The sequence below is a fragment of the Gouania willdenowi genome, chromosome 5, assembly GCF_900634775.1.
Source record: "Gouania willdenowi chromosome 5, fGouWil2.1, whole genome shotgun sequence".
NCBI classification, from domain to species: Eukaryota; Metazoa; Chordata; class Actinopteri; order Blenniiformes; family Gobiesocidae; genus Gouania; species Gouania willdenowi.
The window spans coordinates 723,449-784,427 of record NC_041048.1 but is presented as its reverse complement, the minus strand read 5'-3'; the positions used below and the strand labels follow the sequence as shown (position 1 = coordinate 784,427).

At 41.8% G+C, this 60,979-nt stretch overlaps 7 protein-coding genes across 7 annotated transcripts in view; 2 read left to right on the top strand and 5 right to left on the bottom strand.

Moving 5' to 3' along the window:
- Positions 1–1,564, bottom strand: part of smpd4 (sphingomyelin phosphodiesterase 4) — a 9,329-nt gene extending 7,765 nt beyond the window's left edge. The window contains exons 1-2 of the mRNA XM_028445969.1: positions 1,525–1,564; positions 1,013–1,035 (exon numbers count right to left, since the gene is read on the bottom strand). Of these exons, the coding sequence (XP_028301770.1) occupies positions 1,013–1,035; positions 1,525–1,564 (63 nt within the window). The remainder of the gene's footprint in view (positions 1–1,012; positions 1,036–1,524) is intronic.
- Positions 1,565–1,744: 180 nt separating this feature from the next.
- On the top strand, positions 1,745–3,431 carry dynlrb1 (dynein, light chain, roadblock-type 1). The gene is made up of 4 exons (XM_028447571.1): positions 1,745–1,866; positions 2,872–2,947; positions 3,019–3,186; positions 3,264–3,431. The coding sequence occupies exons 1-4, from the start codon at positions 1,864–1,866 to the stop codon at positions 3,305–3,307; spliced, it is 291 nt and encodes a 96-aa protein (XP_028303372.1). The 5' UTR covers positions 1,745–1,863; the 3' UTR covers positions 3,308–3,431.
- A 550-nt stretch (positions 3,432–3,981) lies between these two features.
- Positions 3,982–6,939, top strand: map1lc3a (microtubule-associated protein 1 light chain 3 alpha). Its single transcript, XM_028446814.1, has 4 exons — positions 3,982–4,153; positions 4,729–4,784; positions 5,740–5,846; positions 6,317–6,939. Exons 1-4 carry the CDS (start codon positions 4,114–4,116, stop codon positions 6,477–6,479), a joined length of 366 nt encoding a protein of 121 aa, XP_028302615.1. The 5' UTR covers positions 3,982–4,113; the 3' UTR covers positions 6,480–6,939.
- Positions 6,940–7,870: 931 nt separating this feature from the next.
- Positions 7,871–13,327, bottom strand: eif6 (eukaryotic translation initiation factor 6). Its single transcript, XM_028447031.1, has 6 exons — positions 12,999–13,327; positions 10,920–11,005; positions 10,667–10,842; positions 10,423–10,599; positions 10,165–10,349; positions 7,871–8,142 (listed from the first exon to the last, which is right to left on the bottom strand). The coding sequence occupies exons 1-6, from the start codon at positions 13,103–13,105 to the stop codon at positions 8,133–8,135; spliced, it is 741 nt and encodes a 246-aa protein (XP_028302832.1). The 5' UTR covers positions 13,106–13,327; the 3' UTR covers positions 7,871–8,132.
- Positions 13,328–19,872: 6,545 nt separating this feature from the next.
- mmp24 (matrix metallopeptidase 24) lies at positions 19,873–29,081 on the bottom strand. Its single transcript, XM_028447562.1, has 10 exons — positions 28,462–29,081; positions 26,523–26,665; positions 26,325–26,441; positions 26,096–26,195; positions 25,736–25,940; positions 24,597–24,758; positions 24,337–24,536; positions 24,107–24,245; positions 23,736–24,002; positions 19,873–23,142 (listed from the first exon to the last, which is right to left on the bottom strand). The coding sequence occupies exons 1-10, from the start codon at positions 28,681–28,683 to the stop codon at positions 22,778–22,780; spliced, it is 1,920 nt and encodes a 639-aa protein (XP_028303363.1). The 5' UTR covers positions 28,684–29,081; the 3' UTR covers positions 19,873–22,777.
- Positions 29,082–33,280: 4,199 nt separating this feature from the next.
- Positions 33,281–50,769, bottom strand: LOC114463623 (protein FAM83C-like). The gene is made up of 5 exons (XM_028447291.1): positions 50,062–50,769; positions 48,645–48,812; positions 46,729–46,853; positions 34,945–35,151; positions 33,281–34,867 (listed from the first exon to the last, which is right to left on the bottom strand). The coding sequence occupies exons 1-5, from the start codon at positions 50,569–50,571 to the stop codon at positions 33,922–33,924; spliced, it is 1,956 nt and encodes a 651-aa protein (XP_028303092.1). The 5' UTR covers positions 50,572–50,769; the 3' UTR covers positions 33,281–33,921.
- A 4,621-nt stretch (positions 50,770–55,390) lies between these two features.
- uqcc1 (ubiquinol-cytochrome c reductase complex assembly factor 1) lies at positions 55,391–60,143 on the bottom strand. The gene is given in 11 exon segments (XM_028447045.1): positions 55,391–55,628; positions 56,414–56,527; positions 56,610–56,678; positions 56,680–56,688; positions 56,755–56,828; positions 56,831–56,862; positions 56,943–56,989; positions 56,991–57,001; positions 58,372–58,444; positions 59,756–59,863; positions 59,979–60,143. Coding segments are annotated over 11 exon segments (747 nt in total). The 5' UTR covers positions 60,054–60,143; the 3' UTR covers positions 55,391–55,493.
- Positions 60,144–60,979: the final 836 nt, after the last annotated feature.

Genomic DNA, 60,979 nt, shown 5'->3' with positions numbered 1-60,979 from the left:
GTAGTGTATATAGTGTAGTATATATAGTGTAGTATTTATAGTGTAGTATACATGGTGTAGTATATATAGTGTAGTATTTATAGTGTAGTATTTATAGTGTAGTATATATGGTGTAGGATATATAGTGTAGTATACATAGTGTAGTATATATAGTGTAGTGTATATAGTGTAGTATATATAGTGTAGTATTTATAGTGTAGTATACATGGTGTAGTATATATAGTGTAGTATATATAGTGTAGTATATATAGTGTAGTATATATAGTGTAGTATATATAGTGTAGTATATATAGTGTAGTATATATAGTGTAGTATATATAGTGTAGTATATATAGTGTAGTATACATAGTGTAGTATATATAGTGTAGTATACATAGTGTAGTATATATAGTGTAGTATACATGGTATATCATTTATTTGGGGACTGGGGACAAATACCTTCCGGCGTAATATGGTTATGTACTGACCTCCTAGACGGGTGCATAACAGTAGTATATATAGTGTAGTGTATATGGTGTAGTGTATATGTGTATTTAAAGGTGGAGATAGCAACTCTCAGATACCCCCCCCCCCCCCCCCCCCGCTTCTCTCTTGCCCTGCCTCCAAACTTTCCAAAGTCCCTCCCTCAGAAGCGCTAACAAGCTAGCGTTAGCCTGACAGCAACATCACAGTAATATAACATGCTCTGTTAAAAGCATATTACTGCAGCGCTTCTCTCTCTCTATGTGCACACACCTCAGCAGCAGCAACAACACTTACAGCACCCACACAGAGGCTGCTGTGCACATATGAACAACACATGCACTACATAGTTCTAGTGTAACAATTACAAATCAAACATAACGTAAATCAAGCAGCAGTAATTACCTTTCAAGTAGAAAAGTCACCAAAATGTGAGGGCAATCAATCAGCTCAGCTGTGAATCTCCGCCCCCAGGAATCAGAACGCAGGGAATCTCCTCCCAACAGAGTTCATTACAATATCAATTCACCCTTGGGTAGGCACTGCCTACCTTGTCTCCTCTGACTGCACTCACTGATATAATCAGATTATAACTGACAAAACAGACACTCTGTGGTTCTAGAAAAATGATCAGAGACATTTTTAACCACATGTTTTATTAATCATAATTAATATTAGTGAGTAGAAGGTGAGTGTGATCAACCATTCTCTATGTGACGTTCTTTAGTTTACCTTTAGTTCCTCGTAGCCATGGTAACCTCTTTTCCTTTGATTTACATTCAAACCTTATGATTTATGACATTATATCAGTGAAAGTGTTAGAAATGAGCTTTTAGTTTATTTTAGGAATTGTGTAGTTTTTTCACCACGACAGACGTCACTGACCTTCACAGCGTCAGATTATTACGTCACCTAGTGGAAGTGTGTCTTATTGTATAAACAAACGTAATCACCTTTTCCTAACTCCTCACCTAACACCTTTCCTTAACCATGTGACGTCCCACACAGGGTTAAGGAAGAGTGGATAGGAAAGGAGATAGGAGGGAATATTCGTACGCAGACCTGGGCTGGACCAAGTCAGCCATTCAGCATCAGTTACCATGGTGATTTATCCTGGTAAAAAGTTAACCAGTGTCTTAGTACAGCCCACAGAGAATAAACTATGTATATGTATTTTTTTTCATTTTATGTATTTTTTGCGGATTTTGAGTATTTATTTATTTTATTTTTTGTCGTTTTGTGTGTTTTCCTGGAGCCACATGCAGTTCCTCTTCCATCCACAGGTAGCGCTAATGCTAATGTGTTTATAGGTTAGCTTTAACCCACAGAGGAAGAGAACGGAACGAGTAGCTAACTGTCACTGTTGTTTCTCTGAGCTGAACTCACCTTCTCTAATCCATCATGGTGAGAAACTACCTCCATATTTTTTGTGTTTATCTGTAGTTGTGTGTTTAATGTGTTGCTGTGGTAACATTTGGCCATTACTGAGGCTATAGCCGCTGTGCTAACAGCAGCTAGCTTTGTTTGGGTGACGGGGTTGTGTTTCAACTGGTGACCGAGTCAACTGGAGACTGCTTGGCAGTAGTAACGGATCTTATTTCAGCTCAAAAACACGGAGCTGTTGGCTGAAAAGTATTTTATAGAATACATATAATAATTCCTATCTGTGTTTATTAAATCTACATGTTTTAATTAACATATTTAATAAACGGCAGCGGGCGCTGACTAAACGATGCTAATCTGATATTTCTAAAGTTTAAATGTTTAACAGGTATCTCATAAATGTCACTTTAATCCGATATAGTTTAAAAACATGTCAATAATATGTATGTTTAAAAAAACAAAACAACATTCACTGTCAAAAAGTCACCTTTGTGATGACTGTTGTCACCAGTTAGACCGGACACCAGTTGAATCGTAACACCGGGCGTCGTCAGTTTAGCTAAAACAGGATTTCTTTCCCCCCTTTTTTTTTTTACCCTAAAATGTTTAAAATATGATATTCAGGTTTAGCGTGATATTTTCTCATAATTTTGTTGATATTTATAATATATTTAAAAATAATAATAATATTGCCAATTCTGTTTGAGTAAATTAATTTAGTATTAAGTCTCTGTGTTAGCTGATCAAATCAAACTTTATTTATTTAGCACTTTACATATAAAATATAATTCAAAGAGCTTTATATAGGTTAAAAAAATACCCCACACAAACAATTCACAAGAAACCTCCCGCACGCACGCACGCACGCACGCACACACACAGCGTTTCCTTTGAAGCTTGACTTTGTTCTTTACATGTGATGCTGCATATTCTTCCCACGATGCACCATTCCTCCTGTGCCTCATCACTACATCCTGTTGGTGTTTTTAGAGTTGTTTGTTTGTTTGTTTGTTTGTTTGTTTTCAGGCTGAGGTGGAAGAAACGCTGAAAAGGATCCAGAGTCAGAAAGGAGTTCAGGGAATCATCATCGTCAACTCAGAAGGTGTTTGACTGCTTCAAAGCTTACTGAAGTACACACACTGAGTATTTATGTGTGTGTGTGTGTGTGTGTAGGTATCCCCATAAAGAGCACCCTGGATAACTCCAGTACGGTGCAGTACTCCGCCCTCCTCCACCAGCTGCTGATGAAAGCTCGCAGCACGGTCCGAGACATTGACCCTCAGAACGACCTCACTTTCCTCAGAGTGCGCTCCAAGAAGAATGAGATCATGATCGCCCCGGGTCAGTACCGGCTCACACCGGTTTCCACGGCGACGCCGACTCCTCCGTCGCTAACGTGGTCTTCTTTGTCTCCTCAGATAAAGATTATTTCCTCATCGTCATCCAGAACCCGTCGGACTGAAGGAGAGGGGGCGGAGTCTCTGTTTTATTTTATACATTCAATCATTCCAGGCTGCTTTGTTTGCGTTGTTGTTCAGAGTTACACACACGTCTGTGGACGATCAATAATTAAAAACTACAAAGTATGTTTGTCTTTCCCTTTTTATTTCAATAAACAGTCACTGATCCATCATTACACTGGTAAGAGCTGGTAATAATACTCACAGTATTAGTAACAATAGTAACCCCGATAATGATAATAATAATAGTAACAGTATCAGTAATAATGATAGTAACCCTATTAATAATAATATCAGTAATAATGATAGTAACCCTATTAATAATAATATCAGTAATAATGATAGTAACCCTATTAATAATAATATCAGTAATAATGATAGTAACCCTATTAATAATAATATCAGTAATAATGATAGTAACCCTATTAATAATAATATCAGTAATAATGATAGTAACCCTATTAATAATAATATCAGTAATAATGATAGTAACCCTATTAATAATAATATCAGTAATAATGATAGTAACCCTATTAATGGTAATATCAGTAATAATAATAGTAACCCTATTAATGATACTAATAATAGTATTAGTTATAATAATAGTAACCCTATTAATGATAATAATAGTATCAGTAATAATAATAACAGCTGTGTAATAAACAGCGTACGTCCCCTTTAAATCTACGTGTGACGTCACGGCTCAGGTTTAATTTTCTTGCTGCGGAGCCTCTGTATCTTCAGACCGACCTGAGCACAGACACACACCGAACAACCAGCGTTATTCTCCAGCCTGACACCCAGAGACATGCCGTCCGATAGGCCCTTCAAGCAGCGGAGGAGCTTTGGTAAGAAAGCTCTGGTTCTCCTGGAGCAGCGGCCGCTGTTAGCCGGGCCGTTAGCCGCCTAGCTCGGCCTCTTTGTTGACAAACACTCTGCTGTTGTTTACTTTGGCTGAAAAACTAAAAAATATATCATAATTATTACTACTATATATGAGAAGGAAATTATAGATATAATGGTAAGTTATGTAGATGTAAATTAGTGTTAAAATGTGGAACCAGTCACCGACCCCTCAGGCTCCGTCTTCCCCCGGAGGAAGAGCCTCCTCCTCGGCCACGGCTGTGTCGGACCCGCCGGTCCAGGGGCCGAGGCTCCGTGGAGCTAAACCATAACAGCTGACGCATCGGCCTGTAAACAGGGAGGAGCTCAGAGTAGAGCGGCCCGTCCTCACTGGGTGGAGAGTTAGTCAAGTGTCAGATGGTGATGTCACTGGTTAGAATGGACAACAGTGACGTCACGGTGTTTCGCTCAGTGACGGATCCTCACCCACAGGTTGAAAACTAGAACCTTGTAAATGTTCACACGTGAACAAAGGAGTGGTTTGTGCTCACAGTGACCTTTGACCGTGTGTGTGTTACAGCTGATCGGTGCAAAGAAGTTCAACAGATCAGAGAACAGCACCCCAACAAGATCCCAGTAAGACCTGAGATTGTGTGTGTGTGTGTCATACTGACTCTGTCTGTGTGTGTGTGTCATACTGACTCTGTGTGTGTGTGTATGTCATACTGACTGTGTGTGTGTGTGTGTGTGTGTGTGTGTGTGTGTGTGTGTGTGTGTGTGTGTGTATGTATGTCATACTGACTGTGTGTGTGTGTGTGTGTGTATGTCATACTGACCGTGTGTGTGTGTATGTATGTCATACTGACTGTGTGTGTGTGTGTGTGTGTGTATGTCATACTGTGTGTGTGTGTGTGTGTGTGTATGTCATACTGACTGTGTGTGTGTGTGTGTGTGTGTCATACTGACTGTGTGTGTGTGTGTGTGTGTGTGTGTATGTCATACTGACTGTGTGTGTGTGTGTATGTATGTCATACTGACTGTGTGTGTGTGTGTGTGTGTGTGTGTGTATGTCATACTGACTGTGTGTGTGTGTGTGTGTGTGTGTGTGTGTCATACTGACTGTGTGTGTATGTATGTCGTACTGACTGTGTGTGTGTGTGTATGTATGTCATACTGACTGTGTGTGTGTGTGTGTGTGTATGTCATACTGACTGTGTGTGTATGTATGTCATACTGACTGTGTGTGTGTGTGTGTGTGTGTGTATGTCATACTGACTGTGTGTGTATGTATGTCATACTGACTGTGTGTGTGTGTGTGTGTGTGTATGTCATACTGACTGTGTGTGTATGTATGTCGTACTGACTGTGTGTGTGTGTGTGTGTGTGTATGTCATACTGACTGTGTGTGTATGTATGTCGTACTGACTGTGTGTATGTGTGTGTATGTCATACTGACTGTGTGTGTATGTATGTCGTACTGACTGTGTGTGTGTGTGTGTATGTCATACTGACTGTGTGTGTGTGTGTGTGTGTGTGTGTGTGTGTGTATGTCATACTGACTGTGTGTGTGTGTGTGTGTGTGTGTGTGCAGGTGATTATTGAGCGTTATAAAGGAGAAAAACAGCTTCCTGTTCTCGACAAAACCAAGTTTCTGGTTCCAGACCATGTTAACATGAGTGAACTGGTGAAAATTATACGGTAACACACACACACACACACACACACACACATGATTAAACTCAATTTATTCATGTTAACTCATTCTAACTAATCTTAACTTCTTTAAGTTACAAATCTTTCTCTTATCCCACTCTTTCTTAACTTATTTTTGTATTTCTAATCTTAATTTATCCTGACATGAGTTCATTTACAAACCTTAACGCTATGTTATCTTAACTCATCTTAGTGTTACATCACTTTATCCTCATTTGTATTAATCTAACTTTACTGAGCATTTCTTGCCTTGAGTTATCCTTTATTTTTAGTTTATCTAAATATCTTAACTCATCTTAATTTGTCTTACCAGAACTTATCTGGTTTTCTTTTACTTTATTTTAATTTAACAAACTCAACTTATCCTAACTTAATTGATCCTAACTCATTTTTTCTGACATAAACTTGTCCTATCTTATCTGATCTTTGACGTTGCGTGTCATGTGACCCTCCAGTCGCCGCCTACAGCTGAACCCGACCCAGGCCTTCTTCCTATTGGTCAACCAGCACAGCATGGTGTCTGTGTCCACCTCCATCTCTGAGATCTACGAGACGGAGCGCGACGAGGACGGCTTCCTCTACATGGTCTACGCCTCCCAGGAGACGTTCGGCTGCTGATTACTGGCTGGCCCCGCCCCTCAGAGGCCGGCCCCGCCCAGTGTCTTTCCTTTCAGTGTCCCGTTGGACGTTAGTTTGCGTGTTTTGTTTGTTTTGGTCATGTGACCCTTAGGTTACTGTAACCATAGATATCTATAATATTATAGATATATATGACTGTAACCCTCACATTATGAGCACCTGCAATCTCACACTGCCCCTAGTGGCGTTACTGGGGCATTGCGTGGGTTAACGCTCACACACGTTAAACACAGGAAGTGTAGTTTGCACAGGATGAGTCGGCGTCTCACTAACGATGTTTAGCCACATGCATGTTTTTATATTTCACATCTGATTTAAAGCTTGTTTTTATCCCTAAAAACCAAAGCTGTGTTTGAATGAAGGATCATAATGTGGAACCGTGTGTGTGTGTGTGTGTGTGTGTGCGCCAATAAATGGATCAAAAGATGCCTTTGAATGATTCTCCTATTGATTAGTGATCACTGTACCAACAGAGAAACTCACAACAACAAACCATAAATATATTCAGACATGGACACATTTAAACTTCTGAACCTGAAGGGTTTGGAACTCGCCAACAGAAACAGGATGTTGCTCCAACATCACTTCCTGCTGTGGATAAACTTCAGCCCCTAAACTCTGCCCCTTGTGGAGAGAAGGATGTGATGGTATTATAGATTGACTGGTGGTCATGGTAACCCAGTGGTTCTCTAACTTTTTGGGTGTTCTCTACTTTGAATGAAGGGGAACCTAAAACCCCGCCCCTACACTCCCACTGACCCCAATAACCCTGACTAATACATTTTTTAATTTATTAAACCAACGAGACAAGTAACATATTTCATAATAAATCAAACTGTTTGAAAACCAAATTTAAAAGTGTTAATGACTAATTGCTATTAAAAAATACAAAAAAAAAAAAACAGGAAATAAAGGAACATTATTTACAATTTGTGGCAAAAAGCTTTAGAAAACTAAAGAGGAAAGTCATTTTAAACCATTATTTTTACACTTTAGTTCTTGTTCCATATCTAATAATTTAATGCTCTTAATTTCTGCTACATTTTTAGGTTCTCATTCTGACTTTTGTTGTGTTTAGTGTTATTGATGTCAAGACATTTGGTATGAAATTGAAGGTGGTTGCACTCCATCTGTCATACCTGTATTCCTCACCAGGGGACACGCCCCACACTTTGAGAAGCCTTGTGTTTGTGGATCATGTTATGTAATGATTCTTCTGTTATTTACAAGTTAATTGTATTTTATTCATCTTAAATTAAATCATGTCAGTGTAATGTTAGTATTAGAGCCTGTAGTACCACACACACACCTTTATGTGTCACTATTGATTATTACTAAAACATAGTCATGTGATCCACAGCAAACACTTGTTTCAACCTTCAAACAAACTTTATTGATCAGTACATCGTCACGAGTCACACTTCCTGTGCTTGTGGGAGCATTAGCATTAGCAACAGTCTGTTGTAGGGAGGCCACGCCTCCACCTGTGTCCGTGGTCAGCCAATCACACGTGAGCAGAGTAAAAAGATGAGGTTTTATTGGACCTCACACTGAGGTCACACAACAGCACAGTTACATCCTGACCCAGTACATCCAGGAACCAGCAGCACGTTGACGTCCTTCATGGAGAGGTTAGGCCATGCTGGGGACACACACACACACATTCTGATGATTAACTCTTTACAGCTCACACACACACACACACACACACCACAGGCTGTGTGTGTGTGTGTGTTCATGTACACACTGGCCATCATTTAACATAAGTTGTAACGTTCAGTTCACCATGTGCATTTGACCAAGATCTGATCTGGTTCAGATAATCTGGAAATAATTATTAAACTAATGTCAGTTGTTATTTAAACATAAACAGACACATTCAGAACAGATCTAAACACATTATTAAAACTAATTAAAGTAAATATAATGAATTTTATTAAAGCTCACGTTATTACAGAGAACACACACACACTATGGGGGGTGAATCATTCTAAATTCACACACACCAGTGTAACACACGTGTACGTGTCTAACTTTCACTAAACTTACCTAATGTCAGTAGTTATGTGTAGTGACAGGTGTGTAGTGTGTGAAGCTATAGTGATCATGTGACCTTCACTATGTAGCACCGTCTGTGTGACATGTAAACATTTAGAAAATAATTGTCAGGCGTACACACGTATGTATGTCAGTAAGTGTGTGTGTTGTATCCTGTCCAATCACAGCAATGATCTGACTCAGTGTGTAACACTACAGTCACTACCACTCTATGGACAGGTGTAGTGGCACAGACTGTAACCAGACTAAATGGTGGTCTGTTATACACACACACACACACCTGTGTTTACATGTCACGTAGACGGTGCTACATAGTGAAGGTCACATGATCACTATAGCTTCACTCACTACACACCTGTGTCTACGTGTGACTGATATATTTATGTTGTTAGGTGTACATCCAGGTGTGGTGTAGGTGTGTGTACACTTTAATGTGTATATACATTAACGTGTTAACACGTCTGCAAACACACTTGTGTATTGAGCCCGTCTACACATTCTAAGTCTATGGAAATGTAGATCAGACGTACAGACTCAGGGTACACGTTCGTTAGACTGGTGCGCATTAATTTAGAATGGATCCACCCCCCATACACACACACACACGTATGCATACGCATGATCTCATTCATGATTTAAAATAAACTTGAATCTGTTTCTAATGTGCTGCAGTATGTAATCAATAATGTGATGAATTACAGGTAAAATTGGTTAAAGGCAAAATAAACAGACAAAAAAAAAACAACATTTAGTCATTTTAAGGCTTTGAAAAGAGCTTTTTTAATTTATTTTAATGTGATATTTATTGTCTAAAGCGTGTGGACAGAGGACGATATTAACCTCATATTTCTGTTTCTCTGATGTGTAGTTGTTCTCAGTGCACACAGGGGGGCAGACGTCACCTGATCAGTAGCTGATTTATACGGTGGCCCCACAGCGACAAACACCAAAACGCTGCTAAACTCTACCTTTAAGTCCAGTTTGCCAGTGTTTGTTTGACCTCAGTGGGCGGAGCTTCTGAACCAGGAAGATTTAAGGACGTATTATGTTAATGACAATATAATCCAGCAACATTGGTGTGCTGTGATTGGTCAGATACCAATGATTATAAATGTGTTCTAAGACACAGTGTGATCTCACGTTTACAAACCAGGTTTTTGTCTGTTACCTGCACACATCCTCATTTATCACCTGTGTGTGTAAACGTGAGGTCATAATGTGTAGGACAGGACCAACGTGTGATTTATGATCATTGGTATCTGGACGGAGCTCAAACCTACATCCTTCACTTTATGGAAAATAAGTGAAATGTTTCTCCTCCACAGCCTGAAAACATTAATATAAGTGTTTACATTAGTTCTGAATGTGTGATACATTATGTTTAAATCTTTTTTATGACTTTATTTTCAGACTCAGTCACATTAGAATGTGCTGCTCCACTAATCCACTCACATGATCTACATGAGATCAGATCACACATACTGTAGATCTGATCACATCTATTGATCAATAGAGTGTGGTCAATTTAGTGCACCGCTCAGATCTGAACGTACGAACAGTTCATATTAATATACTACGACCTGTGTGTGTGTGTGTGTGTGTGTACCTGTCTATCAGTGAGTCTCTCATGCTAGTAGCTATATCTGACTGCGTGCTGTTTTCACTCAGTCTGAAAACGCTCTCTATGACGGACACTTCAGTGCTGGTCGTGTCCAATCCACAGAAGGCGCACCAGTCGTTGACAACCATCCCCGCTGCGATCACCTCACTGCCTCGGTTCACCGTGCCTGCCTGTGACACACGTACACACACAGCAGTGAGGACACACACAAACACACGGAGGGGGCGTGGCCCCAGCACTCACCACCAGGGGGACCTGTAGCAGTGAGGACAGCTCATCCTGGTCCTGGATGGAGGTCTTTGGGTGAACGAGGCCCCCCTGGTTACTGAAGGCACAGTAGGACCCCACCAGGACCTGCTCTGCCACCGTCTGACGAAACACCTCCACCTTCAGAGTGTCTGCTAGCACTTCCTCCGTCTCCTGAGGACAGTAAGCACCGTTAGCACAGTGCTCACTGTGTGACAGAGTGTAGGGGGCGGGGCCTCACCCGGTCCAGGTCTGGGTGAACCAGAGCTACGTAATCATTGCAGGCGATAACGTTTCCTAGCGCCGACAGACGCTCCTCCACCCTCTGGATACGCACGGCGTCCGGGAGGCTGTTCCTCATGTGCTGCAGCTCCTGGTCCGTGGTGTTGTTGGGAACCAGCAGACCATGACGGTTCGCTGTGGGCGGGGAAACAGACATTCACCATAGACGCACCAATAACAGCGGCTGGGGGCGGAGCCAGGCGGTCACTCACCCACACACATCCTGCCAATGATCCGACAGCCAGCAATGGAGGCGTGGACCACGGGAACTGTTTCTGAGAGCTCACCTTCAAACACACTGACACACACACAGGATTGGTCAGAACAATGGTGTGGGAGTGGCTTGTGCTGTTAGGGTCAGATGAGTGCAGTCTGATACAGTTAGTGTTGAAGGAAATAAGATCTGATATAATTAGTCATTGTGATGTCATGTCCGATGTCACAGTACAGCAGAGGTTCCCAACCTATGGGTTGTGACCGCTACATCCAGCGGCTGGTACAGAGCCTCGTACCAGCGGTGTCCGCCAACAGAGGAGATGTAAGCGGTGTGATCAGAAGCAGGAACAGGGCTAGCAATCAAGCTAAAAGCTAATCCTCAGAAAAACACTGCTTCCTTCCATCCTGTGTTCTAATGTCTGTTCCCTGGAGAACAAACTAGAGCTGGATTTAAATGTAAAACAGGAGATGATGGTGGTGATGTTTACATAAACATCAATAACAACTGGTGTAACAATGGTGAGTTAGTCACATGTCACTGCTCTACTGATGTAGAACTAATGACTATAAAATACAGACATTATTCTTCCTGATCTGTTAGAACTTTTGTCAGTCTATAAAACTCTATGATTTTCACGTTCTGACTGATTAGTACAGCCAGAAACACGGCAATAGTTCACCATTTCCTCTCAAAGTTCGGGATTTGCTTGTTTGTGTGCTGTTTGTAAACTGGCTGCTTATCTCCAAAATGGCGACTTGCGGGTTAATGATGCGCCGTGAAAACCCTCTATATGCCGCCCGTACCGGTGTTATAGTTTAAGTGGCGACCATTTTAACTGGCGACCGACTTCCGGTAGCGTGGCTTGTTGCCACAGCAATGGCAGATGTGTTCAAAAAGGACCAGGGTGCATAGCTGCCCGCGTTGATGCCGGGTAGCTTTTATTCACGTTGTACAACTGTTTAAAGTGTTAATATGTGATTGTGTTTGTAGCTCTGTGTGCGGACGCGTTACATGTAGAAAAGCAGACTTCTCGGTGCAAAGTGGACTCACCACGGCTGTTGTAAACAGGAAGTTACGTGTCTCGCACTTCTTCATCCCTATGTGTTTCTACAAAATCTACAGTCTGTATAATATGATGAAACAATAAAACAATAAACACGTATATGATCTGTGTCATACAAATAAATAAACAAACTGTTGAATTGCTTCCACTGGGGATCGATCCTTCATCAATGAGAAAAAATCAAATCTTTACATTCGCTGCATTAACCACTCGACCATTGATCAGCTTGTAATAAATGGTTCTAATCTTTACATATTGTTTTTATTGGAGGTCGCAGAGGAACTGCACTATTTCCATGTTAACTTGTGACCACGTTTACCTGAATTTACACACAGAGAAGATATTTCATCATTGTTTTTGTTCACAAATCACTAAGAATATTTTTCAAACAATCTGTGGAGCCAAACTTCAGCCTTCACTGTCCAGAACTATGACTTTGTTTCGGACTTTGTAAACTTTACAATTTATGTAAAGTTTACAATTTATCACTGTGACCTGAAACCTTTGATTGTAGTAGTGAAGATTTGATTTTTTCTCATTGATTAAGGATCGATCCCCAGTGGAAGCAATTCAACAGTTTGTTTATTTATTTGTATGACACAGATCATACACGTGTTTATTGTTTTATTGTTTCATCATATTATACAGACTGTAGATTTTGTAGAAACACATAGGGATGAAGAAGTGCGAGACACGTAACTTCCTGTTTACAACAGCCGTGGTGAGTCCACTTTGCACCGAGAAGTCTGCTTTTCTACATGTAACGCGTCCGCACACAGAGCTACAAACACAATCACATATTAACACTTTAAACAGTTGTACAACGTGAATAAAAGCTACCCGGCATCAACGCGGGCAGCTATGCACCCTGGTCCTTTTTGAACACATCTGCCATTGCTGTGGCAACAAGCCACGCTACCGGAAGTCGGTCGCCAGTTAAAATGGTCGCCACTTAAACTATAACACCGGGCCATGTACCGAGCCATTAACCGGATTATTAACCGCGCTCACCTGTAGAAGTTCTCGGATCCTCCGATGGCCACCAGGCAGTAGGTGTTGGTGAGTTTAGCGAAGCAGCCCACCTCGTTGTTCTTCTCAAAGGAAGTTCTGACCGCCATGACGCAGCGGATAGTGAATGTTTAAAGGTGTGGGTTCGGTAACGATCAGCAGGCCCGTCACGTGCTCACCGACTTATCCTCGCGCCCGTTTGCGGAAAATAAACAATGTTTATTTAAAAAAAATCTCCTCACGGCCGATGAAACACGAGCTCCGGAACACCCACGTGTTGACTTCCGCTTTACGTTCCAAACTGTGACGTCATTCTTCTTCTCTGGGATTAATGGCGGGTCCTAGGAGGTGATGCTGCCCCCTACTGTACTTTTCTTTCTTTTACAGAACAGAACAAAACTCAGGGAAAACATGAAACAAATACAGACAGAATGTTGGAGACACAGGAAACAGTTGTTTATATAAAAGCAGTTATTTCACCTCTTTTGTTCTTATTGATTTCTTTGATGATAATCGATGTGTTTTTTCTTATATGAATGTATCACTAAATCCTTTCCTGTAACATATAAGGAGTTTAAATAAATGTCAAAGGCTATTTCTTCAGGCACAACTTAACTTTTAAAAGGTCATCTAAAATATCAAATATACAAACCAAATCACCCTTTTGTTAAGTGGTGTTAAACTAACTGATAAAAAGAGTAAAAATGAACATATAAGAAAATAAATCCTTCTTCACAATAAAATACACCCAGAGATAAAGCAATTTGGAACTCACATCATGAAAATATAAAGTGGAAAAAGCTTGATTATGCCCCTTTCAATTTTGTATATATAATAAAATCAGAGAAGTATATTTCAAAATTTTAGACAACATTTATCCCCGTAAATGTTCATTTCCAAATATACAGATAAGAGCAATAAATGCACATTTAGTTTAAACGAACCTGAAACGACTACATTTATTTGACCTCTGCCAATTTACTTTATTATTCTGGAATGTGGTTAATGATTATGTTTACAACACAACCAAAAACATGATCAAAAATAACATCAAAAGATTTAATTTTTTTCTTCAAAGAAAAAACAAGTCAATAAATTTCATAATTTGACTCATAATGTTAATGGAAAATTCCTTATTCATAAATCTAAATTCTCAAACACCTTCCAAATTTTCATCTTTTTCTAATAGAGTTTAGACATTATATTAATAGTTTAAAGTTTTTTTCCCCTTTTTTAGGGTTAATTGGTGGTTTAATAGTGACATTAGACGTAAGTAACGTCAGACAAACATTATTTTTCTTGTTCCATTTTTCAAACTAAGTTTATTCACATTCAAGTCACAGATTCCTTTAAACCCAAGATCTAACAAAATTATTCTGCTTAAATTTTTCTAATCAGAGTGTTTTTAAAACATAATGTATCTGAAAAATACAAATGTTTGCAAAAATGTTATATTTTAAAACAAAAAATATCCATCCATTACGACTGCATATTAGGGCCACATTTAAATAAAAATACAAATCTGGTACTAAGAGACTAAAGTCACTATATTTCAAGAATAAAGTTGTAATTCTGTGAGAATAAAGTCGTATTTTAATAAAATTGTAGTTTTTCATGAGATTATAGTCAGAATATTTTTAGATTAAAATTGTAATATTTCAAGATAAAAGTCATGATTTCTACTCCTATTTTTCAGGTGTTTTTAGGTATTCTGTGTGTTGTTTTGTTTCTGTAATGACAGACATCATAAAGTTACTGTACTTCTACTCTTTATTTCACTACTGAATTCTTTTCGAATACAAAATAGTTTTATTTTCTTCCTGAACCTTAAAAATGGGTGTTTTCAGCCTTTCAAACATCTCATCTTATTTCCCTGAAGTGAAATAAAGTAACGATGAACATTTAGGTGTGAAATAAAAATCAAAAGTAGAAATATTGTCATTTTTTGAGCGAAAGACTAAAACCTCGCCGGCTTCCGTCTCATTCTGCCTCACTCCGCTTAGCAACCAGCGACCGCCCACTCTGTTTGTTCAGCCAATCACCTTCAACTCCTAGTGTGACGTCACTATTGGGAACGTTTGCCATTAGCCCAGCACCTGTGTGACGTCACAGCAGCGGGATCCTGTCCAGCTGGATGTATCACTCCGCTCCAGCTAGATGTATCACTCCGCTCCGTGTTGGTCTGTGGTTCCTTCCTGAAATGTTTCCATGGCGGAGTGTGACGTCACAGGTCTGTGTGGATCTACGGACACGTCTACAGGGAAATCTGCCTAGAAACAGCCAGAACAGACGGTAACAGACGGTAACAGACACGGACTGTCGTCTGTTTTATTGGGCTAATAGATGGCAAACATTAATAAAACCAGGAGTGGGTTCACAAACCCAGTTACCGGATTAAACCAGGATTATTTTAACCTTGAGTCTGTTTAGTCAAAAACATTATTGATTATGGCAACAATTTTTGTGGAATTATTTGTGAGAAATTGCAAGATTTTTTGAAAGATTCAGATTTATTTCTATAATTTGGATAAGAAATATCTGCATTCATGTGATAGAATTGTGGGAAAACTTAAAGCCTCTAAAAATGTGAGATGTTAACTGGATTATAATTACTGTCGTCTAAGGGTTGAATTAGATGTTCTAAACGGCCTAGTTTTGTACTTCACCTAGTTTTTTGTAACACAGGTTTGTTTGAGGATTTTCAACACTTACCATCAACCGTATCCATGGAAACCCCAGGACAACTTTGTTAATGTGAATGATTAAAAAGCCAATGAAGGACATTAGATGTATGATGACATGTGATGTTCTATCACGTCTGTCCAACAGTTCCCAGGTGAGACCACCCAGGATGGGAGGAGATCAGAGTCGACAACAAACGGAGGAAGAACAGACAGAACAACAGACAGAACAACAGACAGATCAACAGACAGAACAACAGACAGAGGAAACCACAACTACTGACAGTGTTTCTGAAGGTAAACATTAAAGACTGTCAGTGTAAACACAGCAAACAGAAACATTAGCAAATATTCTTCTGTTCACATTTAGTTAGTTTTTTTCTTTTTTATATGAGTTACTTTTAGTTTTTAATGTGTATTTCTTTCATGCATTTATAAACACATTCTGTTGTGGGGATAATTTCTCTGCATTCTCTCCATGTTTTAAGGTGTTTTTCCTTCTAAGGTTTCTCATAACATTATTTATTTTATTTTATAAACTTTTGTTTGACTTTTTTGTTGTTGAACAAGAAAACTCTGTTATTCAACGTGTTTTCACAGCGACGCAGGGAGAGCAGCCCCAGTGCATGATGGGAGGGCGGCAGGTGGACGACATGTGCTACATGATCTCCTGCACCAACTGGTACTGAACTGGACACACTGGGAGGAAGTCCATGGAGGAACCAGTCCATGGAGGAACCAGTCCATGGAGGAACCAGTCCATGGAGGAACCCGTAGGGTCTGAGCTGAACCTCCATCTAAACCACACGACTGCTTTCAGAAGCAAATCAATGTTTTTGACTCATTGAACAACGACAGAAAGTCTTTTATTTAAAAGGTTTAAATAAACAACTATAATTTACGTCTAAACATCTACACTAATGTTTATAAACAATGAAACACACAAAGGTTTTGACGCATCTTCTTATTTAAATTCATTGTTATCAAACTTTTCACTTCACTTGAATCTTTGAATTACAAAGAAGTAAAAAAGAAAAAAAAACGCTTTAAAAAAATCAGTTTAATAACAAAAATAAAACTGTAATGTAGTTATCTACCCCAGTTGTTTTTGTTTCAATAAACAAAATCTGAAAATAGACATTTTCTCTTGTCCTTTCAAAGTAAAACGCAACTCAGACTTGGTAGTTTTTGTCTTTTATTGACATTTGAATCAATAGAACGTGGTTATATAATAATAACAATGTGTGCAAAGAAAAACAAGAAATAAAGTTAAGAAATCAACGTTTCCCTTTAGAAGGAAAGCAGAGTATTTAACACCAAACATGCGTCTAAATAAAGGCCTTATTTACATTTACGCAGTAAGAAAGTCAGCTGTTTTTATCATTTCCATTTTCTAATGAACCCATTGATTAAAAACAACCCAGAATTATATTTACATAAACTTTTCTTAAAGCTGTTTCTGACGGAGACGCAGCGTTCATGTTGTGTTCGTCTCGTCTCAGATATGTTTGTATTTTCTTAAGAAAAACAGGAAGTTAGAAACCAAAGGCAACCACGGAATGTTCAACGTTAAAGGAAGACTCGGCAGCGAGACGCTCGCCAAACACCAAGACCGAAGTCACAAACTCTGAAAACAGAGAACCTGCAAGTCCTGATGTGTCCAAAAGTCACTGCATCGTCTTTTATTTGGACTCCAAAGAATCTTTTTGAAAAAATTCAATAAAAATGTCTGGAGAAACTATGACTACATTAATATTATAGATACGCTTCATTTCCCACACAGAGGAAGGAGGTTCACATCCTGGACCTTTCTTTAATCACTTATTATTCCGTACGTATCGATATCACCATACAATATTATTATGGGGACCACTTCACTATCGTTGAACTAAAAGTCAAACGATAACTCCCTAAAAGTTTAATTAATAACTAACGTTGTTTTGAGGCGATACAATAAAAAACAGTCAATAATACTGTAAGTTATTTGTTGTTTTAAGGTACGACGATGGTTAGATGTTATGGTTTAACCAAAACTAGCAGACGTTAGCTTTGTGTTTTCAATGTTTTTGACCAAATCTGTGGTTTTTATCAACGAATTAAAACAAGATGATAATGCAGTGAAAGTCTGACTTTATAATTAATAATGTCGTGTTTACACGTGACTAGAAGAACCAGAAAATAACTGTAAAAGTCTGAAAAGTCATTTGTTTTTGGTGATCTGAAAACAAAAAATCAGCTTTACTTCTAGAATCTGAGTCTTGTTAAACACGTATTTGTTCCATTTATTCTACATTTGTTGTCTTTGCTTCATATTTGGACTTTTATGAAGAAAAGGTCATTAATTGGCTTTAACTGCTCCAACCTTTCATTGGTTCTTTAGGAAAAGGTCAAAGTTCTCGTCACTTCATCATTTCAGGTAAAAAATGTCTGTGGAGACTTTTCCAGAGTTTGCGTTATGTCGGGCGAGTGTTTGGCAGTGAAATCAAAAACCGAGTCCAACTTTAAAGGCAACTCACTGTTGTCCACAACCACCAAAGTATCCTGAGAACCGGTGTTGCACCAAAATCTGTGAGCGGTCAGATTTAGTGAGCGGCGACGTTTCTCCGTGTTTATAAGTCCAGAACAGAAGAAAAGTCACGTTTTTAAAGTAACTTTTTAACCTCTTCTCAAATTGTGGGTCAGGACACAGAAGTAGGCCGCGGACCAGCTTTCAGTGGGCCGTTAGCTTTTAGCGCCATATTTCTGAAAAGTGTCAGAATGTTACAAATCAGTTGAGAACGTGGGTTTTCCTTAACGTAAGTCCTTTAGTGATGTGAAACGTCGCCCCCTGTGGACACAGAGTCCAGTGCAACACATAGACAGAAACGTTGGAAAATGTCGGGCTGGCACAGTGGCGAGAAGAATGAGAGGTGATGATTGGCAGACAAACCGAAACAAACTCCGGCTCCTCCTCTTCCTCAGAAAGGCAGATTAGTGTTCAACAGAAGACATCTGAAAAACCTACGTCCACTTATACAATAAGACCAACCACTGACGCCTTCTTCACGTGTCATACAACTCTTCTTTTCTGGTATGTTCAATAAAAACCTACGCACAGATATTTAGTGAGTTCAACAGTAATAAAGCAACCAATCAGGATGCTCGCTTTCAGTAACTCTTCTACCTGCTGTTCTTCTTTAACCACGACTAACAGCGTTCAACACCTCACGTACACGTTTAATCAGTGAGTCAAACATCAAATAAAAGTCAGAAAAAAATCACCACTTCTCAAATTATTCAAGCATCGTCCTCTCTTTTACAGATATTAGCAATGTTAGCGATATTAACGATGTTAGCAGCTGTTTCTCTCTGAATGTTGCTAACGTGTCTAATGTGACCTTAAAGAACCAACGTACAGAAAATAAATTGGTTTAACGAGTACTTAACAAAACAAATGACCACTGCTTGCCTTCTTAAACCAGTGGTTCTCAACCTTTTCAGGCCACAACCTCCAAAATAAAGGTTCCAGAGAGCGGGGACCCTCCAAAATAAAGGTTCCATAGAGCAGGGACCCCCACTGTAGCTGAAGGTGGTTGAACACAGACATGAACATTGAAGAACAGTCATGTGGAGACAGGACCATCTATAAGGGGGAATAAAGGGGAGATTTTTGGGGTCCATCCATAAAGTCAGTAAAATGATGGTCTATTGTTCTATGAATCTGTGATAACCACATTTATTTATTCATCTGAATAATATCCACTGTTATCCAGGAACGTTTATTATTATTATTATAGTCATCTTAAAGATGGAAATCATGGTTTTAATCACTAATAAAATGGTTCAAAGTGAATAAAAATAGTGGAAAATGTGGTGAAATGGAATTTTAAAAACTACAGAAAATGGTTTAAAGTTGTAAATTAGAGTGGATAAAAACAGACAGAAAAAGTGTTCAAAGTGTTAATATTGGAACAATTAGTTTAAACTGCTAAAAAATGGGCAGGACAAATAATGAATGTGGTTAAATTAGCAAATATAATCATTAAATCTGGTGAAAAGAGGTTAAAAGTGACAATAATGGTCAACATATGTGACATTAGGTGTAAAAGTGGTAGAAATGGTTTATAAGTGATGAACATGTCTGGAAAGTAGAAAAATGTGTAGAAAAGTCATTAAAATGTGATGTAGATGTGTCAGAAATGGGAGAAATGTAGCAAAAATTAATTAAAGGGAGCAAAAATATGACAATAAAAAGTGATGAAAATATGTTAAAATATGGTGAAGTTGTAGAAAAACAGTAAAAATAAGCAAAAATGGGCTGAAATTATTCAAAAACATTCTTACTTTCTTGAAGGCTTCTAATGACCCCCTCCCAGTGAGGACCACAAATGGAGTCCTGACCCCAAGATTGAGAACCCCTGTCTTAAAGCATCTACGACTGTTCTTTTCCAAATCTCTTACTAAACGGCTAACGAGCTTTAAATGTTGGTAACGGCGTCAAACTAACATTTTTATTAAAAACATGCGTACAGATGTTTAGTGAGATCAACAATAATCAAATCATGTATCGTAACTCTGTTACATTTGTGTCTAAACATGGATATAACCAACCATTAAATCACAGTGACAGCTCTGATCTTTATAAAGTCCCTTAAAATCACCACAGAGTCTAAATCTACAAAAAAACAATAAATGTTCATGTCACAAATGTCACATTTTGGTCTAAATCAGAGATGGACAACTGTTTTCACTGGGGGCGGGGCCACAAACATGTGACTATCTGATCTGAGGGTCACATGATCAACATTCATGTCAGCATTAAAATAACGACCAATCATAGAGACAACAAAGAGCTCATTTGTATTATTTTTTAAATAATATGTTAAGGTTTTATTTATTCAGGCAACTTTTTCAGGAAATTTACTTTGATCTCCTGACATGTTTAGATTGTCAGTCATCCTCAGAGGCATCTGCTGATCTCCAGAGACCATTAACAGGGGGCTAGGCCAGCCTAAGAGAATTGTAAAGATGGCCACTCCCAAACCCTCAAAGTGATCAGCAGATGTCTCTGAGGAAGACTGACAGTTGGCAGTCAAAACATGTCAGGAGATCAAAGTAAATTTCCTGAAAAAAGTCTGAATAAATGAAACCTTAACATATTATAGCAAATACTTTGTATATTTTTTCTTTTTTCTATTGTTGTTTTGTGTTTTTTTCTGAGTAATTTTGTGTTTTTTTGTACATTTACTTCTGAGGACCGTACAAAATTAGACTAAGGGCCGCATGTGGCCCCCGGGTCACAATTTGAACATCTCTGGTGTAGACGGTGATGTGAAGGCACGGAGTAGTCCAAAGGTAAAACTGTCAGCCCTGTTATCAACACATACAAACTATTACTATATTAATATTAGTTAATAAGTGTGACCTCACCGCACTCTGAACCAATCACAGCGTTGGTGACAAACACGGTGGACGACGTGTAAACTAAAAGTTGTGCATTCATGCAGAAAGGTCAGGACGTAATTGCACTGAGTGGCTTCCACGAACAGAGGCCGCGCCCACAGCACGGATACAGTTTTAGTCGCTAACCTTAAATAAAAGTCAACCTAAATATAGCATGTTAGCATAGCCTCATGCTAGAATGAGAGCTAAGCTAAGCTAAGCTCACGTCCATTAAAGAACAATCAAACTCTCACTCCATAGTCAGTTTTTCTCACTAAAGTAAAGAAACACCAGCTTGTTGTTTTCCTGCTACATGAGGAACAAGTACATACTTCTCTACAGCCAATGCCGTCTGAAGCCACGCCCCATAATCTGAGAGCAGAAATGTGTTCTCAGGAGACAAAGGTTTGGTTTCATCTCTGAGAAATCAACAGGACTCTCTGCTCACGCTGAGTAAACGACGGTTTCTGATGTTTCCTGATTCAAAAGCATTAATGAAATCATTTTTAAAACCAAAACAGTAAAAAGTCTCAGTTGGTTTAACATCTTATAAAACTCATGGATCCACTGAGAGACCCTTGCTGTTTTTTTCTTATGGCCTTTCTACCCATGTGTTTTCTTCAAGTTTGATTTGTTGGTGTGTTTTTTTATTGGTTATTAGTATTAATGGAATAAAACCAGTCCACGTTGTTCACGTCCTTAAAGAACATCAGCCTTTGAAGCAGTTTGAACTGACTTTGTTCTTCAACATTCAAGTATTTAAAATCTAAATCTACTGCAGAGCTCAACCTTTTTTAGCTAGCACGATTAGCATTAAGCTGAATTGTCCTTCAGTCATCTTCCACCTAACAAATAACCTCAGACCTCATGAAGAGGATGTTCTTGATCCAATCCCAGGTCTGACATATCCTACTTAGAGTTACTAATCCTACTTGGTAGCTAGTCTTCTTCAAAGTTTGTTGGCATAAAGCGGAACAAAAACGACTGGATTGGTCCATCATCTTTTCCTTGAGTGCTCTTGTAGCTCAGGCACAAAACAAGTACCAGGTTCCATGAAGGAAAAACCTCCGGAACAGACTTGGAGGTGGAATACTTTCTTTCTCTTTCACGTTTCCAGGAAACATTATTTTCGTTGGATCTTCTTGAAGCATCAAGCAGTCTTTCATGTCTTATTTTCATCGTAATTAAACATCCCTTTGTCAAGAGACTCAAACTCTGGTACAGTGTGACATAATCTCATTATGGAAGCTACCTACTTAGCCTCTGAATGAACTTCGAGTTTGAAACCCTAAAGTACCACAGAAAGGACGGCATTCATCTGAAACCTCATGTTTTCTTCTCCACTCACACACCTGTAACTCTGGTTGAGTAAAACTACAGAATTGTTACAGAAATCCCCCAAACTGACAGTATTTCTTTGACTCGAACACTTCCAGAAAGTTGGTTTATTTTCTGCCTCACTGGATCTTGTTTAAAGCCTTTGAGACAGACTCAGTCTTTTAGTCGTTCATTTTCTTTAGTCGTACTGAAACATCGGTTTTATTCTAGTTTCTCAGACTAGTCTAAATCTACTGCTGAGCTCAGCCTTTTCTAGCTAGCACGATTAGCGTAAAGCTGCATTGTCTGTAGCAAGCACTCAGGGCCATTTGACCTCTGACCTCTTGTAGACGCCGCGCCCCATCATACCCACTCCTGCACGGGGTATCTGTAGTATTGTGGCGCCATGGCGCTCTGCTGCACGCCTTTGTTCTTGAACTGAAAAATGGTGTAAACCAACACCAGGATGCACAGCGACAGGATGCAGGGGATCACCACGGCGATGGCATTGACTGTTGTTGGGGCATCATTGATGGTCACCATGATGTCCACGTCGTCCAGCGGTAACTGGCGGTCGCCTCTGTTCCCGCCGCTGCCGGATCGCTCCATATCCGACTGATCGCAGCCCATCCAGTCGCGCAGGATGGATTTGGGGTACCCGGGCTCCACCGTTAGCTTCTGGTTGTCAAACTTCCAATATTCCTTCCCTTTGTAGAAGTAAGTGTAATCTAAGGAGAGAGGAAGAAGCAACAACCGTGAGATGATTCAAAAGAGTCTGAACTCATGGGGACTAAAACACAGATAAACCTGGGGAAATGTAAAGCCTTGCCCAAAGACTTTTAGATATCGACCACTCTCAGACGGAATGTGTGTCATTGTTACCTCCGACAAGGACGCAATGTTTTCACCGGCATTTGGTCATCTTTTATTGTGGACATTGGTTAGCAAGATATCTCAAAAAGTTCTGAATGGATTTAAATGTCAACGTCAAACGGAAAAACAAGTTTAATTTTGGAGATGATCTGGCAGGTATTGTGGATACAGTATCAGAACAAGCTTTGATCATGATGTGAATGTTTGGCTGGTTCTACAGCACCATCTGCTGATGACTTTGTGCCTCTAAACTTGGCGGAGGTCTGCCACGAAACTAGCTCAAACCCCTGAAGGCACCGTGTAATGTTCAGTGACCTTCAACCGGCCCTGAGAAAACCAATGCATAGGTCCACAGGCCGCTCAGCTATGATCTAGGACAGAGGGTCCAACTCTGACCACCAATCACACGCTTTCACCAAGTGAACCAGTTAAACCAGTGTGTCCTTACATCCCTCCCTGCTGATGAAGGCTCCCTGGGGTCCGTCGGGGACCCCCTTCCAGACGCTGAGGGCTTTGGGGTACCCAGGATCCACGGTCAGCCTCTCCTCACTGTAGCGCCAGTACTGGTCTCCTCTGAAGAAGTAGGTCTTTCCCACCGGTTCCCAGCGCAGGGCCGCATGGATGCCGTCAGTGGGGAGGCTGCTGCCCAGTTCCACCAGGCTGTGGGGGTAACCGGCCTCAGCCGTAACTTCCTTAAACACCCAGAACTTATCACCTGAACCAACAGAGTCAGTACCAGAGTCAGTACCAAAGTCAGTACCAAAGTCAGTACCAGGTACCAAAGTAGAGACAGAGAGGAAAGATGGACAATTCTCCGACCTTTGAAGAAGATGAACTTCCCGTCCGACCTCTCATAGGCGGCGTCAATGTGAGGTGGGAGGCCTTTCCAGAACTGATCGATCTGCATGGGGTAGCCTTCCTGAACCTTGTTGTTCCTCAGACGCCAGAACCATCGGTCCTTCAAGCACAAAGAGAGATCCGCCATCACATCAGTCCTTTCTATGGTCTTTAGTGACTCAGTCTTGACTCTTCAGAGGTTTTTCTCTCACCTTGAAGACAAACATCTCCCGTCTGAAGAAAGCCACTGTGTTGAAGTTCCCGTCACAGATGTTGGGTTTTCCGTTCCCGGGCAGTGCCGGACGGTCCCCTGATGGACGCCCCGGCCGGCTGTGTTTTCGGTCAGAGTGCGTGCGGCGTGATGGTAAAGTGGGTAGCGGACGGGTGGGCTCCAGCAGGGCAGTGGGAACACCTGGGGAGGAAGAGGAGGGTCAGGTGATCACAGCATGTATCCATGCCAACTGTTGCTTACCGTAGATCTTCTGGATTCCCTGCAGGTCGTCCATAGGCAGCTTGAAGCTGTTGGTGTCCATGTACTGGTAGAACGGTGCCATAATGGCGCTGGGATCATTAGAGTGCTCCAAACCCAGAGCGTGACCCAGCTCGTGGACCGCAACCAGGAACAGGTCGTTACCTGAGAACAAAGAAAAACTGCAGCTCAAGTTTGGGTCTTTGTGGGAGGTTCTAGTCGGTCGTGTGCACTTGTCTTTATTAGTTTTGGCTGTTGCTACCTCCTAATCTAAGCCATTCGTGTGAGGCTGGTTGCTATGTGCTAAGCTAACAAACGTGGACTGACCACTATGTGCTAAGCTAACAAACTTTTGGACTGACCGCTATGTGCTAAGCTAACAAACATGTGGACTGGTGGCTATGCACTAAGCAAACAAACATGTGGACTGGTGGCTATGTGCTAAGCTAACAAACATGTAGGACTGGCTGCTATGTGCTAACAAACGTATGGGCTGGTGGCTATGTGCTAAGCTAACAAACACGTGGACTGGTGGCAATGTGCTAAGCTAACAAACACATGGACTGGTGGCAATGTGCTACGCTAATAAACATGTAGACTGGTGGCAATGTGCTACGCTAATAAACATGTAGACTGGTAGCATTGTGCTAAGCTAACAAACAAATAGACTGGTGGCTATGTGCTAAGCTAACAAACATGTAGGACTAACCGCTATGTGCTAAGCTATCAGACATGTGGACTGGTGGATATGTGCTAAGCTAACAAACATGTAGACTGTTGGCTATGTGCTAAGCTAATAAACATGTGGACTGGTGGCTATGTGCTAAGCTAACAAACATGGAGGACTAACCGCTATGTGCTAAGCTAACAAACATGTAGACTGGTGGCTATGTGCTAAGCTAATAAACATGTGGACTGGTGGCTATGCGCTAAGCTAGCAAACATGTAGGACTAACCGCTATGTGCTAAACTAATAAACATGTGGACTGGTGGCTATGTGCTAAGCTAACAAACATGTAGGACTAACCGCTATGTGCTAAGCTAATAAACATGTGGACTGGTGGCTATGTGCTAGGCTAACAAACATGTAGGACTAACCGCTATGTGCTAAGCTAATAAACATGTGGATTGCCGGTTCTCACCGTCGTGGTTGGCGTTCCCGAGCGTCCACGGCTCGTCAGAGTCAAAGTGAGTGTCTCCTCCAATGCCGGCGCCAGGAAAGTAGGCGTGTGCTAGAAAACCCCCCTCGCCGTCAAAGGGCGAGCTGTCGCCATGGAAACCAGAGGCAAAGAAGATCATGATGTCGGCCTCCTTCCCGTCACTCTTGATCTCTGAGTATGGAACCTCCTGGAGAGCGAAAGAAACGAGGCGTTAGAGCGTTCACAGACTGAGAAGAGAGGAAACGTTCTACTGTGGATCCGTCGGTTCATTCAGAATAAAGACAAATGTGTGAACGTGAAAGTGATAACACTGTTCAAAATGAACGAGGATTAAAGAGTGACCTGGAAGGAGAGTGGCGTGACAGCCTGCCACACATTAAAGGCCTGACGAATCGCTCGCCGAGTATCCTTCTCTCCAACTTTAGGAGTGAAGTTAGAAATACTGCAATGAGAAACACACAACGCAACACAATAACGACACAAACTGTGATGCGTTCACTGACCGTCACAACAGTGGAACAGTCTGTGATGTGTTCAGGGTCCGTGACTGAGTGGGAAAAGGCTGTTTTACCTGTAGGAGATCTTCTTCTCTCTCCACTTCTGTCCCGTCAGGGCGTAGCGTTTGTTTCTCTGTGGACGACTTGTGTTGGGATGGTCGGGAACGCCGCAGCGAGGCCTCTGCATCCACCTATACATCAATCAATCAATAGATAAATAATAAAAAAAACAGTACGACTAATCATCTCTGTGTGTAGTTGTGTGTACTCACTCCACGGTGACGTGGTCCAGTTCTCCCGACTCAGGGATTCCGTAGAAACGCTGCATGGCGGCGACGGCCGACCGCAGCGTTTCCTCCTGACGGAGGTCCAGAGGGAGACGGTTACCATAGTAACCGTAATTCTTCAACCATGTCTGGAAGACAAATAACAGAAGAAAAAATAAATAATCTCACATTGAAGCCCTGCCCCCTCAGGGACACAGAGACTCCTGCTGTTGAGTAGTGACTAGTTTACAGCTCACTGTGAGACACACACACACACACACACACACACACACACACACACACACACACACGGATGACATCATGTCTGAGGTTTCAGGTTTCTTCTATCAACACACGGTGAGTTCAAAGACCTCAGGATGTCCCAGTTTCTCCTCCTCAGCACGTTTGTACTTGTTATAATAAATAATGTTTCAGACTCAAAATATCACCATGTTTATATGTTTATATTTGTTCATTTTAACTATAAACAAATAAACACTGTAGCATCATTAGCATCAGACCCATAGCGCCTTAGGGCTTATTGCGCTAACTTCCATGATTTAATTAATGTGTGCTGGACTACAAAGCTGGCTAATGTCTTACTATGTTAAATCACCATGGTAACTTAGGCTAAATCACCATGGTAACTTAGGCTAAATCACCATGGTAACTTAGGCTAAATCACCATCGTAACTTAGGCTGAACGACTTACCTGGTCGGGACCAGGTTTTGTTCTGGCTAGGATCTGAGCGAGTACTGAAGCCCCGCCTCCTGACCAATCAGATGTCTTTTAAAACAAGCTGACCAATAAAAGGAGGATCATTGTGAACATGTCTCTGTGTAGATCTGATGTGACGCTGACAGGAGAGAGAATATTTATCTTTTATATACCATCACATCCTTTAGGAAACAGATTTATATCTGATAGACTGATACAGTAAAATAAATCAGCTGATGTGCATCGGGCGCTTTTACACCGATTACTTAATGAATCAATTAATGTATGGTGTGGTGGCACTGAGAGCCTCAGTCCTGTAAATAATATAAATATATTTTTTATGATCTGTATGAACACAGCATCAGAGACACAGACAAGGTCAAAGAGAAAGATTCTCTGTTTATAATCTCATGAATTTAATCATTAACACTCATCAATTACTATCTGTTTTTACTGCAGCAACAGTGTTGTTTTTGGTCTGAATTATGAATTTTTATTCTTCATATTTTTAAAGAATTATTCCTCAATTGTGACGTAAGTTGTTCTACAGTTTCTCAGTGATTGTGATTGTTCTGAAGCTGTAATCTCCTCCTCTGTCACTAGAGCGCACACGTAGCCAGCTTGTTGTAATCTAGATTCATAGGACAGCTTCTGTCTGACAGACAATGCTTGGTTAGGTGAAGCTAACAGAGATAAATCCAGGATATAATTATCTAGCTTCATAGTACAGGCCCTTAGTGCCTGCTAGCATTAGCATTAACATACAAAAAGCTACAACCATCAGGAAACCATCCTGAAAAACAACAACACAAACATGTGTCCACCATTTTAACCAATGTTTGTTTGTTGTTTATGTATTCAATTATTTATAAACAAAGATTAACAACAACACACATTAGCATCAGCTTTGACTTTCATCTACAAAGATGATCTGGTGATGTGTGCGCGTGTGTGCGCGTGTGCGCGTGTGTTCCATCAATTATGGAGAGAAAGTTATATTTGGACACGCGCACACACACGCGCACACACTTGAGAGAAAGCCTTCGTGCGCGCTCCCGTCCTCGCTGAGTCAATCACGCGTCAACGAGATGACTGACACACGCATACGTGCACGCTCAGAGACAGTCAGACGTGCACGATGAAGGACATAGGTGCACGCGCAGAGGCGGACGTGCACCAAGATAATTATTTATGGTGCACGCGCACAGGTGAAACACGCACACTCACCTCCACGATAAGCGCGCGCTCATCTCCGCGCGCACCCGCCCCCGCGCACATCAGCATCAGCAGCACAAAGCAGCTCCTTCCTCCTCTTCCTCCCCCGGTGCTCATGTCGGTGACGGTGAGCCCTCCTCCGCCTCCGGTAATGTCCTCCGTTACCGTCTCATGTCGCTCCGTGCGCGTGCAGCAGCAGCTGGAGGAGAGAAGCAGTGATGAAGGTCTGAGCATCAGTGATGAAGAGGAGGAGGAGGAGAGATGTTGTTGCAGTGACACGTTCCACCTGTGGAGGCGCTGGGCATGATGACGTCACAGCAGCAAAAACTAAAAGTGAGTAAAAAGATTCATCTTCACTTTCCTCCTCCATCAAACAAACAAACACGTGTTGCTGCACAGACAGATGTTCATGTTTGTTTCTGTTTGAAGAGCCTCTGGTCTTCCCTGCTGAGGATGTCACCATGATTGTGTGCTCATGTAGCTAAGCTACTATGTCTAGGAATAATAAAAAGAAAGATTTCTGATTAAATTTTTTTTTTTTTAATTTTCTGAATTTTTTGAAATTTATATACATAATACACAATGTTACAGAAATAGATGAATAATAATTAGTAATACGTAGTATTTTTTTTAAAATTAAAACACCACGTGTGAGTATTTTATATTTTTACTTTCTCAAATCTAATGTAATCTAGTTGATTTAAAATGCATATGTTAAGGTTTCATTTATTCAGACAATTTTTTTTAGGAAGTTTACTTTGATCTTCTGACACGTTTCGACTGTCAACTGCCAGTCTTCTTCAGAGGCATCTGCTGATCGCTTTCATGTGTCCCTGACTTACACGTAAGTCATTTGGAAGTCAAGAACACATGAAGATAAAATAACTTGCTGGAATTATTAGGCCTATAAAATGCAGATTAAAGTAGTTACTTTGTTCTCTGTATTTGTAACACAGTAAAACAAACATTATTATACTATCTACAGTAGGTTATATATATATAGGCTATAACTATAGGTTATTTACATAATCCTGGTTCTCTGAGTAATATGAGTGAGATGTCTCACTATGAATATACGCCTCCGCACGTCATGTATTCATCCGTTGCAGCTAGTTCCACCTACTATAAGTACGGTGAGCGTAAAATACATTAGCATTCTGTAAGCACCTCTTCTCGCTCTGCCGGCAAGAAGGGTTGTCTTTGTGGGACATTGTACTCATATTACTCAGAGAACCAGGATTATGTAAATAACCTATAGTTCTCTTTCATAACATTTGTTTCGATGTCTCACTATGAGATACGGTAGCTCCCCTATGGCAGACAAGCTTAACGCACGCCACACCAGCCCGCAGGGCAAGCCCGACACGATCAGGACAGGAGAACCGCCCAAGCCACACACAAAGCGGAAACATCCAGTCGGTAAATCTGGACAAAAGTAAGGGCCGAGGACCAACTCGCCGCCGCACAAATATTATGAACAGACACTCCCCCTGAACAAGGCCCAGGATGTGGCTAAACCCTGAGTTGAATAAGCCAAAGCAATTGCCTTCACTACCCAGTGTGACAGGCGTTGCTTAGTAACAAGCTTCCCCTTATGGGGCGGAGCCCAAGAGACGAAGAACTGATTACTCACTCTGAAGCCTGCTGTCACATTTACATACGCACACAGCGCGTACAGGACGCAGCAGATGAGACCCCTGCTCACCCTTTGAGGCAGGGAAAGCCATAAGGTCAATAGCAGAACACAAGCCGAACACCTTTGGCACAAACGTTGGGTTGGGCTTCAAAATCATCCTCGCATCACAGGGGAAGAACTGAGCGCACAATGTGTGATACACTTATCCAATGCCAAAGCCAGCAGCAGCGCCGCTTTTAAAGACACAACCTTTAAGTTTGCACATCTCAGCGGTTCAAAAGGGGGGCGTTTAAGACCCTCCAGAACCACAGCCAGATCCCATGGTGGCGCCAGTGGCCTGGACACAGGAAGGCGCCTGCGTGCCCCTTTCAAAAAAAGAAAGATCAGCTGGTGATGACTAGCCGATTTATCACCAAAACCCACGTGATAGGCAGCAATAGCCGCCAAATAAACTTTCACACTGGAGACAGCCCTCCGTTTGTCAAACAGCTCTTGCAAAAATGACAAGATCACTCTCATGGAGCACTGAAACGGGATGTGTCCCACCTGGCGACACAAAACCATCAAACACCCACCACTGGCAGTCGTACACTGACTTCATAGAGGAAGCCCTAGCGCTCTGTATCATGGAGATCACATGCTGTGAAAGACCCCCAGCCAATAGATTGCCAAGCGCACTGGGTGAGGGTGGAAGACCGAGCCCCCGCCATGACAGTAAGTCCTGGTGGACCTGCACCAGCCACTGGATATCCGGCTAATTCAGAGCCACCGACATCTCCTCCTAGCAGGTCGGGTCCGGAGTGAAGCCAAAGTTGTCAGAGACTCTGCGTGGTGTGTCATGAGCAGCGAGAGGACGTTTAGAGCCCTGGTCGAAAGCACCTAAGCTTTGTAGGCACACTCCAACAAGGCTGATTGCAGACGATCAGACTTCCCAGGCAGGATTGGGAAACGACAGGAGCCCAAGAGAGCAGGTGTGCAGCAACCCGCGGCTCCACTGGAGGCATGCGAAGCAGGCCCATACCCTCCATGACCTGGCAGTCCAGAGAAGAAGCGCCCAGCACAGCGCCCCTGTTGGTGAATGGCCGGTCCTTCTAAGAGCGTGTCACCTCCTCCAACAGCTTTGAGAAAACGTGGAGCAGCTGCCTCACCGTGCCCCTGCTTGGGGGGTGTCGCTTCCCCTCATACCGGTACCTGGTTGACTCTGTCACAACCGCGGGACATGGGATGGACAGGCGGACGGTAGCATGCTTGCAGACCTTCAGCATATTTGTGGCATATCCTCCGTAGAAGCCGCAGAGGTGGGGGACTTTTCATCACAAAAATTTTATTGTCCTCCACGTCCTCTGAGTTGAGGAAGTCCTAGGTCATGTCATCGTCGTACCCACAGTCCAAATCAAGAATGTCCTCCCCAGGCGTAGGGACAAAGACAATGTCAGACTGGGAACCCTGGCTGGGCCTCGCACAGGTGCTCGTCTCCATCCAGTCGGCACCGAGAGGGGGCGGGAAGGGTCCCTCCTCCGTCAGGCTGACCTGTCGTGCCAGCCGCCTGCGGAGGCTCTTAATGATGAAGGGGGCAGGACCCAAGGGCATGTTCCTGCCTGAGGCACCTGGAGCAGACCTGGTGCGTGTCACACTCTAAAATCATCTTCTCACATCTGCAGAGGCGAGCTTCCAAGCCCTCAGCTCCTCTGGTGTGTGGGACATTGCCCTCCATCCTTTCTCGCTGTGCTGGGGTGCAGTAGGAAAAAGTTAGCTAGAGCTAGCATGTGGCTGCTAGCCGCTAAGCTAATGGAGGCCGACATCCAGCACTTGGCGCCTGCGTGGGGTGGCGAGAGCGGTGTTGTGTCAAAGTAGCACCCTGAGAGAAAGAAAAGGAGGGAGTCAGATGCTCCCAACAGTGGAAGTGGAGGACAGGCTGGCGCCACTGGTATCTGTCCTTGATAGTGTGCGTGTGTCAGTTGGTGTGTGTGTGTGTGTGTGTGTGTAATGTGAATGTGAGTGAGTTCGGCCTTGAAGTTTCAGGCCGGGATTATTATCTGTGTTAACATGACTCAGCTGTTCAAAAGTGCAAAGAGTAATGCAGTCATTATGTATTAAAACATGACAAATTGTATACATGAACACACATTTGATGCTTAATATAATAATTGCCATAACAACCTACTGTTCACAAGAAAGTATACAGCAGCAGCGCCTGTCGACTAAATCCAAAGTAGGGTCCACCTGTACACAGTTGAGCTGCCGCTGTGAGAAGCTTCCTGATAGAGAAGAGGTTTCTGAATGCCAATGTATTCTCCACTCATCCTGCAGAGGATGAATACATTTCACCAGCCAATCAGGTTGGCCTTATGAGAAAGGGCTTCTGTGAATATGACGCGGAGGCGTATGTCCCATAGTGAGACATCGAAACAAATGTTATGAAATAGAACCCATAGCATAGCATAGCATAGCATAGCATAGCATAGCATAGCATAGCATAGCATAGCATAGCATAGCATAGCATAGCATAGCATGTGTGTGAAGGTGAACATGGAGATGTTTGATGGTCTTACCCGTCATGATTCATATGGAGCTTCTTCTGTTCCACCTTCTGATAAACCTCAGGAGACTCAGAGGACTTGGAGCCTCTTTTTAAAAAAAATAAAACCAAACCTTGTCTTTTTCATCTGAAGGAGCAAATCTAACCTTTACTGCATTATTTAACTAATTTAAATCTATGATTTCTTACTGATTTTAAAACAGATTGAAATCTTGAAACATCTATAGCCACCAGAGGGCGCTGAGAAACAACTCATCCTGAGTGTCTAAACGAGACTAGGGGAAGCTCCGCCCACTGCCGATGTCACACAGGGTGGTAGTGGGTGGGGTTTGCATGTTTTCTGTCTTTAAAGCCTGAATAATAAATGTAAGACTGACCGAAACTCCTCCAGGAATAGGGTTTTATTTTGAAGGCGCATGAATACAGCAGTGTTTCCTGCTGGTCATTTCCAGGCATCCGCTGTTTGTCACAACTTCCTGCTGACCTATGACCTTCTTCCGTTCAAACCTCACACATGAAGTGTCCACCAGCAGTGACATCATCAGTTTTAATCTGAACACGAGACTGAAAATAAACTAAATCTAGACCAGTTTCTAGATTAAGGATTATTATTAATAATAATAATAATAATAATAATAAAAGCAATAAAAGCAAAATTGGAGCTGATCTGTGTTTATTCAACAGTTCATTACAAACTTTAAAGTAGTAAAAGTTCACATTCTGCAGTAAAATACAAAAGTCTGTTCATTAAAAACCCAGAACTCTCCTCGTGTACAACAGGAAGAAGGTACACTGCCTTCCACAATAAAACACCAAATGTTCACACATCCTCTCGTCACATCATTTTCCTTTTTTCATCAAAACATGATTCACAAGCATCCGTTCAAACAGGATGTCAATGAGTTTCAACAGTAAAAATAAACAACATTTAGTTTACATTTTTAGTTTTAAAAACAGCGAGTAAAACATTTTACTCCGAAAAACAAGTCGAGTTCACCCTTTTTTCAAAGATAGATTAATATAGAACGTTTCCAGTTCAGTTTGTACTGGTTTTAATGGAAGTATACGTCACAGGTGAGACTGTGAACCAGGAAATATTTCACCCATCTCTAGTTTTAACATTCGCTCTTCTATGGAATGTAATAGCTTTACTTTGAAAAACATAAAGTGGTGAACACGTTCCTCAGTTTAAGTCACAGCTTTAGTTTGGGGTCTAGAACCGACAGAGGTGGTACCTGCTGATGATATGTTGTTGCGTTAGTAATCAACGACGGTCCGGTTCTCCTGGAGCTCAGGTCTAGTTGGAGCTCTTGAGCTCAAAGCGACTGTAGACCTGTTTGGACTTCATCTGGTTGTACTGGTTCACCAAGTCCAGCTTGCTGTGGCCGAGCGTCATCCGCTTCTGGTCCTGTCGGTTCATGAAGGACACCGGAGACGGCGGCGGGGGGCTCTGCTCGCTCTCCGGCTCTGGCTGGGAGAGGTCAGGCCCGCCCCAGGCTGTCTGGCCCAGAGGGGACGGGGTGCGCCGGAAGCCCTGCTGGTCTTTGTCTTTGGAGGACGTTGGCAGGAACATGTCGGACAGTTTGGTAAAGAGTGGCGTCGGGGGAGTCCTTGGCTTGGGGGTTGGTTTTCCGTCACCAACAGGTGTCAATGCCGAAGACTTCAAGTTCTGGTTCTGAGTATTTGTGCCGAGTCCTGAGCTGTGGAACATGTTTGGTTTGTGGTCGTACAAACCCAACGCCTGGAACTTGGAGGACACACCACCATGGTTTGTACGTAAGCCGTCCGACCTCACGGGGTCTGACCAAAAGTGCTCTGACCGCAAAGGGTCTGACCGAAAGTTCTCAGACCTAAAGTTTTCTGAGCGCAAGTTCTCAGAACGCAAGGGATCCGACCTGAAGACATCAGACCTTATGCTGTCCAGGGGACTGGGTTTGTTCCACTCGATCCCCATTGACATGCCGTAGTTAGGCAGCGGTCGATCAGTACCAGGGCCGTGATTGGATGCTCCGTTGGCCAGGCCCCGCCCTCCAGCAGTTGGGGTTTGTACTCTTGTGCGGTCGCCACTTCCTCCTCCTCGCTGCTCGGGGGTCAGGTGTGAGCTAACGGCGTTCTCCATCTTGTCGTGCCCTTCGTTGACCTTGTAGTGGTTGTTCGAGGTCATTCCCGGCGCCACCTTCACGCTAGACACGCTGTTACTGGATTGGCTACTGGAGTTTTCTGAGCCCACCCTCTCGCGCTGCCTGCAGGGGCCGGAGCATTAAGGGTTAAAACCTTTACGGTTCATAATGTGAAATGTCATGTGGCGTGTCGACCTCACCTTTCCGCCAGCAGGTCCAGCCCTGCCGCCATCATTGGCGGGTACGGGGGGTAAAATGCCATCCCCTCATCGTCTGGGTTGAAGAAGCCGTCGATTACCTGCGAGTCGGCGTAAAGGCATCGGAACTCTCGGTCGAAGCTGTCTACGACGCGTCCGGAGAAGTGCATCACCATGTTACTGTGGACCTGCGCCGACAGCCACGTGAAGCTGCAGGGGGAGCACAGTGTTACAACGGTAACCACACAGCAACTGCACTTAGACACGCTACCAGCATGTGCACCAGGTCTTTGGTCTTTACGATCACTGTCGCACTGTGGTTACCATGGTTACCCTGACATTCACACCTTCAGTAAAACTTTGAACTCAAACCACATGCTGTTTCCTTCTTCTAACAGCTGAAATACTGCTCTCTACTGATGACATCAAAGCTGACCTTTAACCCCACAGACACGTGTCCAGTAGGAAGCAGTATTAGTACTAATCCAATAGGGGGCAGTATTAGTACTAAAGATGAGAGAGTACAGCATTATCTTTATCTGTATACCATATGGATGATCTGTATCTGTACTCGGAGTGGGCGGGGCCTAACCCTTTAGTGGGTCGGGTTGCCTTTAAATAGGCGGGGCTTTAACGAATATGTTATTTTAAGCATGCAATTGATATGGGTTGATCAGAAATTGCTATATTTATTGCTGATTAGAAAACTATATACAGGACAGCATCAAGCTTCAGATCAATGGTTTTGATCACGATAGTAAAACTATTTACAAAACAAGTTTTGCAACAATGAATACAACACATGCGGTTGCAATTATGAAGTAAACTGTGATGAACAAGAGTTTTAATACTCAACATAACTTTCTTTCATTTTACTTAATTCTTTTTTTAAGATCAGTGATTTTTTTTAATTTTTGGTTCTTTTTTATTTCTTTTTTATTTTCACACCAGGTGTGTGTGTGTATGCTTAAAAAAAAAAAAACCTAAAACCTGTGACCGCTGCGGCTTCTCGGCGGTAGAGAAGAAGAGTGTTACGTCAACTGCATAAACCTCTTTGTAGCTATAAAGGAGCTATTTTCCCCCTTAAACATGACGCTCCAGTGGGTGAAGTAAATGCAAACTGGAGAAGAATCACAAATGTGTTTAAGGGGGAGTAAATGTCCGCTCAGAAGCCGCAGGGGTTGGAACTGTCGCCACCTCTGGTTACAGATTTTGGCACAACACCTGCAGGGGTACTAGGACCCTCGTTTGCTGTATTGTGCCGCCATCTTGGGCAAAAGTCAGGTACTGCGACTAGTCGACGTCATATGGACAGAGTTGCGAGACAACACTAAATTCAACTAGTCTGTTCAACACCTAGTAGGGGCAGTAGTAGTACTAATCCACCTGAACCCTTCAAAGGTTAATGAACCCTGGAACATGAATAAATATTAACTCAAACACTTTGATGTTTTCCCACCTCATGACCTTTGACGCTGTGCAGAGGGGTTGGTACATCAATATCATTTCATGGAGCTGATTGATCAGAGCTTTAATCTGAGACAGTCTGATTAATGATCAATGATTAATAATGATAACTGTGTTCCCGTTTGAGCTTTGAAGACAGGCCTCCAGCTGTTCTTAAGTGTGTGTAGGTATGTATGTGTGTGTGTGTGTGTGTGTGTGTAGGTATGAGGGTGAGGTTAGAGGAATGAAGGTGGGGCTCTGAGCTCCTGCAGGTGTTTCTCAGGTTCATCTCAGACATGTCACAGCAAGATGAAGCTAATAAATATATCAGTAACTCCATCACATAGAAAGGTAAATATGGTATAGTAATAAGCTCCACCCACTCTCTCAGAATATAGAAATAGATCTGCTATACATCCTATCTGGTGGACATGTCAGCTCCTCTAAATAGTCACTAAGTCAGTGTGTGTTTGGGTCTGGAACATGTTCAGAAAACTACTTAGCATATGTCTCAGCTCCCTGTAATGTGATCAGCTTAGAGCTATGAACATAGACTGTTCACATCACTAATGATTAGTCACAGATATACATTATCTATACATTATCCTTCAACTCTCACATAAAACAAACTTCAAGAACTGCCTTCTTTCATCTCCGTAACATTGCTAAAATCAGATCTATCCTGTCTCAGGGCGACGCCGAAAAACTAGTCCATGCTTTTGTTACCTCTAGACTGGATTATTGTAATTCTCTTTTAGCAGGCTGCCCGAGCAAGTCGCTTAAGACACTTCAGCTGGTTCAAAATGCTGCAGCACGTGTACTGACTAAAACTAGGAGAAGAGATCACATTACTCCTGTATTAGCCTCTCTGCATTGGCTTCCCATAAAATATAGAATAGAATTCAAGATTCTTCTTCTCACTTATAAAGCCCTAAATGGACAGGCACCAGTCTATCTCAAGGAGCTTGTAGTGCCATACAATCCCCCCAGAACACTACGCTCTCAAAATGCTGGACTACTCGTTGTTCCATTCATCTCTAAAAGTAGTATAGGAGGAAGAGCTTTCAGTTATCAGGCCCCACTTCTCTGGAACCATCTACCAACCACGGTTCGGGGGGCAGACACCCTCTCTACCTTTAAGGTTAGGCTCAAAACATTCCTCTTTGGTAAAGCTTTTAGTTAGGAACCAGCTCATAGCTCGTAATTAAGATGCAATAGGCATAGACTGCCGGGGGGGGGGGGGGGTCTGGCATGCTCGGTTGGAGAGAGGTTGGAGAGGGCATTAAGAGAGAGGTCATTTAGGTTAGAGAGGGACCGGAGAGGGTCCCATTCCTCTCTCTAACATTCCCTCTATGTCTGCTTCTTCCCTTGTGTGTTTGCTCCTGTTCTCCTTCTGGCTTTTGTCTTGCAGGTCCGTGGGATCCTCAGTGTGGAGTTACAGAGTCTCAACAACTCTGTCTCCACCCTTTCCTCTGCACACACCCAACACAGCATAACGTGGATGGCTGTTCATCATAGGAATGGGATCCACACAAGGTTCCTGCTGCTTAACAGAAGGTTTTCCTTGCCGCCATGATGAATTCATGTTGGGTGTGGGATACATATGTATGTGTATATACGTATATATGCATATGTGTGTATCCATAAAATGAAGAGTCCGTCCTTAAGACTGCTCTACTGTAAAGTGCCTTGAGATACCATTGGTTATGATTTGGCGCTATACAAATAAAGATTGATTGATTGATTGATACATTGGTTCTAGACTCACACGATCTGGAAATATGAACAATATACTGTTTTTGCTATTTTCATTGGTTCATAACTGGTTAGTTATGATCACTAACCAAAACAAAACCAGCCTGGAAATAAACCTACTAACCAACAGTAACCAGTCACACAATAACCACAAGTAACTAACCATGTGTCAGCTAACCATGAGTTAACTCAGGGGGTGACACTAGTATTATAAATAACTATAGACCAATCTCTATGATTAATAGTATTGTTAAAGTCTATGAGAAAATAGTCTTTAATCAACTATCTGATCACCTCTCAACCAATAACCTCTTATCTCCATTTCAATCTGGCTTTAGAAAACACTTCTCTACTACATCTGCTTTATTAAAATTTACCAATGATATTTTTTCTGGCTTTGACAATAATCTGCTTACTGGTGCTTTATTTATAGATCTCACCAAAGCGTTTGATAGGTTGGATCACTATTTTCTTTTAGACAAGCTTCATTCTATAGACCTGGATAGGTCTTCACTCCTCTGGTTCAATTCTTACCTTCATCATATGCAGCAGTGTGTGTTTTACAATGGCAGCTACTCTGAATTTTTATTTATTGAGAAAGGTGTTCCACAGGGTTCTTTTCTTGGCCCACTTTTATTTTCAATATTTATTAATGATCTCCCTCTTGCATGCAATGACTGTAACATCCAACTTTATGCTGAGGACACCGTGATTTATTCTGCTAAATCTAATATCTCAGATATTAATCACTCTATTCAACATGACTTTAATGCAGTTCAATCCTGGCTACAATCTAATAAACTATTACTCAATAACTCTGAATCAAATTTTATGTTGTTCCTGAAGCGGGTTCGCCCAGTTTCAGCCAATGAGATTAAACTTACTTTTTCTGATTTGTCTCCAGTCCCAGTTGTTGATCAGTTTAAATATCTTGGTCTATGGCTAGACTCCTCACTGTCATTTAAAACTCATATACAAACTATTACAAACTAAATTTATTATTGCTTAAAATTGCTTCATCAATCAGTTATTGTTTTAGTTACTCAGTTAGAAAAAGGATCATTTTACAATTGATTCTTATTGATTACAGTGATATTATTTATTAAAACACCACTGCCACGATTCTCCAACCACTTAATATCACTTACAATAGTCTGTGTAGATTTATCCTCCACTGTCCCTTTAGAACCCACCACTGACAGATGTATGAACATATGTCATGATTCTCTCTGGAATCTAGACGACAGCTTCACTGGTTATTATTTATATTTAAATGTATTCATTTAAGTTCTTACTATCTTTAGATAGCTACTATTAATGATATCACTTTTATTACTTCTTTATTTTTTGTATAAAATATGTATTGTTTTGAACAACTGTCAAATGTATACTGTGTGTGTGTGTGTGTGTGTGTGTGTGTGTGTGTGTGTGTGTGTTTATCTATATTTTGTTGTATTTATTATTTTTGAAATATTGAATTCCTGTATTGTCTGCTCTGCTGTATCTGTCATTTTATGTAAGTTGAGGACCCCCTCGAAAACCAGATGTTCCATCTCAAGGGGCTCATCCTCCAATAAATAAATAAATAAAATAAAATAAATAGTTAACTAACCACGAGTAACTAACCATTAGTTAACTAAGAGTCGTACAAAAACAACCTGACTAAAACTAGAGACGACGAGTTCCAAAACAACAACAACTGTGTGGTTTCCCTAAAGCAGTGTGGGAAACAGGTTTGTTGTTGTTGATGTATTGTTTGGTGCAGATGTTGCTGAGTGTGCACACATGCACAGCTGCTTATGTGAACAGAGGAAGAGGAAACTGTTCTCCAGCCTCAGGATGTTTTCATTACTGACAACATTCACACAGACGCTCCAGTCCTCTGGTTTCAAAACTGCTTTATACTAAAGCATCACTGCTGCAGCCTGAAGCAGCCAATCAGGACTCAGCATTTGGCACCTGGGAGGGACTCCTCTACACACCCAATGCACATTGTACCCAACCCTAAACCCTATAGTTCCCTACATAACCCCTATAACCTAACCCTATAACCCTAACCCCTATAACCCTAACCCCTATAACCCTAACCCCTATAACCTAACCCCTATAACCTAACCCTAACCCCTATAACCCTAACCCCTATAACCCTAACCCCTATAACCTAACCCTAACCCCTATAACCCTAACCCCTATAACCTAACCCCTATAACCTAACCCTAACCCCTATAACCCTAACCCCTATAACCCTAACCCCTATAACCTAACCCCTATAACCCTAACCCCTATAACCCTAACCCCTTTAACCCTAACCCCTATAACCCTAACCCCTATAACCCTAACCCCTATAACCCTAACCCCTATAACCTAACCCTAACCCCTATAACCCTAACCCCTATAACCCTAACCCCTATAACCCTAACCCCTATAACCCTAACCCCTATAACCCTAACCCCTATAACCCTAACCCCTATAACCTAACCCCTTTAACCCTAACCCCTATAACCCTAACCCCTATAACCCTAACCCCTATAACCCTAACCCCTATAACCTAACCCCTATAACCTAACCCCTATAACCTAACCCTAACCCCTATAACCCTAACCCCTATAACCCTAACCCCAATAACCCCAACCCCTATAACCTAACCCTAATTCCTATAACCTAACCCTAACCCCTATAACCTAACCCTAACCCCTATAACCCTAACCCTAACCCCTATAACCTAACCCCTATAACCCTAACCCTAACCCCTATAACCTAACCCCTATAACCTAACCCTAACCCCTATAACCTAACCCTAACCCCTATAACCTAACCCTAACCCCTATAACCTAACCCCTATAACCCTAACCCCTATAACCTAACCCTATAACCTAACCCTAACCCCTATAGTTCCCTAACTAACCCCTAAACCCATCCATCCATTTTCAGACCCACTTATTCCTGTTTTTCAGGGTCACAGAGGTCTGCTGGTGCCAATCTCCAGCTCTCATTGGGCGCTGGATGGGGGTACACCCTGGACAGGGCACCAGTAACCCCTAAACCCTTTAACATCCAGGTGACCCCACATGAAATTCTGAACCTCAGGTTGAAAAACAACCTAATAACTCCATATGCACTGCTTGTATTTTATAAATCTGTTCTACTATATTTTAGTGGTTTATTGAATATTGTGTTTGTGACATTTTTGCTACAATTTATGGGCGGCTGGTCATTTTTTAATTTTTTGGGGGGCGGGGGTATAACTAACACACACAAAGCAAACTTGTACAAAGGTTAATAGAAAGTAAAGATAAAATAATTAGAATCATGGGACTCTGGACACCTACAGTATGTGAGACTTGGTGGCAGCAAAATGTAGTCTTAAAAAATATTTTTTATATAATAATTTAATTTCCAATTAATATTTGACATACAAAAGGAATGTTCCAGCATTTACAGTAAATGCACAAGAGTGCACATAGTTTATTTCAAACTAAATAATATTTTACCTAAAAAACATGTTTTAAAGTTACTCTGAAGAATTGAGTAAACAGCAGATTTCCCTGATTTCACCTTCTCTCGTTTCTTTTCCTTTCTGTACGTTTTTGTCCTGTTTTCCTTTCTTGAGGACAAACATGCTGCTGTGTATCTGTGTATCTGTATATATCTGTATATATCTGTATATATCTGTATATATCTGTATATCTGTGTATCTGTGTATCTGTATATCTGTATATGTGTATATCTGTGTATCTGTATATCTGTATATGTGTATATCTGTATATCTGTATATGTGTGTATCTGTATATCTGTGTATCTGTATATGTGTATATGTGTATATCTGTGTATCTGTGTATCTGTGTATATCTGTGTATCTGTATATCTGTGTATATCTGTATATCTGTGTATCTGTGTATCTGTATATGTGTATATCTGTATATGTGTATATCTGTGTATCTGTGTATCTGTATATCTGTATATGTGTGTATCTGTATATCTGTATATGTGTGTATCTGTATATCTGTGTATCTCTGTATATCTCTGTATCTGTGTATCTGTATATGTGTGTATCTGTATATCTGTATATGTGTGTATCTGTATATGTGTATATCTGTATATGTGTGTATCTGTATATGTGTGTATCTGTATATCTGTGTATCTCTGTATATGTGTATATCTGTATATGTGTGTATCTGTATATCTGTGTATCTCTGTATATCTCTGTATCTGTGTATCTGTATATGTGTGTATCTGTATATCTGTATATGTGTGTATCTGTATATGTGTATATCTGTATATGTGTGTATCTGTATATGTGTGTATCTGTATATGTGTATATCTGTATATGTGTATATCTGTATATGTGTATATCTGTATATGTGTGTATCTGTATATCTGTGTATCTGTATATCTGTATATGTGTGTATCTGTATATCTGTATATGTGTGTATCTGTATATCTGTGTATCTCTGTATATCTCTGTATCTGTGTATCTGTATATGTGTGTATCTGTATATCTGTATATGTGTGTATCTGTATATGTGTATATCTGTATATGTGTGTATCTGTATATGTGTATATGTGTGTATCTGTATATCTGTGTATGTGTGTATCTGTATATGTGTATATCTGTATATGTGTGTATCTGTATATGTGTATATGTGTGTATCTGTATATCTGTGTATCTCTGTATATGTGTATATCTGTATATGTGTATATCTGTATATGTGTATATGTGTGTATCTGTATATCTGTATATGTGTGTATCTGTATATGTGTATATCTGTATATGTGTGTATCTGTATATGTGTATATGTGTGTATCTGTATATCTGTGTATCTCTGTATATGTGTATATCTGTATATGTGTATATCTGTATATGTGTATATCTGTGTATCTGTGTATCTGTATATCTGTATATCTGTATATGTGTGTATCTGTATATGTGTGTATCTGTATATGTGTATATCTGTATATGTGTGTATCTGTATATCTGTATATCTCTGTATCTGTGTATCTGTGTATCTGTATATCTGTATGTGTATATCTGTATATCTGTATATGTGTATATCTGTATATGTGTATATCTGTATATGTGTGTATCTGTGTATCTGTATATCTGTATATCTGTATATCTGTATATCTGTATATATCTGTATATCTGTGTATATGTATATCTGTATATCTGTATATGTGTGTATCTGTGTATCTGTGTATCTGTATATGTGTGTATCTGTATATCTGTGTATATGTATATCTGTATATCTGTATATGTGTGTATCTGTGTATCTGTGTATCTGTATATGTGTGTATCTGTATATGTGTGTATCTGTATATCTGTGTATCTGTATATGTGTATATCTGTATATGTGTATATCTGTATATCTGTATATCTGTATATATCTGTATATATCTGTATATATCTGTATATATCTGTATATATCTGTATATCTGTCTCCTTGTTACATCCACAGCAGCAGCACATGTGGGTCGTACCATTTGTAATGTTTTAAAGGGGTGATAGCTAGGGCCCTGATGCAACATGAATCATTGTTTTTAGTATAAAACTGTGATTAACAACCACTTTATTTTCATACAGGACCCTTTTCATTCCAATAGAAATCATCTAAATAAATAAAAATGCATTTTTGTACATACTGTATGTATAAAACACTTCTGAACTTCTGAATAATCACAGATAATCAATATAATGTGACTGTAGCAGGATTGTAGAATGCTTCAGTTTTATTATATGTGAAGGCTACAGTCTGACTGAGAAATGATTATAACATTTTCTTCATTTATAACTTACGTGAAATGAAATGATCACAACAAAGTTGTTCATAACACGTCACGTTGGCTGCAGCAATCACTCTCCTGCCTCCCCTGTCCACATGTAACTTTACAGATGTTTTAGCCCTCCCACTGTGAGTGTAGCAGTTAACAATAGCACATGTTGTTAGCATTAGTGCTTAATGAATGAAGAACAGCCAAATGCATTGTGGGATTAATTGTAGGCATGTCTGAACCCCTCTACTGTCACTGCAGCTGCAGAGGTGTGTGTGTGTGTGTGTGTGTGTGTGTGTGTGTGTGTTGAGTCTCACTCAGGGACAGAGGTGAGGCTCTACAGAAGAAACTTTTAATGCTACATGAATTATATCGACATTACGATATAGTCCTATGATATATCTCTTAAAGAAATATATGGATATTTATTAATAACTGGATATATGGTCCAGCCTTATAGAACACGTGTCTTTCTCTCACAAGCTGTGAAACAAAAGGAACAACAGGAATTTATGACCTCACTGTGTTTTTTCCTGTTTTCAAAGAACAAAGACATAAACTGGCTTTAGCTCCAAGAATTAACAATGAAAACATTTTTTAAAGTTTCCACAGATTTTTGATACAAATTGAAATGTATTTTTCCTACACAGTGTCATTAACTCTTTTATTGTTAGTTAAGTGTTCTTAATGAACATCTATTAACACTGTGTTAAATAAGGATAATATGATCTATGAAGGTTATAATCTAACTGTGTTTTGAGTTATATTCATATTTCTTTTTTCATCCACTCATGAACACGCCCACCAACAAACCACAGCCCACAAATCCCCCAAAAACAAGATAATTGGCTCCCGCAAAAACCGACCAATAGGAACACTTCAACCCAGATACAATATGTCATCACCATTATAAGATGGCACGAGTCGCTGAGTAATCCCATCGTGATGTACTTTTTATTTTGGTTGTAACCTGACAGTATTTTATTTTGTTAGACTTTAACTAAGTGTGTGCTGTAAGAAGTCACTCATTCAACCAGTGGTGAAGATCACCAGCCAGAACCAGTTTAAAACAGATGATTCTGAACGAGCCGTGAAACCAGATGAAAACCAAGGCTGACCAAGTCCACAACCAAACACGTCAGACACACTCCGTGGTCCTTATGGCCTCAGACTCTCTTCACCTGCCACAGAGACGGACCACGACTCATCAGAACTCAACGGACTCTGGATCTCAAATTCCAATTGGACCTAAAAGTACTTACAGTCACATAGTTCTCGTCATCTCCATAGTGACCTTATCAATTCAACTTTATTTATATCGTACAAATTACATCAAAGTCATCTTAGTGCGTGATTTAAGATTCACATGAACAAGCATTTAGTGACAGTGGGAAGAAAAAACTCCATCATAGTTCACACACACACGCACGCACACGCACACGCACACACACACACTTGTTTGATTAATAAATGTTTATACTTTCACTATTTGTTTGTGTTTCATGCAATATAATATGGTTTGTTATTGGAGAGTAGACAGTCTGACAAGAATTCACACCCTGAATGACAATGTATTAATAACTATTAATAACTAGTGATCTAAGACACTATAAACCCAATCTTATATCACAACACAAGACAAATGAATATAATATTATTAATAATTACTATTATTATTCCTATCTGTTATGTCTATGTCTGTGATAAAGAACAGATCTATTTGGTTTGTTCTGCTACAGACTGAGAACTCTATGTTGGTACGTGAAGAAGAACAATGTAGTGTGACCTGTTCTAGGATCATATGTCACCATCTGTAAAAACATGAGGAACTAAGATGTATTTATATGTTTACAGATGACTTACTGACAGGAAGCACAGCTGGATTTATTTATGTTACTTCTTTTATGAAAACCTCCGACATAACTGTTAATGTAGGTCATTGGTTCTAATCCAACCTGGTCCATCAAGTCCCATAACTCCATAAAAGCATCTGATCAAACTGTTTCACCATTGTTAGTTTATTATAGTTAGTTTGTCTATTATCAGGACCACACAGATTTAGCCCGTATTGTAACCAAACATAGGCCTCAGGCCGTGGAAGATTCTATTAAAGTTTGAAAGGGAATCAGATCAATATATTGATTCTGCATCAGTTTGAAAAATAAAAATCAATCTGCATAGTTTGTTCTTTAGATATTATGTTAAAACTAAATCAAAACCACAAGTAAACACTTTAGTTAGTTTGTTTTTCTGATTTAAAACCAACACAGAAATACAGGAAAAGACTCAAACCAGGCGAGCAACATAGATATAGACAGATAGATCAGCTGAGCACTTACACCAGCATCATTGTGTGTTATTATGTCCTTTTCATTGGTTGGTTAATAAATCAATAACTGAACATTAACACGTTCCTGCTCAGCCACGACTGAGAAACACTGAGAGGATCGTTAGTGAGAATTAACAGGGACAGAGTGTGTGTGTGTGTGTGTGTCACACAGCTCAGATGTGATGAGAGCTAAAGTGTGTGGCAGCTGTTACACAGTGAGGTCACATGATCAGCACTCATATAATCATTAGAATACAGACCAATCACAGGCTCTGTGTTGTTTTTTATTGTTGTTTGTGAAACGTTTGACTTTGTGTCTTTGGGAGAAACTTTGTCTGTTTGCTGTCGATGTGTGTGTGTGTGTGTGTGTGTGTGTGTGTGTGTGTGTGTGTGTGTGTGGGGGGTGCTCAGGATTCAAAGAAAATGCAACAAAAATTTAAAAAAAGACACACACAGTTACACACACACACACACACACACAGACACACCTGTAGGAGCCGGCGAGAACTTGCTCACAGTCGACGATCAGGAACTTCTCCAGAACCTGACCCGTGAACTTCTTCCCACTCTTAGTGCAGTAGGTGTCACCACAAACACTCCGAATACGCATGTTCTGCACACACAGACACAGACACAGACACAGACACAGACACAGACACAGACACAGACACAGACACAGACACACACACACAGACACACACACACACACACACACACACACACACACACACACACACACACACACACACACACACACACACACACACACACACACACACACACACACACACACACACACACACCAAGTATCATCAGTTGTTTGAATAGCAAACTGGTTCCACAGGTAAACTGGTTCCATCCATCACCAGCAGAGCATCATAAAGTCAACACACACACGCACGCTGCTGAGCACTAACTCATTAGCAGTGCTGATGTGTTAAACCAACTGGTGATCATGTTATCTGGTGAGAGTTTACTGAACTCAGTTCTACTGTTTTCATTTAGTTCAATAAATCAATACTGTGGTGCAGCACGTTTAGAGTAAAAGTGTGTGTGTGTGTGTGTGTGTGTGTGTGTGTGTGTGTGTGCTGAGCTCCATCCATTAATTATCTATGTGTGTCTCTGTGGACTCTAGGCTTCCCTTCATCTATTAAACATCATGTGATCATGTGACACAGTGCTAACATTAGCCAATGTAGCGGTTATATTAGTGACCATGTTATCCTGTGACTGATTCTAATGACAGATGTAGTAAAAACTGTAGATGAATGTTAGGATTATGAATACAGAGCTTCATCTGAAGTGTTAGTTCACATTATTATGACTGCATTCAAAGACTTAGCGTGGCTAATGTCACTCTGAGGGTTAGCAGCGTGGCTAATGTCGCTCTGAGGGTTAGCAGCGTGGCTAACGTCACTCTGAGGGTTAGCAGCGTGGCTAACGTCACTCTGAGGGTTAGCAGCGTGGCTAACGTCACTCTGAGGGTTAGCATTGTGGCTAACGTCACTCTGAGGGTTAGAATTGTGACTAATGTCACTCTGAGGGTTAGCATTGTGGCTAACGTCACTCTGAGGGTTAGCATCGTGACTAATGTCACTCTGAGGGTTAGCATTGTGGCTAACGTCACTCTGAGGGTTAGCATCGTGACTAATGTCACTCTGAGGGTTAGCATTGTGGCTAACGTCACTCTGAGGGTTAGCATCGTGACTAATGTCACTCTGAGGGTTAGCATCGTGACTAATGTCACTCTGAGGGTTAGCATTGTGGCTAACGTCACTCTGAGGGTTAGCATCGTGACTAATGTCACTCTGAGGGTTAGCATCGTGACTAATGTCACTCTGAGGGTTAGCATCGTGACTAATGTCACTCTGAGGGTTAGCATTGTGGCTAATGCACATGTTTAAGCTCTTGTGACGTATTCTCAGTGTAACCCTCGTGTTTTTTTGTGAATCATCTGAAGCTGATAAAATATTCAATAACAGTAGTTGACTTTATTAAACTTATTGATTAGGTTTGTTATGATGTCAGGACATTTATTAATCAGTGAAAAATGAGGAAACAAAAACCAAATGGGAAAGTGTAACATAACCCGGAGGGAGTCACCAGTTATAATGATGACCAGGTAAAGTAATACACCATCAGATAAAGGGCTCTGCACAGCTTCATCTAAAACTAGCACCTCAACTAGTATAGGGACTAGTTAATAATGATAACTAGTATAGGGACTAGTTAATAATGATGACTAGTATAGGGACTAGTTAATAATGATAACTAGTATAGGGACTAGTTAATAATGATAACTAGTATAGGGACTAGTTAATAATGATGACTAGCATAGGGACTAGTTAATAATGATAACTAGTATAGGGACTAGTTAAGTCTCATAACTAGTAGAGAAACGTACGCTGAGGTGTGAGTTGTTGATGTCCAGTGTGGAGCACATGTCAGTGAAGTATTGCAGATTCTTGTCGTCCAATAGGACGTAGACGGGGACGCGGCGTTTGTTGGACGCTTCCATCAGGTCACAAAACAGGTCAATGTCTGTAAACACGTCCATCACCACGGCGATGACCTGGAACATACCAACATGGGTTACATACAACTCACATACACACTGTTCCTACAAGTGACCTATAGACCTGTGTGTGTGTGTGTGTGTGTGTGTGTGTGTGTGTGTGTGTGTGATGGTGAAATCCTGCAGGTTTTAACGTCACAGGGTTAAAAAACAATCATGACAGTTTTTTTCCAACCTCGTGCTGCTCTGATCCTTTAAGACTAAAATTAGGGCGTGGCTTAGTGTGTGTGTAAACAACACAGTGGTGGTGACAGCAACACATTTACAGCACAGAGAACATGCAAACTGTTTGTGAATGAATTCAACATAAAAAACCTTTCAAACTAAGACGTCTAACTGTCACCAGTTAAAACAGTGACCACAGAAACCACAACACCTGAGCTTGCCTTTTTAAAAACATATTAATTTATATTTGGATTGTCGTACGTGCATGTTCACATGCACAGGTTTGTGTGTTTCATTAGAATTGACAGGGTCATGCTAAGAAAAAAGTCAAGTCAGCACTAGACATAAAGCTAATTTCTGTGGTTCCTGAGCAGGAAAATGTCAAATAAAATACACAATAAGAAACAAACATAAGCATTTAAATGAAAATATTCCATTAAAAAACATTTAAATGGACAGCTCATTGTCTGTAGGACTGATTCATCAGTGATCACATGGTTGTTTTTCGTCTCCTTGTGTGACTCAGGGGTCAAAGGTCATCCTTCCACTGAGCCATAAACACAGGAAGTAGTCACAGCTGATCAGAGGTCACATCTGACAGCCAATCAGAATCAAGATTTATTTACTTAAACAAAAAGCCCCTTTGGCCCTGCACAGCTAATGTAGCTACATGCTAAGCTAACTAAGCAAACTAAATAATAAAAAAAAACACACAAACAACAAAGACATCAAACACTGTAGTTCCTGTAAAAAACAGGAAACAGACTGGAGACAGGAAGTCCTAAAACCTCCTGAACTCATTGAACCGTTCTCTGACCCTGACCGGCCGCCCTCGGCCCGCGAGCCTCTTGTTTAATACTTGAGACACAGTTTATCTGATGCAAGCTGTAATGTAACATATTGAGTATATTCATTAGTTTACATTATTAGTAATAAATGTATTCATTAATTTGTTCAAATGTAACGATTAGAGACTTTTATTGTGAAAGGCATGTATTTGTTGACTTTAAACTTGTTGCTTCTCTTTCTGTTGACTTTAAACGTGTTACTTTAGAACGGATTGTTCCTCTACGGTTCTCACCTTCTTAGCCTCGCTAACCAGGGACCGGACCAGGTCCTTGATGTTGTGGGACTTGTCCCTCTGGAAGTAGATCTGGGTCTCAGACGGTCCGTAGCGGGACGGGGACTCCGGCCATCCGAGCTCCAGCATCGGTGGCTCTTCGTCGGACATCATGGGGAAGTAAGTCCCGGAGGTGAGCTCCGACACCGCGTCCCCGTCCCCAAAGTCCCGCTCTGCGGCCGCCCCGGGGACGTCGGAGCCGGCGGCCTCCTTGGCCACATGCTGCCCGATGTAGTGGATCTCCAGCGGAGACAGGAAGCTGAGCTCCCGCTCCTGGTCCAGCACCCGGCGGTACTCCGGCTCTCCCAGCTCCAGCAGCGCGTCCGTGGCCAGGCGGGCCGCCTCGTTGTGGCTGAGGACCAGCGTGGAGCCCGTGCGCCACGGGTTCTTCACCTCCTCCAGCCGGGACGCCAGCTTCCCCAGCGGCTTACGGCCGTTGTTGGCCGGCCGGAGGTTCTCGGAGCTCATCATGGTCGGGCGGAGAGTCCCGGGAACGAAGAGAGAACGAACCGGACTACCTGCTGCTACTCCCCGGGGGAACCATGGTCCGAACCGGGAGCTCACCACGGCCTAATGCGTCCTCCGAGCGCTAATCCTCGGCCACAGTCTGCGCTGTTCCTCTGTCCCGTGTCGGTTCCTCTGTGTCTCTGAGCCTCTGCAGGTGGAGCTCACTCTCACCTGCTCTACCTGCACTCCCATTGGTCTTCCGCACACAGGCACCGCCCCCTCCACAAGGGGTTGTCAGGGCAAACCGGCTCACACAGGTGGCCCGTCTGTAGAGCCTTCAAAATAAAAGCAGGGTGAAATAAACAAGCAAAGGAAGTGAAAGAATGAATAAACATAACATATCCGCACTTGAAAACCCTCGGCCTGACATTTGAAATATCCTCAAAATACTAACTGTCACGAAAAACAATTTACATTGATTTATTGTGACCAAGCTAAGCACTTCAGTGAATTTATAATTGGAAATGGTTCATCCATGACAGTAGAGGAATAAAACATTATTTAATATGATTACTTGCCTGTTTATGCATATAATTTTATTACGTAGTAGTTTCTGTGACAAACACAAAGATACATTTTTTGCCACTAATCAGGAGCCATGAGTGAGTGAATATCACCTACAGTCAGGTATCAATGGTCCTCCTCCTTCTTTAAAATCAGTCCACCACTAAGTTTTTGTTTTTTTTTATTTAATTTTTATTACCTGGATCCACTGCCATTGTTCAGCAGTACCAGCGACCACTTCACTATCAGAACCACTTCCTTTGTTCTGATAGATGTAGTTTGTTACAGTGTTTAATGGGGTTGTCATGCCAACCCGTTCACATGGGAAGCCTGGCCCCAAATGTGACCTTCACAATAAAAGCAGGAGTGAAGTTTCATGGAAGTACTCAAACGTTTCTACATTTAAATCAACGTTACTGTTACACCTATGGCACGTGATAGTGATACCAGCCACATGATAAATCACAATAGGACACGCCCACAGGAGGAGCCCACAGACACACTCTGACCTTTCACCTCCCACAACTACATTCATGCTGACAACATGCAAACAACTTTTCTAAAGGGAGCGGTGGCCTAGTGGTTAAGGAAAGCAGGCCTGTAATCGGAGGTCGATGGTTCAAGTCTCACTCAGGGAGGGGTTAAATACAGAGAACACATTTCTAATATGTGTAAATAAAGGTGAAAACCCTGATATCCATGTTGGTTACGCCATTGCCACTTCCAGAGGGCATGTCCACATGTCATGGTCGTCCTCACTTAGAAAAGTCCGGTCTTTGATCATAACATGTGGTCTGACCTCAGCGCCATGTTGGGTTTGGTTTTTTGGTGCGTTTACTTTGGGAGCCTCACAGATTTAAACTGAGGGCCACATAATAATGATAATAATAATGAATTTTATTTATAATGCACTTTACTTTTCAAATAAAATCTCAAAGTGCTACAAAGTAAAACAGGATAAAAATTCAATTTTTAAAAAGGAAGGTCTTTAGTCCTTTTTTAAAAGCATCCACCGTCTGTGGAGACCTAAGATGGTCAGCGGCAGCTTCAGAAGCCCTGTCCCCCATGGTCATGAGCGTGAGCAGACGGTGCTGTTGGCCTGACCGGGTCCTGGTTGAGGTGTGTGGTGTGAGGAGGTCAGTGAGGTAGGTGGGGGCATCACCGTGCAGACAGTGGTGGGTGTGCAGGAGGACCTTGTACTCTATGCGGGCGCAGATGGGGAGCCAGTGGAGAGTGCGGAGTATGGGGGTGATGTGATTGTATTTCCGCACCCTCATCAGGACCCTGGCAGCGCTGTTTTGGACATACTGGAGTTTTTGGATGTTCCTGCCATTGATCCCGATGAGGAGCGCGTTACAGTAGTCCAACCTGGAGGAGACAAACGCATGGACGAGCCTCTCTGCAGCCAAAAGGGAGAGGAAAGGACTGAGTTTTGAGATGTTTCGGAGGTGAAAGAAAGAGGTTTTGCATATGTGGGTGACATGGTTGTCGAAGGAGAGGTGGGGGTCAAACTTCACCCCAAGGTTGGTAATGGAGGAAGAGAGGGGAATGCTGTGGCCAAAATCTGAAACTGAGGCGATGGGGGAGGCACGGAGTTGTTGAGGTTGTTGTAGTTGTTTTTGAGCCATTCAGCTGCAAGAAGTTTTGTCTCATCCATGCGTGTATCTCCTCCAGACAGGAGCTGAGACGAGTGAGGGTGGCAGAGGGGGAGACCTTGAGGTAGAGTTGTGTGTCGTCAGCGTAGCAGTGGAAGTTAATTCCGTGCCTGCCGACGACACACCTGAGGGGAAGCATGTAAATAGTGAAGAGGGTGGGGCCGAGCACGGAGCCCTGGGGGACCCCACAGGTGACAGTGTGGGGGCGGGATTTAGCATTCCCCAGGACCACGTACTCGGTCCTGTCAGTGAGGTAGGAACGTAACCAGTGAAGGACGGTGTCAGAGAGGCCAATGTGCTGGAGACGGTGGCCACATGTGGCCCCTGAGCCAGTAGTTGCCTATGTCTGATCTCTGTTGTGAAGGAGGCCCATTGCAGGGGTTTGTGGGTAATTTATGTGCGTACAACTCCGGTGATGAGATGGTGTGACAGCAGCAATGTGCTGCACCCACCACTTAATCCCTCGCAGACGTTCGTGCTCCTGAGGAATGATGTTAGGAATGAAGCTTCAAACATCACTGGGACTCACACAGTCAATCAACCAATCAGAACGCTCCATTATTAAAGCTGCATCCTGATGTTTGGAACCCTAAACTTGTTGCTTCACATTCTTCATCTTAAAGCTTCTGACATTCCTCAGGCTTTGTCTCTGAGGACACACAATTACACAACTATTTATAACACAATAACAACACACAACCATTTATAACACACTGATACTGTGACTCATCAGCTACACAAACAAGCCCCGCCCACAGCAGATACCATCACACACACACACACACACACACACACACACACACACACACACACACACACACACACACACACACACACCACACACACACACACACACCACACACACACACATCTATCCTAATAATAATAAAAACACTGGACAGTACACCAGGGGGCGGGGCCAGTGACCTTTTTATAGGACAGAACGTGTCCCCATCCATAGTTAAACTGATGTTTTGGTACCTGGTTCAACCTTTTGCTGCTATTAGAAATAACTTGATTACTTCTTACAGCATCAGCAGATACAGGGGGTTGTCTAGAATGGTCAGGACACACACACATAGAAGCTGTTAGTGTGAACAGAGGGAGGAGATGTGGTTTGAAGTGTGCCACAGAGCTGTTTGTCAGCAGCAAACATTTCAAAGAACTGAACCGAAACACGAGTGTGTGTGTGTGTGTGTGTGTGTCTCCTCTATCCTGTGCAAACATCCTTGTGCGCTCCATGTGTGACTGTGTGTTGACCTGACAGGGCGGTGCAGGATATCAAACCAAACCACCCTCAATGACCGTCACTTTGAATAAGGAAATGTTCTGTTTGATTTCCATAACATCAGGGTGAAGAAACCAGCATCAGAGCTACGTCACTGTTAACCAATGAGAGCAGAGCTGAGCACTGCTAGGTGATGTTTATCAGCCTCATCATCTGTATAAACCAGTATAAACTGGTATAAACCAGTATAAACTGGTATAAACCAGTATAAACTGGTATAAACCAGTATAAACCATACTAGTTTATACTGGTTTATACTGTATAAACCAGTATAAACTAGTATGTTAAACTGTTCTGATCAAATTGGTGTCTGTGTTAGCTGATGATCACTCAATCACAAAGTAACACACCTACCAGCTGGGTTGCTGTAAACTAGTCAGTATTCAACGACAGACATGCAGAGCGTCCACACACACACACACACACACACACAGTGTGATTTAACACACTCACAGTTACACAACACATGCCTGACAGTGTGAGCACGAAACTACACAACAATGTGTGTGTGTGTGTGTCTGCCACCTTTAAAGGACACTGGTGTGTGTGTGTGTTAGTACACCAGTGGGAGTGTCACACACACACACACACACACACACACAGTCTGTCCTCTGGTCCCCACAAAGAACGTGTGTCCGTTTCATTCTAATCTCAACCTTTGAGAACAAACATCTACAGTTTGTGTCTCAGAGCGTGGGAGAAAACACACACTGTTACACAACCATCAGTGTGTAGTTAATGAATGTGTTGATTATTTTGTGTCTTTCTGACGTTTTATTTCTGATTTAATAAGTTCAGAAACATGTGACCACACGAAGCGATTCATTGATTTTAATGTGACACGTGCTTTTGGCGCCCCCTGCTGGACGCACTGCGCATGTGCTAGATATGTGAAACGACAGACACACACTTATGGGGGAACAAAAAAAATTTTATAAATGTACAAATAAATGTGGAAATGCATTATATATCAATAAATATAAAACACATAATTGGACATATAAAAATATGGCAACAAAGACATAAAAGACATGCAGATTTACTCATAAAAGTTTGTTTTTTCTACAATCATTTACTTTATTACTTTAAAATGTTTGTCTGCATTAATGTATTTGTCATTTTAATCCCTTATAACATCAAACCGTCAAAATAAAACACTAAATGAAAAAAACAAACAAACAAAAAACACAAATTGACTCAAAAGCACACACGTGTAAAAACCTATTTCCTGTGTCCAAAACTGTGATTGGTCCTTATTCTGATGTTGATATGGATGTTGATCATGTGACCCTGCTGGGACATGTCATTAGAAGATCTGATGACACTCACACAGAGGCAGATGTTCACAGAGCTTTAATAACAAACAGGTTTAAATACAGAGTGTTTGTGGGACAGGAGGAGGCGGAGCATGAAGTTGACCATGAAAAGCAGTGGACCAATCAGAGCCCGGCATCATTGTAAGTGGGCCGGACCACCTTGAGGATGCTCTGAGCATTTTCTTCCAGCAGGGGGCGCCACTGGACCTCCCCACTCAGCAGCAGGTCTTCTCCGTCCAGGGCTTCAATGAACTGCATCTGTAGACGTTACTATGGTTACCACACAACACCATCTACTGAGGTGTATTTCATAAAGGTTTAACAAACTCTGAGTCTATCCATAAACTCTATCTGATTCATTACAGCTGGTATGAAGTGGATCAATAAACTCTGAGTATGTAAACCTTGGGTTACTGACGTGTACACGTGTGATAAAAAACCACCATCAATGGATCAGAGATTACACAAACTACCATGGTAACCACCTGGAAAATAGTGATTTATTCACCCTGATGGTGAAATAAGCTGGTGTTTGATGAATATGATCCTGTTCTAAAGGTGTGTTCAGTCTTCAGTGATTATAGTGGATTAAATCACCTGTAATTAATAACACTTTATGATCACTTCATCACTTTATCTCTTCAGTGACGTGACGAGTGGTGAATAATAATAATAATAAAATGTGTCTGAGGAGGCGTGTCAGCAGCATAGGATGTCTGCATAGAGAGTCCTCCTGTTACACTGGATATAAACACAGTGACTGATGCTTCATATCTAATCATTTATATTGATTTTTAATGTAATATCACCAGATTCATCTCTACGTCATAAAAAAAAACACTGATGTGTTTCAGAGAAAAGTGTTAAGGTTTATAAAGTGTTCAGGTGGGCGGAGCAGGTAGAAACCCAGGGTTTCTTTGATAAAACCTTCAGTGACCAGGTTTAGTTCACGGACAATGTTGCTATGGTAACATACTCAGAGTTTGAACATAACCTGTTTTAATGGAATAAACCTCCGGTGGTTGAGTGGGCGTGGCCCTCACCTGTTTACGGACGTACTCCACCATCAGCTCCAGCTGTCTGGGGTCCTCACACTGACGGCTGAACAGGTTCCTCCACAGCGCTGCCGCTAGCACGCAGTCATCAGATAGCACGCCCTGCAGGGACGCACCAACAAGTTCATGACACCACAGCAGCAGCAGGTTGTGAAGACCAGAAAACCAGAAGGTGAGTTCAAACCTCGTCATATCCAAATATGGCGGCGTAGAAGGTCTCAGTCATAGCCTTCAGGGCCTCCTTCCTGTGAACAGGCATCGATCTAAGGCACAAACAGTGTGTGTGAGGGTCACATGACTCATTGATCAGTGCAGGTCACATGACTCACCCCCATGATCTTACTCCTCTGCTCCACATCCTCCCACATGGAGTGGACCACATAACGACACATGTACTTCCCTCACGGCCTTCTTGACGCATACGCACCAGACACATCCTGACACGCACGCACACACATTATATAACATTAAACCCTGATCCAGTCCTACAGGGTTTCATTGTGTTTCAGAGACTCACCAAACATGGAGCTGAGCCACCAGGAACCACGAGTTCAATGTGTCAGTGGAGAGAGCACTCTGAAAACACATTACCAACGGGTTCATTACACCTCCCTCTGAAAACACATTACCAACGTGTTCATGACACTTCCTCTGACACACACATTACCAACGCGTTCGTTACACCTCCTCTGACACACACATTACGGAACGCGTTCGTTGTTACAACCTCCTCTGACACACACATGACCAACGCGTTCGTTACAACCTCCTCTGACACACACATGACCAACGCGTCCGTTACACCCTCCTCTGACACACAAATTACCAACGCGTCCGTAACACCTCCTCTGACCAACACACGACGCAACGCAGTCCGTTACACCTCCTCTGACACACACACGACCAACGCGTCCGTTACACCTCCTCTGACACACACACTACCAACGCGTCCATTACACCTCCTCTGACACACACATTACCAACGCGTCCGTTACACCTCCTCTGACACACACATTACCAACGCATCCGTTACACCTCCTCTGACACACACATTACCAACGCGTCCGTTACACCTCCTCTGACACACACATTACCAACGCGTCCGTTACACCTCCTCTGACACACACATTACCAACGCGTCCGTTACACCTCCTCTGACACACACATTACCAACGCGTCCGTTACACCTCCTCTGACACACACATTACCAACGCGTCCGTTACACCTCCTCTGACACACATTACCAACGCGTTCGTTACACCTCCTCTGACACACATTACCAACGCGTTCGTTACACCTCCTCTGACACACACACACACATTACCAACGCGTTCGTTACACCTCCTCTGACACACACACACACATTACCAACGCGTTTGTTACACCTCCTCTGACATACACAATACCAACGTGTTTGTTACACCTCCTCTGACACACACATTACCAACGTGTTCGTTACACCTCCTGACACACACAACCAACGCGTTCGTTACACCTCTGACACACACGACCAACGCGCTCGTTACACCTCTGACACACACGACCAACGCGCCCGTTACACCTCCTCTGACACACATTACCAACGTCGTTCGTTACACCTCCTCTGACACACATTACCAACGTGTTCGTTACACCTCCTCTGACACACACGACCAACGCGCTCGTTACACATCCTCTGACACACACATTACCAATGTGTTCGTTGCACCTCCTCTGACACACATTACCAACGTGTTTGTTACACCCTAAACAGGATTGACTCATCCATGCATCTGTTTTTAAGCGTGTTTATGTCTTTTATTTTGGTAAGCTGCTTCTATTGTTGATCTGATGTCACATCCTGTAATATGATGTTAAATTTTTCAAGTTTTTATGGAGCAGACATCAGGCTTATCACATGTTTTTCAGGTGGTAGAGTGTGAGCAGGTGCATTGTGGGAAACTCACTGATGAAGAACTCGTCGTAGTTGATTCTCTCCACGCAGCATGTGTACATTCGCAGAGCGGCGATCTTTATTTTCTGTCACAAAAGGAGAAGTTAAAGCTAATGTTGATTAGCACATGACGCTAACATTGATTAGCACATGAAGCTAATGATGACGAGCACATGAAGCTAACGTTGATAGTGATTGACCGTGATTGCTAATCCGCTTCATATAATGAGCAGCTGCCAAAGGCTGCTGTGCATTGCTGGAGACAGAGACTGCAGAGAGCAAAGCCCCTCCCCCCATTAGCAGAGCGTGAAGGACGCGCTTCAACCCCAACAGCAGTTTTTAAACTTTCAAAGCATCTTTTAACTGTTTTACTCAGCTGACGTTGTTCAGTGGTTTCGTGTTTTTGTCGCGGTTGTATTTAACGAGCAGCTGGCTGGAGGTTTGGTATGTGTGTGTTTCTCTCTCCCTCTCTCTGCTTCTCACTCTGCGCTGAGAAGAAGTTTTTAAAACTTTGAGAAGCAGTTTACTACTTGTTTGAATATTTAATATTGATGTAATTTAGAACAGAAAGTAGAACAGTTTGTTGCTTAATGCACATCTGACATCACGTTATTTTCCTCTGTTAATTTATGTTCTGGGGTTGTGTTGGAATAAATTTTATTCATTTTTTTTGTGTTTAATACTATAATTATACATATTTATACTCAATAATCCTGTTCATAAAATATATCTTCAGTCAGACCAACTTTTGTCAAAGCTATTTTCAGGACAAGGACAAACAGTTCTTTTATAATATTTAATGAGATCTCACTTTATTTTTTACTTCACATCACCTGTTTTTATTATTTGTTAAATATTTTTTACTTGATGTTGTTCTACCTCACCTTTGTTCATTTCAATAAATGTTCCTTTTTTTTTAATTGAGACTTGTACCATTTATCATCATCTTAGTGTAATTTTTATGATGTAAATTGAGGGAGCAAAAGTAGTATCAGCTCAAGAAAATCGGCAGTCGGTATCGGTCATCGGCTGATGAAAAAAATAAATAAAAAAATCGGTACCGGCATCGGCCTTAAAAAACTCATATCGGTCGAGCCCTAATTAGCACATGAAGCTAACGTCAATTAGCACATGACGCTAACGTCGATTAGCACATGACGCTAACGTCGATTAGCACTTGACGCTAACGTCGATTAGCACATGACGCTAACGTCGATTAGCACATGACGCTAACGTCGATTAGCAGATGAAGCTAACGACTATTACCAGATAAAAATAAAGTTGATTAACACAAAGCTATCAATGACTAGCACATGAGGCTAACATTGATTAGCACATGAGGCTAACTTTGATTAGCACATGAAGCTAACGCTGATTAGCACATGAAGCTAGCTCACCCATTTGTTGTATTTGAGGGGGCCTGTGAAGCCCATGGCTTCGATCAGTTTGGTGAATGCTCCCACTTCCTCCTCTGAGTGCTGAGGCGTTTCCTTCACGCTGCACCGCTGGAGGAGAACAGCTGAGTCAGCACTTTATCACCACAACCAAACACTTTCTGACATAGAACTGTGTGTGTGTGTGTGTGTGTGTGTGTGTAACAGGGTGAACACCAGGCGTTACCTGAGCGGAAGCGTACACAGTCCTACAAGGAGCTGTACAGACGGAGGGGCGTGGCCAAGCTTCTTTATCTAACATCTGCAAACAGCAGGGGGTGGGGCCTAGAGAGGTACGGCCCACCTGTTTTCAGAGGGTTACAACAGGGCTTTTATTTTTAAAGGGGCGTGATTACAAATCATCATCATTAACAATTTCAATCTTAGTGTGTGTTACTTTGCGTATCTGTGTCTCAGTGCATGTGTGTATATCAGTGTGCATGTTAATGTGTGTGTCACTGTGCAGTCACTTCCTGTCTGACAGGAAGCAGCAAGCAAGGCTGGGAAGCATCACTTCCAGAACCCAGTCATTCAGCACTGGCGCCCCCCAGGGGTGTGTTCTCTCCCCACTCCTATTCTCCCTCTACACCAGGGGTTCCCAATCCTGGTCCTCAAGAGCCACTATCCTGCATGTTCTAGATGTTTCCCTCTTCCAACACACCTGATTCAAATGACCAGGATGGTTATCAGGATTCTGCAGAGCTTGATGATGAGTTCATCATTTGAATCAGGTGTGTTGGAAGAGGGAAACATCTAAAACATGCTGGATAGTGGCTCTTGAGGACCAGGATTGGGCACCCCTGCTCTACACCAATGACTGCACCTCAGGGGACCCCTCTGTGGAACTCCTGAAGTTTGCAGACGACACCACCGTCATCAGTCTCATTCAGGACGGGGACGAGTCTGCCTTCAGACGGAGGTGGAACAGCTGGATCTCTGGTGCAGTCAGAAACATCTGGAACTGAACCCGCTCAAGACTGTGGAGATGACAGTGGACTTCAGGAGAAATCCCCCCCCCACTCCCCCCCCTTACCATTCTGAACAGCAAAGTGGCTACCGTGGACTCCTTCATACGGTGGCTGGGAAGTGTCAGGTGAATGCATTTACAGAAATGAACACAAATGCAAACAGGTCACAACACGAATGCAAACCGGCCACAACGGAAGTGTTTCCGACGGACCAGTATTA

Bases quoted from the DNA above. Each gene is read 5' to 3' on its own strand.
- dynlrb1 (XM_028447571.1), top strand. The intron at 2,948-3,018 runs GTGTTTGACTGC...GTGTGTGTGTAG, and splicing joins CATCATCGTCAACTCAGAAG to GTATCCCCATAAAGAGCACC. The intron at 3,187-3,263 runs GTCAGTACCGGC...TTGTCTCCTCAG, and splicing joins TGAGATCATGATCGCCCCGG to ATAAAGATTATTTCCTCATC.
- map1lc3a (XM_028446814.1), top strand. From the start codon at position 4,114: ATGCCGTCCGATAGGCCCTTCAAGCAGCGGAGGAGCTTTG. The intron at 4,154-4,728 runs GTAAGAAAGCTC...TGTGTGTTACAG, and splicing joins CAAGCAGCGGAGGAGCTTTG to CTGATCGGTGCAAAGAAGTT. The intron at 5,847-6,316 runs GTAACACACACA...GTGACCCTCCAG, and splicing joins GAACTGGTGAAAATTATACG to TCGCCGCCTACAGCTGAACC.
- eif6 (XM_028447031.1), bottom strand. From the start codon at position 13,105: ATGGCGGTCAGAACTTCCTTTGAGAAGAACAACGAGGTGGGCTGCTTC. The intron at 11,006-12,998 runs GTGAGCGCGGTT...TGTGTGTGTCAG, and splicing joins GGATCCGAGAACTTCTACAG to TGTGTTTGAAGGTGAGCTCT. The intron at 10,350-10,422 runs GTGAGTGCTGGG...CGTGTGTCACAG, and splicing joins TGCTACAGGTCCCCCTGGTG to GCAGGCACGGTGAACCGAGG.
- mmp24 (XM_028447562.1), bottom strand. From the start codon at position 28,683: ATGCTCAGACCTTCATCACTGCTTCTCTCCTCCAGCTGCTGCTGCACG. The intron at 26,196-26,324 runs GTAAAACAGCCT...TTCTCATTGCAG, and splicing joins GAGAAGAAGATCTCCTACAG to TATTTCTAACTTCACTCCTA. The intron at 24,537-24,596 runs GTAAGCAACAGT...CTTCCTCCCCAG, and splicing joins GGGAATCCAGAAGATCTACG to GTGTTCCCACTGCCCTGCTG.
- LOC114463623 (XM_028447291.1), bottom strand. From the start codon at position 50,571: ATGATGAGCTCCGAGAACCTCCGGCCGGCCAACAACGGCCGTAAGCCG. The intron at 48,813-50,061 runs GTGAGAACCGTA...GGTATGTTCCAG, and splicing joins TGGTTAGCGAGGCTAAGAAG to GTCATCGCCGTGGTGATGGA. The intron at 35,152-46,728 runs GTGTGTCTGTGT...CTCCCCCTGCAG, and splicing joins GTTCTCGCCGGCTCCTACAG to CTTCACGTGGCTGTCGGCGC.